The sequence below is a fragment of the Carassius gibelio genome, chromosome B3, assembly GCF_023724105.1.
Source record: "Carassius gibelio isolate Cgi1373 ecotype wild population from Czech Republic chromosome B3, carGib1.2-hapl.c, whole genome shotgun sequence".
NCBI lineage: Eukaryota > Metazoa > Chordata > Actinopteri > Cypriniformes > Cyprinidae > Carassius > Carassius gibelio.
Window position 1 is genome coordinate 18350619 of NC_068398.1, and position 60948 is coordinate 18411566.

General features: G+C 38.0%; 1 long non-coding RNA gene and 4 gene segments (V, D, J or C); all 5 read left to right on the forward strand.

Annotated features, from left to right (window-relative positions):
- Nucleotides 1-22041: 22041 nt before the first annotated feature.
- On the forward strand, nucleotides 22042-23122 carry LOC127952984 (Ig heavy chain V region 914-like). The segment is given in 2 exon segments: nucleotides 22042-22145; nucleotides 22257-23122. Coding segments are annotated over 2 exon segments (351 nt in total).
- A 1436-nt stretch (nucleotides 23123-24558) lies between these two features.
- Nucleotides 24559-25144, forward strand: LOC127952960 (Ig heavy chain V region 914-like). The segment is given in 2 exon segments: nucleotides 24559-24717; nucleotides 24801-25144. Coding segments are annotated over 2 exon segments (372 nt in total).
- An 11396-nt stretch (nucleotides 25145-36540) lies between these two features.
- On the forward strand, nucleotides 36541-42968 carry LOC127952269 (Ig heavy chain V region 914-like). The segment is given in 5 exon segments: nucleotides 36541-36583; nucleotides 36666-36702; nucleotides 40969-41145; nucleotides 42608-42764; nucleotides 42933-42968. Coding segments are annotated over 5 exon segments (450 nt in total).
- Nucleotides 42969-43256: 288 nt separating this feature from the next.
- Nucleotides 43257-43802, forward strand: LOC127952964 (Ig heavy chain V region 914-like). The segment is given in 2 exon segments: nucleotides 43257-43382; nucleotides 43469-43802. Coding segments are annotated over 2 exon segments (366 nt in total).
- A 1616-nt stretch (nucleotides 43803-45418) lies between these two features.
- Nucleotides 45419-47409, forward strand: LOC127953001 (uncharacterized). Its single transcript, XR_008153089.1, has 3 exons — nucleotides 45419-45664; nucleotides 46394-46493; nucleotides 47266-47409. It is a non-coding gene; the product is annotated as an uncharacterized LOC127953001 (long non-coding RNA).
- Nucleotides 47410-60948: the final 13539 nt, after the last annotated feature.

The following is a 60948-nucleotide window of genomic DNA, read 5'->3' on the forward strand; positions in this document are numbered from 1 at the left end:
TTTTAGTTTTTGTGCAGCATTAGATTTATTTATTTTTTTCCCTAATTTATTGTTGGTGGCTGTTTTTTGCTCCATTGACTTCCATTATAATGACACTTTTGACTGCAAAGCCGAGACACATAATCATGCATTCTTGATTGTTTGTGGTTTTCCCTTTTGGGAAGAGGTAAAATTTGTTATTTTTACAGTTGATCACTAGGTGGGACCATCAACTCTTTAGATAAATAAAAAAAAAGCTTAGTTTCTGACTTGTATATGAAGCCTCATCCCGAACATAACAAAAGGGTAGTGAATTTGCCCACAGTGTACTGTTGATTTTTGAAACTTTTCAAGCATTTTCCCAAAATATATGTCAAAATAAGATTTGTCACCAAAAATCATTCCATTAGCTGAAACACAGAGAAAGTTGTGGCCAAAATAAGGCTCAACTTCTAGTGGACGAAAACGTCCCCAACAACGCATAAGGGGTATTATATAACAGCAAGTCATTTGTGCAAGTACATTTGACTTGCAGTTTTCCAAAACATAATCATTTTTATTTGGCACCAGCTGCAGTAGTTAATGTTGTTTTCTATTATACAGTTATCATTTGGCTAAGGTATACCCCCCTACCACACCATCTATCATTGAAGAACCTGTGTTACACAGATATGGCATATTCATTGTAATGTTTTTTATTTGTCATTTAAACTTACGTAAATAGAATTCCTGTCTCCCCCTCTAGTGGACATTAAGTTTAAGACCTTCATTGCTCAGATAATGAAAGTCACTTGGATTTTTTTAGAAGGAAAAAGTCTGACCAGTTACAGCAACTAGTCAGGTGAGTCTGAAGATCTGAGCTGAATTTGGTGAAACATTAAAATTTTAGTCGATTTCAATTACTCTCATAATAGATAATAATAATTATGTTCAAATATATGTTGGCTTTCTCAAGGCCAACAAAGAAGACTAAAAGAGAAACATCATTCAATTTAGTTAAAAATTCTAATTTATTTAATAAATTTAACTATATTAATTTCCACAATTAATTATTAATGTCTAGTGCCTTTTGACTTAAAAGACGAGAGAGGTAAATGTTACAGACATATTATCATGGAACTGTTCAGTCTATTATTGATTTTTATTTCCACTTCACTTTTATCCATGGAGACAGAACTAATTGCACTGTATTTACAGTGGGACAATATTCATACAATACTATAACCTAGAAATAATTTAAAGGGGTGACTTGCAAGCCACAGCAGCACGAATTATGTGCGCAGCAACATCTGACTCAAATATTATGTTAATTAACAGTGAGCGGTGGTTTCAGACACTACTCTTATAAGACTCTTATTCTGAAAGAATGTAAGATCGAGTTGAAGGCGGAGCGATTCGACCAATCAGATGAAAGGAACGTTTCAGCTCCGCCCACAAGTGCGAATGAAATATTGAAGCCATAAACCGTTTTTTAAACCCCAAACGACAAAATGAGAAATCAAATCAAAAACTCATTTTCCGTTTGTTTACCTAGATGGAATAACGAATAAACAAGCCATTTTTCCATTTCTCGTTATTGAATTAATGTTCTCTCACTTGAATCCTCTTGAGTCTTTCGTTTTCTGTTTTTTAATTTAAAACTGATTTGTAATGGACGGAAGATACCCTGATTCTTCAGACACAGACTTAGATGAAATCAACTGAAATAAAATACATGAAATCTCTCAAGATCTGATTAAACAACCCCACAAACAGCATCACCAGCTCCACTTATTAATAACCAGACTGACTTTATTTCTGTCAGACGTCTACAGAAGATCTTATTGAGAATGAACTAAGGTTTAGATGTTGATTTATTGTTTCATTTGAAGTAACCATGTTAGAGATCAGTGTTTGCTTTAGTTGGGCTCTTGACCCTTGACTTCTGTCTTAGTCTTTTCTCTGGCTGTTATAACTGTGTGTTTCTAAAACACATTTGTTGTAACTCAAAAGCCCAGAAGAAATGCCATCAGGTGTTAACCTGTACCTAGATGTAGGTTGTTATACTTTATATAGGTGATGATAATTATTCATTATTGTTCAGAAATATTGATCGGTCTAATCGGAGTCTAATCTCTGATGAAACAAATGTGTAATTAGAAGAAGAGGACCTAATAAAAATGACACTAAGAGCCAGTGATTATGTGATAGTTAATATAAAAATGACTTCATAAATATTTTGTACACATACATTTGTCTTCTATTCCAGTAACTGGTCAAACACAGACATCAATAATCAGAATATGAACCTCAACAATGGTGACAAAAAAACATGCTGCAATGCATGCTGGGTACCATTGTAGTAAAAAACTCATCCATGGCGCCCAGCATGCTCTGCAGCATTTTTATTTTATTTTTTTATGGTCACCATTGTTGAGGTTCATATTCTGATTATTGATGTCTTTGTGTGACTGTTTGACACCGTAGAAGACCTCGCTGTTTGGAAAGTCTTTGTATTAACTGATTATCACAGAACCACTGGCTTTCGAATCACTTTTACTATAATAAATCAAATTACACAACACTTAATTCATCAGAGATTAGACTCCTAGCAGTTCAATAATTGATGATTATGATCACCAATATAAAGTAAAACAACCTACATCTAGGTACAGGTTAACACCTGATGCCATTTCTTCTGGACTTTTGGATTACAACAAATGTGTTTTAGAAACACACAGTTATAACAGCCAGAGAAAAGACTAAGACAGAAATCAAGGGTCAAGAGCCCAGCTAAAGCAAACACTGATCTCTAACATGGTTACTTCAAATGAAACAATAAATCAACATCTAAACCTTAGTTCATTCTCAATAAGATCTTCTGTAGACGTCTGACAGAAATAAAGTCAGTCTGGTTATTAATAAGTGGAGCTGCTGATGCTGTTTGTGGGGTTGTTTAATCAGATCTTGAGAGATTTCATGTATTTTATTTCAGTTGATTTCATCTAAGGCTGTGTCTGAAGTCAGTTGTAGTAGTTCTTGTGTTTCTCTTTTCTTCATTGATTCTGTTTGTTAGCAGCAGCTGTTCATCACTAATTCTCAATCAGCACTTAGTTAATCACTTAATTACTTGAATGCAAAGTTTTAAAACTTACAGGGTTTAAATCAAGGCTATCTGTTTACTCAAACGGTTTGAGTTAAGTTAACTTGTCGGGTTTTACAGTGTACCTTTCACCATGCATATTTCATTGTGTACCCTTTTTCGTTGGAAAGGTACTTTTTGGTACTTAGCTGGATACATGTTTGTTCCTTTGCTGGCACATTTGTGAAATTTGTACCTTAAAGTACTTAATTGTACCCTCACTTTACCTTTATTTCTGAGAGTGTTGGATATTCAGATTTTGACCCAGCCTGGACTGTTTATCCTTTTGGATTTGCCCTTTAATAAAATCTCACAACTGTATTTGGATCTCTCTGTGTTTCCTGTATCACCAAACGTGACACATATTGCATATGTATTGTGATTCTTTAGATGTGTGTGTGTGTGTATATATATGTATATATATATATATATATATATATATATATATATATATATATATATATATATATATATCTTTGTTTAGGTGTTTATTATCAGGTTGTGCTCACACAGTCTGAACAGTCAGTGGTTGTGTCTCCAGGTGCTTCCTACAAACTGACCTGTGCCTGCAGTGGGTTTACTGTTAGTAGCGCTTACATGAACTGGATCCGTCAGGCACCTGGAAAAGGACTGGAATGGATCATTTATTATTATTCAGATGGTTATAAGAGCTCAGCTCAGTCAGTTCAGGGCAGATTCACAGCATCTAAGGACAGCTCTAATCTCTATCTGCACATGAGTCAGTTAAAGACTGAAGACACTGCAGTGTATTACTGTGCAAGAGACACAGTGGAAGCACAAATACAAGCACCTGTTCAAAAACTCATCATGAGAAACATGATGGTGGACTGAAGAGATGTTGATAGTGCAAGCTGAAAAAGGGGAAGTCTCTCTGAAGTGGTATAAGGCCTGTTTGAAACACCATCACACAAACAGATGTATTTGGGGGGGGGGGGGGGGGGGGATGAACATGTTTTTAATATGTTCTACATTTAATTTTTGTAAATTACATATATTCAACATAGCAAAGTAAAAGAAAAAGATAAACATACCTAAAAGCCGCTTCTTTTTCCGAATTGCGTAGATGACCAGGTGTGCCTGCAGGATTTTTTTTTTTTTTTTTTTTTTTTTATGGGGACCAAATGGTCGGCACGAGTAGAACGAATGTTACACACAACTCAACACAATGGTAAAATACATATATCAAGAGCATGCTCACAGATGAAAACAACAGAGAATAAAACAGCGTTGGATGAAGTGGATTAGAGCCCTGCCTCAAATATTCAAATATACTGTAGGCCCTAGCCTGTCTAACCCCTAAAAAAAATAAAATAAAAAAATAAACTAGTTTTTCATGTAATGGAAAAGTGATTATATTTAGTTTAGTTTTTATTTATTTATTTTTAGAAAACGTAATTTAGAAAAATATTTGGAGCACTTTTTAAAATTTTATTTTGCTTTTTAAGTAACAACCAAGCTGTCAGTGGCAAACATATGTTTGATCAATTTAGCCATCTCAAATTTTCAGGACTTGCCTAAAATAAAATCTATATATAAAACAGTTCAAACATATATCACAATGTTACCTTAAATGTTTAACCTATATAAATGTGCGCTGTTAGACACATATCTAATCATTTGTGCGGAGAGTGGAAGCTGAAGCACTCTTCAGGACATGAGCAATCACTTGCTTTTTTTTTTACCAGTGGAAACAATTTAAAATATGCAGTCAATTTTGCTCATAAAGGTAGGAGTAATACATCATTCTAAACTGTAAAGGGTCTAGTGTTATTAGTGTTATTTGTGTGCACTCACAATATCAACAAAATGTTGTGCTTTTATAAAAAAGAATCAAACAATTTTAAAACAAAATAATTCAAATCAAGAATAGCAACTCTTTCATTATGTAATCCATGCATTTCTCTCTAAAGACACATCAAATGAGGACATGGCAAGTCATTTCATCACCATAATTGATGGAGGTCTAAAATATAAAAAATAAGGAAAAAGTCTAAAACAGACTATTATAATTAGCATTTTTTTCATAATTATTTACAATACAGAGACTGAAGTGAGATCGCTGCTTTGATGCTTTGTAAACATTGCAATTCCACAAAAAAGGCTGATAAAGGTGGAATAAAAACAAAAGAATAATGATAAAGAATAATGCAGATGTAACCCCTCTCACCTGGGTCCTCTATGACGCTCCATGCACTCGCTCCGAGCGGGGCTCGAACCCGGGTCTTCCGGCATGGGAGGCAGAAGCACTAACAAGGAGGCTAAATGGCTACAGCCACTATAGTGTCTGTCGCTAGTGCGTCTCTTGAGATCGGGGAGTGAGGTTTACCTGCACAGCACTACTCGCTGGCCTCCGTTACACGGATAATGTGTCATACCTGGCGGAGGTGTGAAAGACTCGTTTCGTGAGAACAATAGAACCATGAAACGGGGGAGTTTTCAAAGCCAACACACATTCGGAGCACACAGGGGCGTTTACATGTGAGATCTTACAGAGATGACAAGTGCCATAAATCAATCTGATTATCCTTCTCTAAAAACACACACAAAACTCCTCATTCTTCTCATTCTCCTCCTCCTTCTTTTCATCCTCCTCCTCATTCTTCTCATCTTCCTTCTCATTCTTCTCCTCATCCTCCATCTCCTCTTCTCATCCTCCTCATTCTTCTCAACCTCATCCTTCTTATCCTCCTCCTCATTCTCCATCTCCTTCTCCATATCCTTCTCAGCCTCTTCCTCATGAGGAGAAACAGACATGTCAGCCGGACACTCTGCTCCTGTTAATGGCACTCGCGAGTCGCGCGGTGCTCACATACTTATCACTATGAAGTAAAGTAGAAAAAATGCAGATTTGACAAATACGCAGGCATTTCAGAAGATTTTGTGAGCACAGATACTCTACACTTAGGGCTGTGCAAAAAATCTAACGCGATTTTCATGCACATCTCATCAGTAAAGACGCTCCTGTAATTAGAAGTATATCTCCAGCACGTGCGTTCAGATCATGGTTGCCAGGTTTTCACAACAAATCCTGCTCAGTTGCTTCTCAAAACTAGTCCAAAACTAGCCCAATAGCGTTTCCAGGAGGTTCCCCGATAAAAAATTGCTTTCCGGGGTTAAAATGTAAGTTTTATGGCATGGTTGCCTTGGTAAAGCTCACATTTTAGGGGCTAAATATCACGTTATTTCTATTGGGGCGCTTCCACCCACGGACATGAAAAACAACCACAGACTTGGCAACATTGGTTGGCATTTACTACACCGAGCCATAATTCACTGACAATCTACACAAAATCGATTTTAAAATCGGTGGCGATTCTTTGTCGATTTTGAAAGCGATTTTGTGTTAGTTGTCGGTAGACTACGCCTCTGTGTAGTAACTGCCACTCCACCTGAACCAGTGTTGCCAAGTCTGCGGTTGTTTTTCATGTCCGCGGTTTGAAGAAACCCCAATACCAATAACGTGATATTTAGCCCCTAAAATGCGAATTTTACCAAGACAACCATGCCAAAAAATAAAAAGTATATTTTAACCCCAGGAAGCATTTTTTTTTTTTTTTTTATCTGGGAACCTCCTGGAATCGCGATTAGTTTTGGACTAGTTTTGAGAAGCAACAGGGCAGGATTTGTTGTGAAAACCTGACTACCCTGATCTGAACACACGTGCTGGAGATAATAGTTCCAATTAAAGGAGCGTTTTTACTGATGAGATGTGCATGAAAATCACATTCGATTTTTTGCACAGTCTTATCTACACTGCTTAATACGGTGCCATATATTTCAAGAATAAAGTTCACATGATCATATGCTTTTTTTAAATGCTAATACAGAGGGGTATATACGCTTTGATCAGTGTAGGATGATGACGTAACTCAATACAACAGCTGAATACATTAAAATCTTTTACCATTCTAAACGCAGATTTGTGGCCATTATTGGCACTGAAATGTTGAATAACCCTGAAACGCACATGATCGTAGTCATGTGGTGAATCTGGCCGATCGTGAACAGCTGTGTCATCATCAACACTCCAGCTATTGCTCTGGAGAAACTGCCAGCATGGCAGCTCGTGGACAAACTTGGAGTAGTGAGGACTTGCGGAGATTCATAGAAATTTGGTCTGATGCCATGAGCATGTCAGAGTTAAGAAGAATTAATGCACGCCTCCGCTTGAAGTTACCAGCGATGCCTGCTCGCTGTTTGCAGTGCATTAGAACGTTGTTTTCAAGCCCCATCCGAGCTTCATTATAGAAATGTATTGTTTGCATATTGTGGTGTATACAAACAATGAAATAGATTATGGCCACGGACAAAACCAGCCAGCGCAGTCGTCTCTCCATAGTTGTGTTGTCTCCGTGTTGTTTGCTGGCTTTTCCTCTTACGTTGGAATTTTCCCGCATGTAAATTCTGACCAATCGAAAAGCAGTTAAGGAAATACGTCATGGCCAATGAGTGCTGTAGATGTTGTCATGTGACTGCATTTTGGTTCGTTTCAACTGGTACGGACCAAAGCAATCAGTATGGTGTGAAATGGAACCAAAAAAGCTGAAAAATGCTACAATGTATAATTGTTTCCCTTGGTTCGGAACAAATTAATCGAACTAGAGATGTGAAAGCACCCTTAGAATGTAGTTTAACTGAGCAGGGTTTTTTTTTTTTTTTTTTTTTTTTTTTTTTATATATGTATATATGCTCAAGCGCACACTCTCCCGTGGAAAACAAACCAAGCAGACTTTCTCTTTATCGGAGGGCTGTGGCACAGACTCAGCGAAGCTGCTTATAAAATGAACCATGGTTACCCATTCAGTAAGAAGCAAATAATGTGCACATTTCCAGGCACTTATTTAAATCCAAGCACTTATATAATTAACTCTGAAAACACTGCATTAATTTCCAGTATTTTCAACGATTTGAATACCCGTATTATTACCCTGTACGACGGTGAATGTGACACGTATGACCTTGACCGTTTGATCAGGTGTCTGCTCAGTCAGCGGAGGCTCGCAGTGGAGCCAGCAAAAGCATGAATCCATATGCAACTGCAGGACTAGCACATTTTAACCGGAAGAGGTATTTCTGGAACAAAAAAAAATGTCCCGTTTCTAATAGGAGAAAGGTGGTGATTGGAGCGATTTGACAGATGACTGTATCAGCTGTTCACAGCCTTGCCTCCGTGGCCTGACTGAACTAACGCTCCACTCGATTTATATGCAGAAATTGACTTTGGCATGCAAAAGACTGATAGATGACCTCTGTGTCTTTCTTTTACTATCGTTTCTCTTCTGATATATTTTTTTGTTTTGGTTAAATAAATCTCTATATGCAGTAAAGAAAGATCTGAGAATCCATCCTGTGCCACTGAAGATCAGAGCCAGATTCTCCTCATCACTGAGAAACTTTCTGATGTAGCCGAACCATAGGTTGAGTACAAACTGCAATAGTCTGAAAAAGTTTGGATATTTGTCCTTCCGTAGCCTATACTTCATCTTTAAATGTCTCAAGAGTAAGTATTGTTTATTTGTTGATCCATTCTCATACACATTCTATACTCTAGAAAATGCTGGGTTGTTTTTTCAACCCAAATGCTGGGTTGTGACCGCTGTGTGGGACATCAGGTTGTTTTAACCCAAGTTTGCGTTGAAAATTGGTCTCACTTATAACCCAGCGGCGCTGGGGAATGCAGATGTGAAGGGGAGCACGGATTTCACGTTAAGATCGTACGCCTCCATGCGAGCAGCCGCCATTTTCTCAGCGTGAAAGAAGCGAAAAGCGAATGAAAGACATTATGGTAAGTAACGTTAAAGTTTATTGTTTACCCTGCTGTATGAAAGGCGGAAAGAAAAGAGCTTAACGTTATATACAAATATACATGGACCAGTTTTCGCCTCAGAAACTGAGGTCTTAACGGCCTCCTTTAACATTACTGAACGGAAGAGGTACTTTTAATATACTGTCCGTGAATGTCTTAGGTCATATTTGTCATAAACTTCAGAATTCTGTCAAGTTATCTTTTTTCTTTGCAGAACTGAAACTAACTGTGGAGTTAAGGACACAGAAGTCTGCTTGTGTGGAGGTGGTTTTCTCAGCTTCTTCAGAAGAGAGGGAAAGACAGTTTAAGGCAAGTAAACTTCATAATGTCATGTTTATCAGTTATCAGTTGTTGTTTTTTTACTAAGAGTAAAATAATATTTGTTTTTTGTTTTTGACTAAATGTATAATCAAGTGAAACATTATGAAGTTTCAATAACAATATACAATACTATACCATTCAAAAGCTTGATGTAAATAATATAAATGTAACAAATAGATAACTGTAACAAATGTAAAAACAATGCTTTTCTTTCAATTTAACCCCCCTAAAAACCCAGAAAAATATTCTCAGCTCTTTTTAACATTAATAATAATGATAATAATAATAACAATAAATGTTTTTTTTTTTTTTTTTTTTTTTAGAAAATAAGATTGTTAAAAGGATTTCTGAAGGATTGTGTGACTGGAGTAATGATGCCAATGTTTTCTGTGAGTGAGTAAACAAGATGATTTTCACATAATTTAGAAAGGAAAATTCTAGGCTACAAGCTCCAGTTCTCAAAAATCCTGGGAACCATTGTTCTTTATGTGTTTTATGGCCTTTTTCAAGTGTTTTAACATTTTTAGTTCCCTTTCAGTCGGTCACTCTCGACGCCAGCTTCACGGGTGCGTCTTTATAAAGACGACGGATCGTCCTTATAAGGATGCCGTTTCACCCGTGCGTTTCTGGGTGCGGTCGTTAACTGGCAACGGGTGATGGTCACGATCGCTGCCTCACGTGTCTGGGCATCGAGCACGCTGAGGTGGCTTTCGTGGATGAGTCATGTTCTCACTGCGGGAATATGACCATCTCGGAGCTGCAAACCAGGCTCCGCTACCTTCAGGGGGGCGGAGTCCCGTTGCCGCGGCCGCCATCTGGGACTCGTTCTGGCGGCCGACAGACAAGAACCACTTCCGGCAGTAGCGCGAGTGGTTTGAGGGTCACAGTGGTGGCAAACCCCGCAGGGAACCAACCCTCTGGGGACCACCACTCCTCTAGCACCTCCGATCCAGTGGAGCAACCCACGGAACGTGCTGGGCCCTCTTCAAGGAGCGTACCAGCAGTATCCAGTGGGACTCCCCCCGACCAGATGTCGATCTCAGCATCGGAGGGAGAGCTGTCGGATCACGGTTCGGCTGCGCTACAGTCCTCTGGGATGGTGACAAAGCCTGATTCGGATTTCGAAGGATGGGGCTCTACAGCCCGTACCTCATTGTACTCCATCGGCTACAGTTCAAAATGTTGACACAGAAACGCATTTTCAGGTGCGTCCGTCCCCAAGATTGGTTTGCAGCGATCGACCTGAAGGACGTGTACTTTCATGTGTCCATACTTCCGCGCCACAGACCTTTTCTGCGGTTTGCGTTCGAAGGACTAGCATATCAGTACAAGGTCCTGCCCTTCCGGCTGTCCCAGTCTCCCTGTGTCTTCACGGAAGTCACGGAGGCAGCTCTCGTTCCTCTCAGAGAGCAGAGTGTTCGCATTCTCAACTACTTAGACGATTGGCTGATACTAGCACAGTCTCGAGATCAGTTGTGCGAGCACAGGGATGTGGTGCTCTGGCACCTGAGCCTGTTGGGCCTTCAGGTCAGCTGGGAAAAGAGCAAACTCTCACCGTTGCAGAGGATCTCTTTTCTCGGTATGGAGTTGGATTCGGTCGAACAGACAGCACGCCTCACAGAGGAACGTGCGCGGTCGGTGCTAACCTGCTTGAATACGTTCAAGAGCAGGACAGCGGTCCCACTGAAACTCTTTCAGAGGCTCCTGGGGCATATGGTGGCCACAGCAGCACTTACACCGCTCGGCCTATTACATATGAGACCGCTCCAGCACTGGCTTTATGGCCGAGTCCTGAGGTGGGCATGGAAGCGCGGCACTCACCGGGTCCAAGTTACACCGGCCTGTCGCCAAACCCTCACTTTGTGGTCAGATCTGACATTCCTTTGGGCAGGGGTGCCCCTAGAGCAGATCTCCAGGCATGCTGTGGTTTACACGCATGCCTCCACCACCGCCGGTGCCGTTCACATTCCAGGCCTGCTCAGTCGTACAGCCAACGAGCTGTCTTGAGCAATGCTCCCGGGAGAATGGCGACTCCATCCCCTGACGGTCCAGCTGATTTGGAGGCAGTTCAGAGCCACTCAGGTAGACCTGTTTGCTGCTCCAGAGACCTCTCACTGCCAGGTTTTCTACTCCCTGACCGAGGGAACTCTCGGCACGGACGCACTGGCACACAGCTGGCCGCGGGGCCTACGCAGGTATGCGTTTCCCCCAGTGAGCCTTCTCGCACAGACATTGTGCAAAGTCCGGGAGGACGAGGAGCAAGTCTTGCTAGTAGTGCCATATTGGCCTACTCGGACCTGGTTCCCCAAACTAGTGCTCCTCTTGACAGCCCCTCCTTGGCCAGTTCCTCTGAGGAGGGATTTACTGACTCAGAGATGGGGCACCATTTGGCACCCACGTCCAGACCTTTGGAAACTTCATGTTTGGTCCCTGGATGGGACGCGGAGGTTCTAGGTGACCTACCCCAAGAGGTAGTTAACACCATCACTTCGGCAAGAGCACTGTCTACGAGACACGCCTATGCCTTGAAGTGGAACCTGTTCGTTGAGTGGTGTTCTTCTCGCCGAGAAGACCCCCGAAGATGCCCGATTGCGGTCATGCTATCCTTTCTGCAGCAAGGGTTGGAGCGAAGGCTGTCTCTCTCCACCCTCAAAGTCCAGGTTGCCGCTATTGCTGCGTACCATGACCCTGTGAATGGGAAGTCTTTGGGTAAGCATGACCTCATCATCAGGTTCCTTAGAGGGGCCAGGAGGTTAAATCCATCCCGGCCCCCCTGTATACCCTCTTGGGACCTGTCTCTAGTGCTTAAATCACTACAGCAGGCCCCATTCGAGCCTTTGCATTCAGTTGAGCTAAAGTTTCTTTCATTGAAAACTGTGCTCCTGCTTGCACTGGCCTCCATCAAGAGGGTAGGGGACCTGCATGCATTCTCGGTCGACGATTCGTGCCTAGAGTTCGGGCCGGCTGACTCCCAGGTAATCCTGAGGCCCCGGCCTGGCTACGGGCCCAAGGTTCCCACTACACCCTTCAAAGACCAAGTGGTGAACCTGCAAGCGCTGCCCCTGGAGGAGGCAGACCCAGCCCTGGCTTTGCTTTGTCCTGTTCGAGCATTAAGGTGCTACGTGGACCGGACGCAAAGCTTCAGGACCTCAGACCAGCTCTTTGTCTGTTACGGAGGCCGGCAGAAGGGGAATGCCGTCTCTAAGCAGAGGATGGCCCACTGGATTGTGGATGCCATAACCCTGGCTTATCAGGCTCAGGATGTGCCCTGCCCGTTCAGGTTGCGAGCTCACTCAACTAGAAGTGTTGCATCCTCCTGGGCGCTGGCTCGTGGCACCTCGCTGACAGATATTTGTAGAGCGGCTCCTCAGCGATAAACTGGTATGCATTGCACCTGCTGCCCTCTTATACTCACGCAGTGATCAGCGGCAGCTGGATGCAATAATTGCATGCCAATGTGCATTGGCTCGTTTAGTTTACACTCGAAGTAGATTGGTCTATCGAAGCGATATCCCATATTCGTCGGTCATCCGACGTGGCGTCTCCGTTCCCTCCTTCAGGGAACGAGGGTTACCATACGTAACCGAGACGTTTTTCACTAACCACGCATATTTTTTTTTTTTCTCAAAAACACAATCATGGACATACATGCTGCTCACATATTATTATTATTATTATTATTCTAGCCCAGTTTGTGCTGATTACAGTGAGATTAGACTTTACCCATTTAGATATTTATAAGAAACTGAAAAAAGCACAAATGTCAGGGCATGCATGACAAAACTTCTCCAGGCCCCCAAAATACCCTTATACTCCAGAGGGTTAAGGCAAGTAAACTTCATAATGTCATGTTATCAGTTATCAGGGTTTTTTTTTTTTTTTTTTTTTTTACTAAGAGTAAAATGATGTTTTTTTGTTTTTGTAGATGTTGAAAGCAAGGGACATGGGAGAGCATCATTCTTTTGAGATTTTATGTAAGTTATTTTTAGAAAATAAATGTTTCCGTTGTCTCCTGCCGGTTTACTTCTCATTTTGATGCAACAACAGTGTGATTACGTGCTCATTTTATTAAAACCATTGATGTCTGTGTTGTTCATTGCAGAACTCAAACCAAATTTGGAGTTGTCTGATTTGGAGAGTCATCATTCTTGGGCTTCATTCTTAAAGTTCACACAAAAATAATTTACTTGCTCTCGTGTCATTCCAAACCTATATGACTTTTGTCTGTCTTTACAACACAAAGGAGTTTTTTTTTTTTTTTTCACATTTTTTTTGTTAATCCATTTATATTATAGATAATCAGGATTTTCAAGCCTCATAAATACAGAGTTATTGTAGAAGTAATCCATTACGATATTTATATATGAATACATTTTTAATTATACACTGTAAAACCTGACAAGTAAACTTAACTCAAACCGTTTGAGTAAACAGATTGCCTTGATTTAAACCATGTAAGTTTTAAAACTTTGCATTCAAATAATTAAGTGATTAACTAAGTGCTGATTGAGAATTAGTGATGAACAGCTGCTGTTAACAAACAGAATCACTGAAGAAAAGAGAAACACAAGAACTACTACAACTGACTTCAGACACAGACTTAGATGAAATCAACTGAAATAAAATACATGAAATCTCTCAAGATCTGATTAAACAACCCCACAAACAGCATCACCAGCTCCACTTATTAATAACCAGACTGACTTTATTTCTGTCAGACGTCTACAGAAGATCTTATTGAGAATGAACTAAGGTTTAGATGTTGATTTATTGTTTCATTTGAAGTAACCATGTTAGAGATCAGTGTTTGCTTTAGTTGGGCTCTTGACCCTTGACTTCTGTCTTAGTCTTTTCTCTGGCTGTTATAACTGTGTGTTTCTAAAACATATTTGTTGTAACTCGAAAGCCCAGAAGAAATGCCATCAGGTGTTAACCTGTACCTAGATGTAGGTTGTTATACTTTATATCGGTGATGATAATCATCAATTATTGAACTGCTAGGAGTCTAATCTCTGATGAAATAGGTGTTGTGTAATTTGATTGGTTATAGTGAAAGTGATTCTAAGAGCCAGTGGTTCTGTAATAATCAGTTAATACAAAGACTTTCCAAACAGTGTGGTCTTCTACGGTGTCAAACAGTCACACACAGACATCAATAATCAGAATATGAACCTCAACAATGGTGACCATAAAAAAAAAAAAAAAGCTGCAGAGCATGCTGGGAGCCATGGATGAGTTTTGTACTACAATAGTACCCAGCATGCACTGCAGCATGTTTTTTTGTTACCATTGTTGAGGTTCATATTCTGATTATTGATGTCTGTGTTTGACCAACTACTGGGATGGAATACAAATGTATGTGTACAAAATGTTTATGAAGCCATTTTTATATTAACTGATTATCACAGACTCTTAGGGTCACTAGTATTAGATTCACTTCTACTAATTACACATTTGTTTCCTCAGAGATTAGACTCTGTACAGATCAATATTTGTGAACAATAATGAATAATTATCATCACCTATATGAAGTATAACAACCTACACCTAGGTACAGGTTAACACCTGATGGCATTTCTTCTGGGCTTTCGAGTTACAACAAATGTGTTTTAGAAACACACAGTTATAACAGCCAGAGAAAAGACTAAGACAGAAGTCAAGGGTCAAGAGCCCAGCTAAAGCAAACACTGATCTCTAACATGGTTACTTCAAATGAAACAATAAATCAACATCTAAACCTTAGTTCATTCTCAATAAGATCTTCTGTAGACGTCTGACAGAAATAAAGTCAGTCTGGTTATTAATAAGTGGAGCTGCTGATGCTGTTTGTGGGGTTGTTTAATCAGATCTTGAGAGATTTCATGTATTTTATTTCAGTTGATTTCATCTAAGTCTGTGTCTGAAGTCAGTTGTAGTAGTTCTTTTGTTTCTCTTTTCTTCAGTGATTCTGTTTGTTAACAGTAGGTGTTCATCACTAATTCTCAATCAGCACTCAGTTAATCACTTAATTGCAATATATATCTTCTTTCAGTGAACTCAACTGAATTAAGTTCAGAGTACTCCTAACTGTTAGTTTTTTCAACTTAAATGGTTTAAGGCAATCAGTTTCCTCAAACGGTTTGAGTTAACATAACTTGTCAGGTTTGAGTGAGGCTGTGTCTGAAGTCAGCTGTTGTTCCTTTCTCTCTTTTCTTCAGTAATTATGTTTGTTAACAGCAGGTGTTCATCACTAAAGCTCAATTAATCACTTAATCACTTAATTGCAATGTATATCTTCTTTCAGGGAACTCAACTGAATTAAGTTCAGAGTACTCATAACTGTTAGTTTTTTCAACTTAAATGGTTTAAGGCAATCGGTTTCCTCAAACGGTTTGAGTTAACATAACTTAAGGATATCTGTTTACTCAAACCGTTTGAGTTAAGTTTACTTGTCGGGTATTACAGTCAAGGCAATCGGTTTACTCAAACGATTTGAGTTAAGTTTACTTGTCAGGTTTTACAGTGTAGCAAACATGTATGTTCAAAATAAAATACTGGTCTCCCAGACTTGCAATGGAGGACAAAAATTAATGGAATATTACAAACATGTATTTGTATTCCAAAAATTTGCAGAGTTTGTATGAGTCTGGAACAACATGTGGAGAGTAAATTATGAACATTTTTATTATTTGGTGAACTAAACCCTTTGAAGAGCAGTCCTCCTTGTACATGACCATTTGTGATGTATGTGAATGTCATGTCTGTTTTCATGTTTCAGTAAAGAAGCTTTCTCAAAGCAATATATTTATTCAAACAATATCTAATGCCCTCTCACTAGTGCTGCCATTATAGCATTTTAGAGCACTGTGGACAGAGACATTAAACATAAAACAGATTATTTACCTGTCCTTAAGGATGTGAATACACCTCTATCTGAAAATGGATAGTTTAATTAAATGTTTTCATTTTCCAAATGTGTTACTCTTTTCAGGCCACTGATGAAGAATAGGCGGTGACTGGGATGAATGCTGGTCAAAGAAGAGAACATCCTTTCCTCTAAACTGACGCAGCAGTGGTTTTAAAGGAGGACACTGCTCTGGATGATGTAGAAGATGTCACATGCTGATGGGGCTTCATCATGACTACATCAGTTATTCTGAAGAGATCATGAAAAAATTGACAGTGATGCATGATGTGTATTCATGGACTATGAAACAAACTGTAAGTGTGTAGAGTGTATTGGAGACCAAGGGAGTGTCTAAAAATAAATAAATTAATAAAAGAGAGAGAGACACATATTTACTGATGTGTGACCCTCAGGAAACACCTGCGTTTCGTTATTGCCTCTAAAAAAATAAGTGAATATGGATGTATAGTTTCATAAGATTTATTTACATTCTGTAACTACAACGCATAAAGAAACCACTAAAATAAATTATGTTAAGGCTAATAACATGTTCATTCAAACATAAATAGAAGACAATACAATCATGAAATTGCAATATTCTTATGTCTTCTCAGCAAGTGATATCAGAAGCAAATTATGTGAACTTGATGACTATAATATCATTTTAAAAAAGGTTTCTAATCCAAATTCTGCTTATCAAAAGAAGAAACATCCGGCCATCTCACTTACCTTTAATGACCAAATCAATGCAGCAAAACCCAGAAACAAACAGTTGCAAAACATGATGTTGAACACAGAGCAGCACATGTAATCTTTTCCTTTCAATTTTACCCTCACATAGACGACTTCAGGTAAAACTACTCCATTATCTGCCTCTGAGAAATTGTTCATTTCAACTGCCACAGTTTCCCTGCCAGAATCCAGAGAGGGATTCTCATACATGTGTTGATGTTGCATTATGTTCACAAATATTAATCAGCCAGTCATTCATACGCTGCTGCTTCTGTTGTGTGTGTTGCATGTTTCTGTTCTCTTATGTTGTCCTGAATGTGTGTTGTCAGTTTCCATTAACTTGACCTTTGTGGAGTGAAAACTGAGTGAACTACTTTCATTGCCCTTTTATTAACTGCAGCAACAAAGCCATACACAAGTAGGGCTGGTAGTTTTATATGATAACATACACAAGGTTAGATTAGATGTTTAAATTAAGCATTGGAACACATTGTTTATTACACAGACTGAGCTATTTCTGTGGTATGATTTCCACTGAGGGAACCAGCATAGCTCAGTAAACACATCATTTGGTTATTATTACTTACACTTCAGAGGCCTGTTACTTTGTCTGTTTTTGTACCACCAACCAAAGTAGTCGCATTGAAATCCCTGCGTCTCTGAGCAACACACAATGGAGATTTGTTTCTGAATGGATGTGTTTTCAGCTTTATTTTATTTGTTTATTTTTATGAGTCTTTAATGTTAGTGCCACCACCATCACAAAGATATCCGAGCCATTCCAGTGCTTTTCCAGTGAGTTGATGGATCCAATTAATGGAATAGCTTGATTCTGAAATCCTGCAGGAGGTGGAGAATGATGCTTGAGGTTTCACAACCATAGATGAATGAGCCCAACATAACCATATATGAATGAGCCCAGCCCATATAATTGAGTGAGCCCAACACAGAAAAAAAAACACCTGAAAAATAACAATGAAAGGATGTGTTATTATTAGTTATGTTCAAAAGTTCTGTTATCAGTAATGTTTTTCTTTTCTTTTTTTCTTTTTTTTTTTGTACACAGGTAGAAAAAAAAAATCACAGATTGGAGGAGGAGTTCATGCAAAACTGTTGTGTATAATTCCTATAAGCTGCATTGTGCCATAAGCGTGTTCACTGACTACGATTCTTGTAGAAGAGCATAAATCAGCTATGACAACAATGATTAATTTACTCCTGTTATTATTATTTTTACACGGTCTGTAACTAATTCTTGATATTAATGATTTATCAATGCATACATTTAACTAGCTCACTATTGGGTTTTCGTCTTTATAGTTTTACATTTTGCTGACTTCTCAGTTTATTATATTTATCTATTTTCCACAGATATTCATTGTCAGACCTTCACTCAGTCTGAAGCTGTGGTAAAGAGACCAGGTGAATCTTTTCGTCTGGTCTGTACTGCCTCTGGATTTACTTTCAGCAGCTCCTATGTAGCTGTAGTGAGACAGGCAGCTGGTAAAGGACTTGAGTGGATTGCATACATCGGCACGTCCAGTTCTCCAATCTCCTATTCCCAGTCAGTTCAGGGAAGGTTCACAGTGTCCAGAGATGATTCCAGCAGTCAACTGTATCTACAGATGAACAGCCTCAAGACTGAAGACACTGCTGTGTATTACTGCGCTAGAGAGTCACAGTGAATGAGTTCAGTGTCAAAGCAATACAAAAACCACCTTCACTGTTGACTTCACTGATGCTCCAGATGTACTGTTCCTTTCCAAGAGGTGGTGCTCTTATCAAGCAGTCTTCGTTCACTGCTTTGGACTTCACTCATTGAATGTTTGTTTTCTTGACCAAGAAACAGACAGTCCAATTTAGAAATTATAAAAAAACACAGATATTTTTGAATAAATTTGAGCGGCAGCCTTAGTGTAACTTCTTCGCAAATTATAGTCTTGTATTTGCATGTTTGTTAAAAGTAAGGAGAATGAACAGAATTAACAGTGCTCTCTTCCACTCTTAATACCCACAAGTGAGGTGCCCTTGAGCAAGGCACTGAATCCCCAATTGCTCCCAGGTGCTGCTGCAAGAATGACTACCCACTGCTCTGGGGGTGTGTGTTCACTACCCTCTGCAGTGTGGATGAAATAAATACAAAGCACAAATTCCTGCCATACTTTGCTATGCATTACTCACTTACTTACCTTAATATGTGTCACAGTATATATTACATTTAAGTCAGTTCATTTTAGGAAGGTTACAATAATAATAATAATAATAATAATAATAATAAATCAATGAGAGAAATATGAGAAGTAGTGCTGCTTTAAGATCTCTGAATTGATCATGTGTCAGATTTCTATAATATTTTTCACCTTTCATTCTTAATAAAATAGATTTCAAAAAGAAACAAACAGTACATATTTAATGGGTTTTAATCACAATTCACAATAAGCAAAAATTTTAATTTTGTAATTTAAACTTAATCTAGTGTTTATAAAAGTATTTTCTAGCTCTTGAAACTCATCAAATGTGCTAATATACAGAGTATGATCCCTGAGGCATTTCAACATTTATATCATACTGTTTGTTTGCATGTTCCAGACTGACTGTCAGCATTGGTGCTCCAGAATTCTGTGGCACTTCCTGCAGGTTACATAGTTTCGCCAGTAGGTGGCGACAAGTTACAAGTCTTTATGAACCATTGGATGAGTCATTCAAAAACGGAATAATTTCAGCAACAAAACAGCTACTCTTAGAGGCTCGACTGTTCTTCTATGGCATTGACACGGCAAAAACAAAGTCAATCTCATTGCTGACAAAATTAAATAGTAAGTTACTCAGTATTAGCTTATTTATTAAACTTTTGTATGCAATTAAAAACACACGTTTTTCCCCCAAAATATCGGCACGACCGTGATTACACATCTGTGGCCTAGTAGGAAACACAGTTCTGCTTAAATGTGCATTTAATACATTACCAAGTATTACACTTAATTTGTTTGTTTAATTTGTTTCATAAAAATGAGTTGTGCTCATGCTGTTTCATTACCAAGAGGTGTCTGTTTGTGAAATATTTTAAATCTTTCACTTTATAATTTTGTGTTGATAATCATCAAATTATTAAATCCTAGATTATACAATAGATGTATAAAGATGTTAATTCAATTTTATTTTACAAATTGCTATTGCAGTGTTTAAAATAAACTATTATTAATAAAAAAAAAAATTGGCTACAAAATAAAAACATGCATGTATCTTGAACGACCAATAAGAATCTCGAAATAGGCCTTCATATCAAAACAACAAATGTCAGGGTCCTGCCATGACAATCATCATGTCTATTCTTTATTTGTCTTATCTGGGCGCATGGCTTTGTCTTTGTTCATGTTTGCCATGTGCTCCTTTTGTCTAGTACTCATTTACTTGACTGTGCCCACCTGATCCTCATGTGCTTTAGTCCCTTTATATTGTGCTTCGTACCCTCATTTCTCTGCTGGATTCTTGTGTGTATCCTTTGTGTGTGAGCATTGCTGGGGAATATACTGTACCATGATGGTAGATTAACAAATTCAGGGTTAAAGGATTAGTTTTGAGTTGACAAAACCAAATCACTCTAATCTGGCTTTGTTGGTACCATGATGCTGGTCATCAACTTTCTCTGTGAACTTTGATCCTGTATATAACACGTTTCACTTGTGACTGCACTGATAAAGCAAGATAACTAAAGGTTAAAGGTTTTGCTAAAGGTTAAGAGATTGAAGAATGTGACAAATTTAAACATCATATGAAATATGAAGGAGGACTAATAAAATAAATAATATTGCTCTATCAGTGCAGTGACAAGTGAAACTTGTTAACTTTGTTTATAAATTTGAAAACAAATAGTGACAGAGACTTGAACATATAAGATCAGATTTGTCATTTTTTAAATAGTGCAATCTTTTGATACTACAGCTTATTTGTATTACATAATCTGTATATATATAAATATTTATAAAAATGATTTATAATAACTGATAAACTAAAATTGCTTTTGTGTAATAGATAATAATAATAATATTAATATGAATAATAATAATAATTATTATTATTATATAAATTATAAAATGACTATTATAAAATGATCTTTAAAGCCAGACTTCTATTTTCTTTCTTTTTTTCTGATCGGTCCAACTTCAGTTTGAGATCTCTAACTCAGAACATAACCTGCCCCGGAGCAGTTTAGCCGTGGAGTGTAAGTTACTTGCAATGAATGCCACTAAAAGCCAAGCCACTTATGTGGTACCTAAAACCCAGGATTGGTGCAAACTAACCTGAAATGTACCTGTCTAGTCAGCTAATCTAGCATCATGGTACAGACCCCAGGTCTTCGGAGCCTTGCCTGTGATTTAAGTTTGTTTAATCGATTTACTGTGCCTTCCAAGCCTACTTGATCTGTGTTATATTTTAGTGGGTCTATTTTGCCAGATTAGTCTTTTTGATTTTGCTAGTTTTCACTTTTACTCACTTTTTTTTCTCTAGTCATAGCTCTTTTTATTTTGGTTTTGTCTATTCCTGTTGCTCTCTCTTGTTGTCTTTGTGTCTTGTGTTAGTCTTTGTCACATCCTGTTCCTCCCTGGCTAATGTTCTAAGGAGTGAGTCGTCCGACTGGTGCAGCTTCAGTTGCAGCTCTTACTATCAAACCTCTGGTTCTTCAAGCTGCTACTGCATCTGCTGTGTTCTCATTGTCTGCTGCTGCTCCATCTCCTCCACTCTACAGCCTGACTTCGCCCAAGTCTGTCATCTTGTTCTCCTATTGACTGCCCTGTCCTACTGTTAAGATTATCCTCAATCACCAGCATCATGATTGTGCCTCGTCTAGTCAATAAAGATCAATCCCGTAATTGTTCTACATCTGGGGCTTTCTCTAGTAAACTGCTGTGACAAAATCTTGACGTCAAAATGTATCTGTATATTAAGAATATATTTATTGTACATCGATCATAATTTGACACCTTAAAGAAAAGTGTCCTCTCATTATTTATGTATTCATTAATTTATTGTAATTGTGTGTACAGACTGATGTTGTCCCTTTTCTTCAGAAATCAATTGTTCCAGACACTAAATTAAATAAAGATTAAATTGCAAAAGCACTGAAGTTTCTTATCTCAGAAAACAAAATTTCTTTATGCAAATTCTCTATTTGCTCCATGTACTAAAGTGAAGTGTGTCTGTGGCACGGAAGCAGAAATTCATATTTTTAATCATGATCTTCTCATCAGCTCTGCTTCTGCTGGCAGCAGCTGCATCCTGTGAGCTTCACTGATTCCTCATTTAAACTATAAAGCATTTATCTAAGCTTCATAACTGTTAACAGAAGTCAAAGCATAACTTATAACACATTCTTTCATTGTTATTTTCAGGTGGTGTTTTCTGTGTTGAGCTCACTCAACCTTCATCTATGGTTGTGAAACCTCAAGAATCATTCTCCATCTCCTGCAGGATTTCAGAATCAAGCTATTGCATTAATTGGATCCGTCAACCCACTGGAAAAACAATGGAATGGCTTGGATATCTTTGTGATGGTGGTGGCACTAAAACTACAGACTCAGTGAAAAACAAGATCAGTTTCACCCAGGACACGTCCAAAAACACAGTGTTTCTACAGGGGAAGAATTTTGAGACTGAGGACTCAGCCGTGTATTACTGTGCAAGATACACACAGTGACTAAACAAGCCACCGCTCTGTACAAAAAAAGTTTAAACACATTAAACAAATGAACATCAGCTCAACTGGTTTTATTCAACTCAATATTAACATGACTATACCAACAAAAGTTATTTTTGTGGTCAAGATCAGGTATAAATGATTATTAAAGGTAACGACTGCACACATTCAGTCATTACAGTGTATTATACAATTCCACTTATAAACCATGTCTTATCTGTATGAGTGCAGTGAGATTGTGAGACGTTTTTATTATTTTTGAGCATTATTAAACAGTTTTTCATTGAAACATGATATATACTCTCAGTCTGTTCAGGGACGTTTCAGCATCTCCAGAGACAACAGCAATAAACAGATGTATCTGCAGATGAATAATATGAAGAATGAAGACACTGCTGTATATTATTGTGCAAGAAAACCACATTGACAAATACAACTACAGTACTGTACAAAATCTGAATATAACAAGCAGCAAATTAAACTGCATACATGCTTTCATGACATCCTGTTGAGAAGTTCCCATTGCATTTCCACTTGAAAACTGTTTGGAACAATTAACATTCCTGACACAGGTAGCAGGTGACAGTAGAACACATGATTGTTCAGAAGTAAATATGAAACCAATATATTACTAATGTAATATTGTCAAAAATAAATATATATATATATATATATATATATATATATATATATATATATATATATATATATATAGTCACGGGTGGAAGGAACACACGACAAGAAGAGCTCAAAATAAATACCCCATGTACAGTGTTTTGTGGTTCCAAGTGGCACTCGTGGAGGGGCTTATCGCGTATCCACTGGTTTCTGGAAAGAAGAGAAGAAGGCCATCGTCAAATGAGCCGCAGCTGGGGCCGATAAGCCCATGACGAGCACGTGCAGGTGTTCCTCATCCATTTCCACTGCATTAACTTATATTATTATGATTTATATTGTTAAATATTATTATACATTTTCAAAAGATGAATATTTTAAAGTACTGGGCGAGTAGTTCAGTCCTTGATTTGATTTATAAAAGGCTAATTTGAGGTTGTGTTGACAAACAAGCTTATAGTGCATTATGTTCAGTGTGTTTATTGCTAGCATTAAAATAGATTACCTTACAAGTAATTAGTGTGTGATGTAGTTACCATGATAACCTTACATACTGATCCATGTAATCTATGTAATTATAGTGAAATCACTTGAGTGGTACACAAAAACTGAATTTTTAAGTTCAGTAAAGAAAAGCTAACATGAGTTTAAAAGTGTGATTGTCTAAATTGACTGGCTTGGTCTGGATGTCCCAAGCACAACTGTCAAGCTATTTCTGAGCTGGGGTCTCCAACACTGCTCAATTTGTAGCTATCTCCACAATCAAACAGGTTATAATCTCTTTAGTAGAGACGCCAAAACCAGACATGGGTGTCTGAGAGAAAGGAGACATTCAAAATGTGCAGGGGTCGGGGGTTATCTCCAGGACCAGAGTTAAAAAGTCATTGAAGCAGCAGTTGATGTATCTGTTGCAAACTTTAATCCTGATCTCAATGAAGTACAGTAGAAAAACTAACCGTAACAACAACAACTGCCTGGAATCACCATATCTCAATCCTTCATCCTGACTAGCCTTTAGACGTGCCTCAAAATGTCACTTCAAAGCATCAGTCTATCAGCAACAGCTGTCCACAGACTTCATATCAGCTTTCACAACTAAAAAAACACCAATCATAAAAAATACAACATTTACTCCACCCACATCAGTAATACATTATACAGAAGAGAAGAAGGCCATCGTCATTTGTAAAACAAATTAAAAAAATACAAAAATAATAATATTGCTGAGAAATGCAAAAATTCATATTCAAAGACAACAAGGTATGAATATTGTTACAGATAAATCAGAATTTAATCAAAAAATATTTTAATACATTTTCCCAGATCCAGTGTTTCCACACATGTTGTGTTTGTAAAACAGATACAGTGTATGCAAATGTCATGATTTAGTCAGAGTCACTCAATCTCTCAAAGGACTTTGTTATAAACTGGATCCTCAGTCAGTGTTTGTGTTCTGCTGCAGTGCAGTTTCTTTTCCTTTGACAGTTTTTGGCTGATAATGGAAATGTTACAGTATGGAGTTCTGCTGATGATTATGTCAGGTGAGAATGATTTCACTTCTCCAGATTGTTGTCACTTATTTTTATTCTATACCATCTAACATGATTTGTTACATGTTTTTCAGCTGTTAGTGGTCAGTCTTTGACCTCCTCAGATTCTGTGGTGAAAAAGCCTGGAGAATCAGTGACTCTGTCCTGCACTGCTTCTGGATTCTCAATGAGCAGCTACTGGATGCACTGGATCCGTCAGAAACCAGGGAAAGCACTGGAGTGGATTGGGCAAATATATGGCTCAACTGTGTATTATGCTCAGTCTTTACAGGGACAGTTCTCCATCACCACAGACACCAGCAAAAACATGCTGCATTTAGAGGTGAAAAGCCTGAAGACTGAAGACACAGCTGTTTATTACTGTGCAAGAGACTCACTGTTACACAAAAGACTGCAGGACTGAACAAAAACTATTCATGCATCAGATCACTGAAGCAACTGCAAACTTCCCCACAATGCAACAAATTATACTTGTTTATAAATGTATTTGAAACATTTAAAATCTTCCTCATAAGCAGATTCTCAAATAAATGAGTGATTAAAGTCTGGATTAATTAAGGTACATCATAAAAATCATAGATTCAGAGTATGCAGGGTTGATTAATCAGCAAAGATACAAAACTTGTACAGTTGTCATACATGATATTATGAAACAAAAATATATTGGAATATAGCAGAAAATATAATGCATTATATTTTAAATAACACATTTGTTTATAAAGCACTGCTGCTTCTATTTTTCAGTTCCCTGCAGTTTGCAGTTGCACTATATATGACTATATTTTGATACATAACACATCACAATAAAGACAAAAACTGCACTACAATTTTATATGCAATAGCTTTATTGAAACAATTAATTTGTGTAAGTTAATGCTTGATAGGGTTTAAAGCTGAACACTAAACTTTTATCAGACTTTTTTCATGTTTTACAGTAATACTCAATAGACAGAAAAGACAAAGGACATATTTACATGTATATGTACATAAAGTGAACATATATAGCATAAATCAGTTTAATTATATTTATTCACGCACAGTACTACATTTTATTACTTGTACATCTAAATAATTGTGTTGCTGAATATAAAATTACAAAAATTATAATACACAACTATCACATATTTTTCAATATTTGAATTATATATTTATTTATCTAGGATCAGCATGGTTTCACAACAAGAATTTTGAACCTGATTTTGGAAAAGTGCTCATCTGCTGTTCTACTACAACTCATTTAAAGGCCATGTTGCAGGTTAAACACCACTTTCGATTAATGGGTACATAAATCACTCAAGATATGTATATCATTTTTAAAATGTCTAAAAAATGGGCTTAAAGACCTATTTTTTTTACGTTTTTGGTATAAACGTTTTTTTTACGCAACTCGGTGATGACGTCATGTTGGGGAGAGGTCGAGGAAAGGTAGCCTCAGTCTAGTATGATGCCGCGTTCCAGGCAACCCGTAACCCGTGTTTTTCCAACCTTAAGCCCGTGAAAGTGCACTGGAACGGCAATCAAACCCGTGACTTCCCACCCGTGAACTCGTGTCTCGTACTCGATCGATGTACTCCGAGTTCCGAGGTCACACAGCACGCGAAACAACGATGACAGCCCCTACGAATAATACTGCCTGCTGATGCAGTGTTTATGCAAGTACCACACGTTGAAAAAACGATTTTAGGTCAATGCAACGTTGCAATAAAATAAGTGTAACCAGGTCAAAAGTTACAAAAGTTATCACTGGACTGATTAGTAAAAGCTTGATGTTAAGGGACTCAGCATGTATCACACTGTAGCATGTTCCATCCAATACGCTAGCCCTTTAAGAAATGTGAATGTGTGACGTTCTGGAAGTGTCGCGAGATTCGCCTGTAAACAGCGCGTTTTCATAACGTGTTTTGAATGCTGCTCATGCGGTGGAGCGTCGAAGCCATAAAACTCCGTGTTATTATCAATATAATGAGAGAGATGCACATATAGTGACTGGAAAGCCTTCTTTAATATTTTGTTCATGCGGATGGCTGTGTATTGTGCTGAGTGACCGTGATTTCTGTCGAGACACGTACCCATGTGACGAAATCAGAACGACAATAGATCTCGAAGCGTAAGTGTTGAACTATCATCAATGCCAGTTTATTATTGAGATAATTTTGTTGTGCATGATGTGATTTGAACATTAAGTGATTAGTGGTCATCCTTGGTCGATTATAGAGGGGAGAAGAGCGCTCTGTAGGCCTTCTGTTTCCTCAGGCCGAGTGTGAAGCAACAGAGTGAGTGTTATTAATTAATCCATTCTAAAAATTGTTTAATACTCATGCATATGTGTGTTTTTTTGTAACCAGTAGATTGTTACAGTTGTTCTGGTGTCGTGTTTTCCAAATGTTAAGAACCAGTGTTGTATTGTGTCTATTACTGTCCACAGAGGGGAAATTGAGTTCATCATTGGCTGTGAAAGCGTGTACAATGCTATGGTGATGCTATGATGATGAACAGTAAGTTTGAATTAGTTGACGTTTAAAGTGTACAAGTGTTAATTTACTGTGATTTGAGATTGAGTGAATATTAGCCAGTGTAATGTATTAATGTTACTGGGAAATGTGGCTTCTAATTTCATTTTTATGCATGTTATGTTACATAAGCAGCCTTATTTGATCTTCTATGCATGCTGACAAATCTTGTAACACTCTGTGTATTTGTTTTTCAGTATAAGAGTCCACTATCGTTGTCTATGTTGGTTATATTCATGTAATTGACCTGTTAATGTGGTGACTGAGAACAAAGAGACAAGAGAGTTTGATGTAAAGAAAAAATAACATCTTTATTGATTTCAACCACTGTAACAAGCCTTACTGTGTAACACCCTTAAGATTTGCATAATTAACGCTGCACTGTTAAGTGCAGTCTGGAATAAACGATCCCCTTAAAAAAAATTAATTCCTGTGTCCGGTGTAGTCACTAACACTCACACCGGGCCACAGAGAATTTTGGTACCAGGAGTGGGGTTCCATTGCTAATTTTGGGGTGACAGTCAGGTGGATAAGGAGAAACATAGACAACGGTAGTGGTGAAGAGGGGTCGAGTTAGCGGTGCCAAGGAGGTTGACGACGTGAAGTGGGACGTGCCTGGAGAGCCTGCGGTGAAGCACGGGACCAGCTTTCAGGAACGCAGGAGGGTGTTCACTTCGACGCTGAGATCGTTGACAAAGGCGACCGCAGAAAATAGCCCCTTCAGGTTAATCCGCTGTGACTGTGACTGTGTTTTGTGACTGTGTGCCATTCGAGGTAGAGACATTGTAAGAGCATGGACCAGGACGATGATGTGCCAGCGGCTCAGGCTGGAGCCAGCCGTGATATGGACAATGCTGAGGCTGTGGGTCATGATGATCTAGGTAATCCAGTGGCAGAATTGCAGTCACAAATTTTGGAGCTAGGTCGAAGACACGACCAAGTCATGTCAACCCTTGCTAATATGAGTAATGTTGCCACTAGATCTTATGTTTACATTCCAAGGGAACGTCAACTTATGCCATTCAGTGGTGATCATGTTAAAGATGGTCAGTCTGTAGATGAGTTCATTGATGAGGTTGAACGTGTAATTCGGGTAAGGGGTTTGAACGTTGATGACCAAGTTGATTTCATACTTTCACATTTAAGAGGTTCAGCCTTAGATGAAGTTAAGCTGTGTATGGGTGGGGAGACCAAGCAACCCAGTGATCTGTTTTCATATTTGCGGGGGGCATTTAGAGAGAAACGTACTACACCACAGTTGTTACATGCTTTTTATGCACGCAGACAGCTAGAGGGAGAAGACTTCCGTGACTTTTCCCATGCTCTCTCTCAGCTTCTTAATTCTGCTCTCCAACAGTCCCATTACGCTGTGTCTGATTCCCAGCTGGCTTTAAGAGATCAGTTCATCGAAGGCATAAGAGATGCGACTCTGCGTAGAGAGCTGCGCAAGCTGGTCAGAGAAAAGCCTCAGTCCACCCTGTTTGATGTCCGTGAAGAGGCCATGATGTGGGTTGTGGAGGACAGACCCCGTGGTGCTAATGTGGCCAGGAGTCGAAATATCGTGAGTACATGTTCTGGGGAGATGTCAGAACATTTAAATCCCGCCAGTGCTGCACAAAGTGACATGGCTTCAGCTTTGCAAGAGGTAGTAAAAGTTATCACGCAGCAGGGTAAAGCTATTGGAGAACTCACTAATGCAGTTCGTGAACTTGCTGTACAAAAGGGTGGTCCCAGTGGTAGCCAGAGTGGAAAGCCAAAGTTCAAGCCCAAGTATACAGATGATGGCCAACCCATTTGTTTAAGATGTGAAGGGGTGGGACATGTAGCTAGGCAGTGTCCTGTACCACGTAGTTCCAAAGACCAGTCCACTGCCACCGCAAGTTCTGCGTTACAGGGAAACGGGGTCCCTCCGTTGCTGTGAGCCGAGCAATGCGGGGAAAACCAGAAGGCTCGAGATGTAGCAAGTTAACAAAAGAACGGTTCTTAGAGCGTGCAGTTGGCAAGTTCCCTGAAGTTGATATTCACATTGATGGTGTTTCAGTTAGATGTCTTCTGGACACGGGAAGTAATGTGAGTACCCTAACAGAAAGCTTCTTCAGAGAAAACCTCCACGGAGAAGACAAGGACCTTCACTGCACCTCTAAGTGGCTAAGAATAACTGCAGCGAACAAGCTACCCCTGCCGTACCTGGGGTATGTTGAATTGGACATCCAAGTGATGGGGCTTACTATACCTGAGTGTGGGTTTCTGATAGTCCGTGATGGGGATTCTTCAGAGCCAGATTTAACTCCCCCTGGTATCATTGGCATGAATATCACCCAGAGATGCAGAGAGTTAGCACTGACTGAGTTTGACACCACTTTAGGAGGAAAGCTGGAGTCCGTGTGGAGGGAAGCCTTCACTCGCGTACAGGAAGTTGAACTAGGAAAAACTATGTCAACAGCCAGAGTTGGTGGTAAGGGCAAAGTCCATGTACCAGCATCCTCTGTAGCCACAGTTTATGCCAGAGTAAACAAGAAAGCCACTGACACCAATGCTTGGCTGTTGCTGGAACCAGGAACCACCCCATTACCAGGTGGCTTGATCCCTATGCCCACCTTAGTGTCATCCAGAAGTCGAGTGTTTCCAGTTCAAGTGGTCAACTTCTCCCAAGAAGATGTTTGGCTGCCCCCTAAAGTTCGGCTTGGGATACTTACCCTCTGTCAGTGTATTGAGAGTGACGCCTGTGAGGCGAGATTCCAGCGCATCTCTGCCGAACATAGAGAAGTGGGAATTGATCAGAAAGATAAAGCAGAGTCTGATGCTGACCTGAGTAACCTGTTAAGTAGACTGCATATGGGAGGTAATCCAGAAGAGCAAGCAATGCTCGGTGCATTAATTTTGAAGTATGCAGATGTGTTTGCTGTCCATGATGAGGACCTGGGATATACAGACCGAGTGAAGCATGAAATCCACTTGACAGATGATACTCCTGTAGCTCAGCCATATCGCAGGATACCACCGACCCAGTTTGAAGAGGTCAAAGAGCATATCTCAGGTTTACTCCGGAAGGGTGTCATCCAGGAAAGCTCGAGTTCCTATGCTTCACCCATTGTTCTGGTGCGCAAGGCTGATGGAAGTCTCAGGCTGTGCGTGGATTATAGGAAACTGAACTCCAAAACCAACCGTGATGCTTTTCCATTGCCGCGCATCGATGAGAGCTTGGATGCACTGGGCGGAGCACAAGTTTTCTCGACAATAGACCTTGCTAGCGGTTACCATCAAGTTGCAGTCCATGAAAAGGACAGACATAAGACAGCCTTCACCACGCCGTTTGGCCTCTATGAATACCATCGGATGCCTTTCGGGCTATGCAATGCGCCCGCCACGTTCCAGCGGCTCATGCAGGCCGTAATGAGTGACTTTGTGTTCCAAATTGTGCTTATCTACTTGGATGACTTGTTGGTGTACTCGTCCACCTTTCACGAACATCTTGTGCGACTTGAAACTGTGTTTAGAAGGTTGAAGGAAACTGGGCTGAAGATTAAAATAGAGAAGTGTCATTTCCTGCAGCCGGAAGTGAGATTCCTGGGCCATCAAGTTTCATCCCAAGGCGTGAGTACAGACCCTGATAAGATAAGTGCAGTTCGGGAGTGGCCAGTCCCCGGCACTCTCAAGGAACTCAGATCGTTCTTGGGGTTTTGTAGCTATTACAGGAGATTCATCAAAAGTTTCTCCCAGATAGCCGGGCCGTTGCATGATGTAGTGAATGCGTGCCTTAGGGAGACAAGTCACGTCAAGGCAGCTCAACTGTATAAGAGTTCCTGGACTTCTCAGTGTCAGACGGCATTCGAACGTCTCAAAGACAAGCTTACCAGTGCACCAACGCTGGGGTATGCTGATTTCACTCTTCCCTTTGTGATTGAGACTGATGCGAGCAACCTTGGGTTAGGAGCAGTCTTGTACCAGCATCAAAAGGGTAAGAAGACAGTCATCGCTTATGCCAGTAGGAGGTTGAGAAGGGCTGAGAGAAATGATAAAAACTACAGCAGCATGAAGCTGGAACTGTTAGCTCTTAAGTGGTCGGTCACTGAAAAGTTCCGAAGTTATCTGCTGGGGTCCAAATTCACCATCATAACGGACAACAACCCCCTCTGCCACCTCGGGACTGCCAAGTTGGGAGCCATTGAACAACGCTGGGCTGCTCAACTCGCTGTGTTTGATTTCGATGTCAAGTACCGCCCTGGACGATGCAACACTGCTGCTGACGCCCTTTCCAGGATACCAGGATCCGATGAACCAGACTTTGAAAGTGAAGATGCAGAGTATGATGGCTGTGTGGCAATCTGTAACTCCCTCAGGACAGGAACAGCTCTGGGACCAGACCTCGTAGCAGTAGGAGTTGAGGGTGGCAAAGTCTGGCAGTTAAAGGCATCTTTGGCAGGAGAAGAGGATGTTGGGTGTGAGAATACCCCCACTTTGCCAGGATATTCAAAGTCAGAACTTCGTCAGTTTCAGGAGTCTGATCCAACTCTCAGTGTGTTCAAGAAGTTCTGGAGCCGTCAAAGGAAACCTACCAAGCAAGAGAAGTTAGGTTTGTCCAGGTCTGTGCGTTCTTTGCTGAAACAATGGCCAAAGATCAGAGAGAAGGATGGTCTCTTATACCGTGTTATTGATGACGTCCACACTGGAGAATGTCACCAGATGTTGTTACCCACCTGTCTGATAGAACAAGTCCTGAAGAACGTTCACGATCAGATGGGCCATCAGGGTATAGAGAGGACATTAGCCCTGGTGAGACAGAGATGTTTCTGGGGAGGAATGTATGAGGAGGTGGAAAGGTGGGTGAAGCGATGTCAGCGCTGCGTGTTAGCAAAGATGCCGCAACCCAAGATCAAGGCGCCTTGGGCTTCATTCTTGGCTTCCCGGCCACTGGAGGTTGTAGCAGTCGACTTTACAATCCTGGAACCAGCCACGGATGGGCGAGAAAATGTTCTAGTGGTGACTGATGTGTTCACAAAGTTCAGTCAAGCATTTCCCACACGGGACCAAAAGGCTGAGACCACTGCCAAAATGCTCCTCAGAGAATGGTTCCTGAAATATGGAGTGCCGCAGCGTCTGCATTCTGATCAGGGCAGAAATTTTGAAAGCGCTGTGATTGCGGAACTCTGCAAGTTGTACGGAGTTAAGAAAACTCGGACGACACCACATCACCCCCAGGGCAATCCTCAATGTGAGAGGTTCAATAGAACCCTTCATGACCTTCTGAAGTCTCTCCCACCCGAAAAGAAGCGCAAGTGGCCAGAACATTTATCAGAGCTGGTCTATGCATATAATGTGACGCCACACTCATCCACAGGGTACTCACCGTACTATCTGTTATTTGGGGTTCAGCCGCATCTGCCAGTTGATGCTCTGTTGGGCCAAGAGCCTATAACGGATGACAAACTTGATTGGTTAAAAGTACACCAGGAACGTCTCCGAGATGCCCATGTTCGAGCAAAGGAATATGCAGAAAGGAAGGCTGTGGAAAGAGCAATTCAGCATGAGGAGAAAGTATATTGCCCCACGGTAGAGATTGGACAACATGTGTACCTGCGACACCGACCACCAGGAAGAAACAAAATTCAGGATGCATGGTCTTCCACCGTTTACAGAGTGGTAGAGGTTCAGGGGACCACATACACTGTGGAGTCTGTCGAAGGGGATATGGTAAAAAGAGTGCACAGATCCAACCTCAGGCCCTGCAATAGTCCAGTCCCAGTGCCCATTCCAAGGCGTCGGAAGTCCCCTGTGCTGGAGGTACCTACCTCACCTGCAGGGTCAGAAATCCCCTCATTGGAGACAGAGTGCGTTCTGGTGGAGGAAGTTCTGTGTCCTGGGGAGAAACTGACGTTAGTCTCAACTTCGGAGTCTGCAAAACAGCCCGTTCCTCAGCTCGGAGACTATCTCAATGATCAGGAAGAGGAATCTGGTATGAGCGGTGACTGGTCAGGACCAGCGAGTCATGAGACACATGATGATAACCTGGAAGTGACGCCAGTATTTCGGGAGCCAGAAACCGAAAGTGTCCGCTTACCTGCTGAGAATCCAGTGATGAGACCGGTGCCTACCCCTAGAAAGAAAAGAGAAGAGTGTGTTAAGCCAGAAGTGCCTTATCCTGCTGTGCGTAAAACACCTAGAACAACTGCAGGAGTGCATAGTAACCCAAACCGATTACCCAAGTCTACATGTAATGCAGTGTCTTTTAGTCCTGATGTGCTCTCCCAGGTGCTAGCTGGCATGGTCCTCTATACCACAGGGAAGCTTCAAGGGGGACAAGATGATTAGGGTTGGTAGTCACCGGGGACGTCGACTATCAGCAGGGGAGAGTGTAACCAGGTCAAAAGTTACAAAAGTTATCACTGGACTGATTAGTAAAAGCTTGATGTTAAGGGACTCAGCATGTATCACACTGTAGCATGTTCCATCCAATACGCTAGCCCTTTAAGAAATGTGAATGTGTGACGTTCTGGAAGTGTCGCGAGATTCGCCTGTAAACAGCGCGTTTTCATAACGTGTTTTGAATGCTGCTCATGCGGTGGAGCGTCGAAGCCATAAAACTCCGTGTTATTATCAATATAATGAGAGAGATGCACATATAGTGACTGGAAAGCCTTCTTTAATATTTTGTTCATGCGGATGGCTGTGTATTGTGCTGAGTGACCGTGATTTCTGTCGAGACACGTACCCATGTGACGAAATCAGAACGACAATAGATCTCGAAGCGTAAGTGTTGAACTATCATCAATGCCAGTTTATTATTGAGATAATTTTGTTGTGCATGATGTGATTTGAACATTAAGTGATTAGTGGTCATCCTTGGTCGATTATAGAGGGGAGAAGAGAGCTCTGTAGGCCTTCTGTTTCCTCAGGCCGAGTGTGAAGCAACAGAGTGAGTGTTATTAATTAATCCATTCTAAAAATTGTTTAATACTCATGCATATGTGTGTTTTTTTGTAACCAGTAGATTGTTACAGTTGTTCTGGTGTCGTGTTTTCCAAATGTTAAGAACCAGTGTTGTATTGTGTCTATTACTGTCCACAGAGGGGAAATTGAGTTCATCATTGGCTGTGAAAGCGTGTACAATGCTATGGTGATGCTATGATGATGAACAGTAAGTTTGAATTAGTTGACGTTTAAAGTGTACAAGTGTTAATTTACTGTGATTTGAGATTGAGTGAATATTAGCCAGTGTAATGTATTAATGTTACTGGGAAATGTGGCTTCTAATTTCATTTTTATGCATGTTATGTTACATAAGCAGCCTTATTTGATCTTCTATGCATGCTGACAAATCTTGTAACACTCTGTGTATTTGTTTTTCAGTATAAGAGTCCACTATCGTTGTCTATGTTGGTTATATTCATGTAATTGACCTGTTAATGTGGTGACTGAGAACAAAGAGACAAGAGAGTTTGATGTAAAGAAAAAATAACATCTTTATTGATTTCAACCACTGTAACAAGCCTTACTGTGTAACACCCTTAAGATTTGCATAATTAACGCTGCACTGTTAAGTGCAGTCTGGAATAAACGATCCCCTTAAAAAAAATTAATTCCTGTGTCCGGTGTAGTCACTAACACTCACACCGGGCCACATAAATAATCTAGTTACAATTACTTGCGCTCAGAAAGTTTGGCGTAACTTGCCTGGAACGGTACAAAGTCGTTAGTAGATATATGAAATAGTGATTACGAGCTCAAAAACCTGCCTGTAACGCGCGCAGGATCAGAACTATAGCGACTGACTGGGATGAGGAAGAGGTGGCGAGAGCAAACATGTATGATGGCCCGCAGCCGTGTAATTTCGATCGACCCAGCCGTGAGAGGGCAAATGAGGAATTGCCAAGAATTGATATCTGTCAAAGCCTGTAATGCATGGTCCGAGGAGAATGAGTGGAGTTGGTGAAGTGTCCTGGTGAGTTGCTATCATTTAGCATCGCAGCAATGAGCACTGGAGCTAGTTTACGAGCAGCAGTGCACAATAACGACACCCACACACACACCCACACACACACTGTATATATATATATATATATATATATATATATTTTTTTTTATTTTTATTTTTTTTTTTTACTGTCATTGAGTAGCACCGATTGAAAAAAATCTTTGTTTTCTTTATTTCTAGTGGCAGTGATCATGACGTTAGTTCAGATGAGTATCGGTAACCTTTGTCATAGTGTCGTAGTACTGGTAAACTTTGTCTTTATCATCTAGAAATAGAAGGCATCATGCTAGCTATATGGACGTTTCTAAGCGTTTATCTCTTCCTCCGGTGAAAATGTTGTTGCAAACGTAGCCGTGTGTCTGTCGCTGTGTTTGGCAGGCTTGTGCTGTAGGGAAGCGAGTGCGTTTGGGTCGCTGTTGGTCGATATCTCTCTATCTAACTGTCTGTCTATCTATGTATATATGTAGTCTATCTATCTATATATATATATCTATGTATTTATCTATTTATCTATAATCTGCGCTATCTGAATACTCTTGTCTACTACTCGTCATTCTCAAGGCGGGCTTTGGTAAATTCTCTCCCCAACGTGACGTGATGCAATGCATCAGAATCAGAATCAGAATGAGCTTTATTGCCAAGTATGTTTACACATACGAGGAATTTGTTTTCGTGACAGAAGCTCCGCAGTACAAGAGAATGACAGCGACAGAACATAAAACACATAATAAAAGAATAAAAAAAATACAAATAAGTAGATAGTGAATGACAATATACAAATTGACAATTGTAGGCAGGTATATTACAAAATGCAGTTATGTATGTACATGTATATTATGTGCATAATATACATGTGGGGGAAAGGAGACTGCTGCAAGATAGTACCTACTTTTTCGTATTATATTCCGTTTTGTGATACCCAACAACATAAAATACAATGGATGACAGTTTAAATGTGTATTACCAACAAGCAAATTGCACAAATTCCTTAAAAAATTTACCTTGCAACACGGCCTTTAAGCTCTACAGCTTTATTAAAGACCTTTACCGACTTTCTCATGGACAAAACACAATGCCATGTCTATTTGATGGAACTGAGGGGTTGCACGCACATGCCTGCTGCAAAAATGTTACATTTATTTACTGAAGTACAATATTATTTGCATATCAAGATAGCTGATACAATTGACCATACAATGAACCTCAATAGTCTCAAGTTCCAGTGATTCCACTATTTGGGGTTCGATGCAAATGAACTGATGTCTGTTTCATATTTAAACAGCTACACTGTGGAGTGCAGGACTCATCATCATCATTCAGCCTTCATAAACCATGTTCACTTCATTTCTCTTGCTGTTGCTGGCTGCTGTGTCTTGTAAGTGAATCCCCTGAATAAACAAACAGTTTTTAGTGTCAATATTCATATTCATAAATCTAAATGTTGTGTTTATCCACAGGTATTGACTGTCAGGTTGTGCTCACACAGTCTGAACAGTCAGTAGTTGTGTCTCCAGGTGCTTCCTACAAACTGACCTGTGCCTGCAGTGGGTTTACTGTTAGTGGCACTAACATGTACTGGATCCGTCAGGCACCTGGAAAAGGACTGGAATGGATTATTTATTATTATTCAGATTCTGCTAAGAGCTCAGCTCAGTCAGTTCAGGGCAGATTCACAGCATCTAAGGACAGCTCTAATCTCTATCTGCACATGAGTCAGTTAAAGACTGAAGACACTGCAGTGTATTACTGTGCAAGACACACAGTGGAAGCACAAATACAAGCACCTGTTCAAAAACTCATCATGAGAAATGGGGCGGACATGTTTGAGTTATGCAAGCTCCAAAGTAGCATAAGGCCAATCGGAGGTGTTTTAAATGTACTAAAAATAAAAACTTATTTATAAAACTTGTATTAATTTCACACTTGGTTTCCAGTAACTCTGTATCTCACTAGTCTGTTTTCTAGAGTAACCTATGTATTTGTATTTAATATTCAGTAATATTAATTTATCTTATAGAAATAAAGTACTGGACATTTTTTACAATACCATTTCTATACATAACTGCATTAACTCTACATGGGTACTGTCACAATGGAAGCCATTAAAAAAAGTAGTGCTAGGATTTATAGATTAATTAAACTATTTATCATGACCATACTACACTGTAAAAAAAAATTGCCGTTAAATAACAGTAATTTTCTGGCAGCAGGGGCGCCAGTAAAGTACTGTTAATTTACAGCTCTTAACCATTAATTTACCACTCTTATTTTTTAACAGTATTTTACCGTAAATTCTACCATGGAAATTAACTCCACTCCCACTGCTTCAAACAGTTCGAGTTTTTAAAACTAGCATTCCTACGATGTTAGCACTATGAACTTATTTCATTTGAGTCCACTGAGAAGGAATATTTCTTAATATAACGATGCAAACACTTAATGTGCAGTAATAAAGTAACTAAATACATGACTTTTACTCAAATCACTGCAGCTCATTGTCAGCTATACCACACATGTATATGCTGAAGTACTTAACGCAGAGATCATCACTGTATCAGCGACTCCACATTTACTGCCTTTATATAAAGCAGCAGAAAATCAGAAATTGTGGCTCATCATTGACTGAAGCACAGGCTCTACTCTCCAGCACAATGGTGAACAACAAAACTACATTAAACTAAACGATTTCTCTTGTGCAAACACACATTAATACAGTCAAGTTCAGTATTTACTCTCATTATCAGTGTATGACTTTGCCTAGTTTTTTTTCTATGGATGTTCACAAATATTTTAGTTAAATTAATTTTTTTTCATTTGGTAAATCTGACGTTTACATTTTACAGTATATTACTGTTTTTCCTTGACTTAACGGCAACAAACTGTAGAAAAACACTTTTTTTGCTGGCAACCATTAATTTACGGCAAGAAACAGTTGAAAAACAGTTTTTTACTGGCAGCAGGGGCGCCAGTAAATAACTGTTTTTCTACAGTTTGTTTCCTGTAAATTAATTACAGTTTATTACTGTTAAATTATGTTTCATGCTGTTTTTTCTTCATCTTAAATCTTTAACCCTTTAAACCCCACAAGAAAATCCTCAGTTTTAAATGAACACTTATAATGTGTGCACACTACAGAGTGTTAGAGTAACACCGAATCAGTGAAGTTAATAAGATAATTATGTGATTAATTGATGATTGAGCATTAGTGTAGTGATAAACACCTGCAGAATCACTGAAGGAAAGAGAAACACAAGATCTACAAATGACTTCAGCCACAGCCTTAGATGAAATCAACTGAATAAAAGAATACATCAAATCTCTCAAGATCTGATTAAACAACTATTAAAACAGCTTCACCAGATTCACATTACTAACCAGACTGACTTTATTTCTGTCAGATGTCTACAGAAGAACTTATGGAGAGTTAAATAGGTTTAGATGTTTTTTTCACTACCATGATGGAGATCAGTGTTTACTTTAGTTGGGCTCTTGAACATGACTTTTCAACAACTAAGGTTTTTTTTAACATGCTGTAACAATGCGTCTTTGGAACTTGTTATAGCAAAACAAAAGTACACAGAAGAAAAAAAAAATCTGATATTTTGTTTATATATTGACAAGAACAAACACTATTATTTCTGATCTAATCCCGTGTCTCTTCTCTTATTGAATATTGATATTACAGCATAAGAATGAACACTTCTGAGCCATAAGTTATAAAAGACTGTTAAGAAAATTTCACTCATAATAAAAAAAAAACCTTTGCTGAAATTTAGACAGAAACATCAAGAATCAGCGTATGAATCACAACAATGGTGACAATCCACAAAATAAATGAACAGATCAGCTCTGACCATCACAACACATGCTACTAAAACTTAAAACAAATGCAAAATTATAATCACATAAGAATTCAAGAAAATAAGTGAACAATTCAGGGGCATAATTTATTCATGCCGCAATGCATGCTGGGAGTCATGGATGAGTTTTATCCTGTGCTGGTACCCAGCATGCATTGCATCATAAACCTTTTGATTGTCACCATTGTTGAGATTAATATGCTGATTGTTGATGTCTCTCTTTCAGTGTTGTGAGGACTGCTGCCCGAAATATTTAAAGCTCAAAATTTCATTAAATCCATATCCAGATAATCACATAACCGTTCAATCTTATAAAATTGAAGAAACAAACAAAAGAAAAGTGTTATTCACTCATATATTTCAACACCAAATTATGAATTGACTATTATAGCAACAAGTCAGTCTAGTAGATCATGCTTGACAGAAACCGTCATAGTCACTTGACCATGAAGATTAATATTGCTGTAACAGATGTATCATAAAGATACAAATATAACAATGAAACAAAAGTTGAAGTACAAAAGTCAATGGTCAGGAGCCCAACTAAAGCAAACACTGATCTCCACAATGGTGACGTCAGACGAAACAGTAACATTATCATCTAAATCTCTGTAATTCTCAATAAGATTTTTTGATCTCTGTTCTCTGATCTGATAGAAATAAAGTCAGTCCGGTTAGTAATGAGTGAAGTTGATAAAGCTGTTTGTTGATTGTTGAAATCTTCAGTTGATTTCATCTAAAGCTGTGGCTGAAGTCAGTTGTATTTCTTGTGTTTGTCTTGTTTCTTTTTTCTTCAGTGATTCTACTCGTTAACAGCAGCTGTTGATCATTGTCTGAATTCACTAATTAGTTTTCATTCTCTCTGTTAGGTGGACTATATTAGTAAACTCATGTGGAATAGTGAATGAGGGTGTAGGGTGTGATTTGAAACACAGCCGCTGAGTGTCGACTTTGAACGTTGTTAATTTACGATATATAGCAGCAGGCTACTTCTCGAAAACGATGAATATTACCCAGAATGCACTGTTTTACTGAAAAACAGTATGTTACTGTCGAAATTTGGCCGTTTTTTTACAGCGATTTTTAACAGTGTATGACCATCCTGCAAAAGCAGCCTACCAGGCAGAAACATGTGACAGTTTAACTCATTTCACCCCAAAAATTTGAACAAAACCAGTCTATGGTATTCATCAGGGAAGGAGAAAATGTAATAAACTAATAATAATAATAGTAAAAAAAATATTAAAAACAAACAACCAGACAAACACTTCCTTGCCGAGCTAGAAACTGATTGCTGAAAATGATCAGATCACAATAGCAGTTATATTGCAAACATCCCCAAAATATAAAATATTACTTGTTTATTTTGGGTCTGAATTTCTTTGTATTATAAACCCTCAATATTTTACTCCTCAATATTTTGTCAGTGAAATTTGTGAACAAAAACTGCTGCAAAATCAGAATTGCATGTTTAATAAGCATAATCATATTTACTCATGGTAAGTATAGGAATACATCTTTATGTATTCATCTTATTCATCTTTACATCTCTCTGAATTCTGATCTCCCGCACTTGATCGTCATTCACTAATTCAGGTCTCCCGATCTCCTTCATCTCCTAGTGTTCCTGTGTTTGTTTGTTCCGACCATTATCTACCTGCTTCTCAATCCCCACCACCAGCTCCTCCACAATCTTTACATCATCCCATGCTCTATAAGACCTGGTAACTGGACAGTTCATCCATCAGTATCCTTGCTCATGCCTCTGCCACTTACCACATCTCTACAATAAACCTGTCTGTTTGATTCTAATTGTCTGTGTTCAGAGTCCATCTATTCGTTGCACTTATACTTCTTTATTAGTGACTGCTGTAGACAATGGTCTGACTTGAGTTTAAAGATCTGAGTCAGTCATCATCAAACCTGGGAACAATCATAAACTGACCTGTACCTTCTCTGGGATTGATGTTGGAGCTGCAGATATTTCATGGACAAGACAAGTTGAAGGAAAAGCGCTTGAGTGGATCTCACATATTTCTTCTCCAAGTGGCAGCAGCCAGAGATGTATAGTAACGAAGTAGAACTACTTCACTACTGTACTTAAGTACTAAAAGGCGGTATCTGTACTTTACTAGAGTATTATTTTTTTCTCCTACTTCCACTTTTACTTCGGTACATATTTTCGCTGAGTTTAATACTTTTACTCCGATATTTTTTTTATGTGCTGCATCGTTACTCGTTACAATTATAATAATGTTACGAATCATTCCATTACAAACCACTGCCAGAACTGTAGATGGCAGGTTTGATGAAGCTGGCACATCATTGAGCGAAACAAGCGATTAAGAAGACTGCGTGTGCTGACTGAACTGCTGTGAAGAGAGAAATGAACACCGAGACGAGCCAGATAATGACTCGTTCACGAGTCAAGAAACGGTTGCATCGGTTTTCGGATGACCAGTTAGTTCTTTCTGACAGTTCGATTCAATAAACCAGTTGAAGAAAACAGTTCACCGATTATTTTGCGCTCGATGCAATGGCGTCATTGGCGTTGACTGCACATGTCATGGGCTCATAACATTAACACAGAATCAGTTCAGAATCAATCACCAAAAGAATCAGTTCGGTTCCAGACGCTCTGTGTCGGTTTGCTTCATGCTAAATCACACATGCGCAGTATCATCAGCTCCTCGGTTCACGAATCGGACGCGTCTGATAGAAACGGTTCTTGACTCGTGAACGAGTCATTATCTGGCTCGGCTCGGTGTTCATCTTCAGTTCTCTCTTCACATCAGTTCAGTGTACTGTTTGAGTCAATGAATTACTCCGGGATATTGGTTTGTTTTAACTCAGAGGGAGTGTCAGACACATTAAACAAGTTAACAGCTTAATTCATCTGTGGATTAATGCGTATTGGAGACGCGAACTGTTTAAAACGATTCAGTTCGATTTGGTGGACTGTTTCAAAAAGATCCGGTTAAATTGAATGATTCGTTCGCGAACCAGATATCACAAACTGCTTTGTTTTTAACTGTTTTACAACAGACACGGAAGAGAAGACAATTCTGAATAAAGTCGTAGTTTTTGCTATTTTTGGACCAAAATGTATTTTCGATGCTTCAAAAAATTCTAAATGACCCTCTGATGTCTTATGGGTTTGAAACAACATGGGTAAGTTATTAATGACATCATTTTGCAAATCGGGCTAACTAACCCTAGTAACCGTTTTTTTGTTTACAAGAAGTTACAGTCAAAGGAATTGTGATTGTCCTTTAGGTTAATCATTTGAAATAGTAAAAACAATATGTTCAAACTTTTGACTACTTACTTTAATAGCTACATAACACAATACTTCTACTTTTACTTTCAGTACTTGAGTAGTAAATTTTAAAATAGACTACTTGCAATACTTAAGTACAAAAAATGTTGAATACTTTAGTACTTCTACTTAAGTGTGGTGCTTAAAGAGCACTTCTACTTCTACTCAAGTCACTTTTTTGATAGAGCACTTGTACTTTTACTCAAGTATGGTTCTCTAGTACTTTATACATCTCTGGCAGCAGCAAATATTACTTTAAAACTGTTGAAGGACGATTCACCATCTCCAGAGACAACAGTAAAATGCAGGTGTATCTGCACATGACAAATCTGCAGACTGAAGACACTGCCGTTTATTACTGTGCTCGAAAAAAAACAGTAACACAAGAAGCTTCTGTGCAGTACATAAACTTAATGTGCTTTGGAGAAACTATACACTGTTCAGGCCAGACTTTATCAAAACAGTTCAGATGGTAAGATGGACCATCTCTCATTCTTCAATATCAACAATAAAATATGAAGAAATTCTCAACCATCTCACCACAGTGCAAACCCAAAACATTTTACTCCAACTATGAATAAAGGAATCTCTATGTTTACCTTTGTGCGTGAAACCGTGTAAATACTACATATTTTGAGGAAGAATTTATATGTTTTTTTTATGATTTGAGAAAACTGAATTTAGATTAAATAAAAACATATGCAATTAATGGGTAACATCTCTACCATAGCTTAGTAAATAAGAATTATCAAAGAATACATATAAAGGCAGACATGGTTACAAAGGTTAATAAGGACACAGAAATGCAAATGTACCTTTAGAGGGCACCCTATGCAAACCTACTTCTATTTGTCTTCCTCAAAAGTCTCCAAACTATTCATCTCCAGACACAAAACTTGTTTGTGACTCTGATGCATCAGCCTGCTCTTTTCACAACATGACAATGGATATTGTGTCTAAACTGGGTTTTATCTTCATGTTTGCTCTCACAGAATGTAAGATTGTCTTGAAAAGCTGTTGATAATCAGACTTATTCATGTGTACTGTTGTAAATGTTAATATTGAACTGTTTGTTTTTCAGTTTGTTGGTGTCAAACACTGACTGAGTCTGAGTCAGTGGTCATTAAACCTGGAGGATCTCACAGACTCATCTGTACATTCTCTGGATTTAGTAGTGACCCAGACTTAGCTTGGATCAGACAGACTGCAGGAGGAGGTCTGGAGTGGTTGGCATACATCTCATCTGGTAGTAGTATATACTACTCTCAGTCTGTTCAGGGACGCTTCACCATCTCCAGAGACAACAGCAAGAAACAGATGTATCTGCAGATGAATAATATGAAGAATGAAGACACTGCTGTATATTATTGTGCAAGAGAGACACAGTGATGAAAACAGCTACAGCACTGCACAAAATCTGAGAACAAACAACTCTTTATTCCATTTCGTATTCCTTAAACAATAATTTAGGGGAAAGAGTGATGTAACCCTTTACAATACATGTGCAATATAGATCATTCCAGCAGCACTCTTCCAACAACCATTACAGAATTTAAAAGAAAAATATTAACCAACACCAATATCATTCACAACTAAGAATGAAAGATTTAAATTTAGATCTAGCAGAAAGATTGTAATGAATGTCATACATTGATAATTCTAAACAGAGAAGACAGATAAGTCACTGCTTGACATTTGAGTTTATAAGTACTGATCTTTTTCTTTTATGTCCAGAGTTGATGATGCTGACGTGTCCCTCCATCCTCCCCATCACCACCAGGTTAGTCCCTGTCCATCCATCAGAGGGTGGGCTCCGTCCCTGCCTTCATCTTCAGGCAGGTTCAGCCAAATCTGCATCCACAGGATTCAGACTAAGCTCAGGGCCTATGCCAAATAACTTTTCCAGACTTCATGAATCATTGCTCGCTACCATCTGTAAATCCTTTATAGAATAAATACCATGTAAACGTTCACCTGTCTTTTGAGTCTTTCTGGCAGAATGATAACGCTGAGCTCTGAGAAACTGCTGCTGTTGTTTTGAACTAAAGCATTGGTTTCTGATCCTTGTCCTGAAGAATCCCCAAGACCCCAACACGACGTGTTTTTGATTTATCTCTTATCTGACACACATTTAAGGTCTTTGAATCTCTCCTAATGTGCAGCTGATTGAATCAGGTGTGTTTGAATATGAAAGTCATAAAAAATTGCATTCTTCACCTTTTTATGTGCTTATAGACTTATGTTGTCCCTTTTCTGTAGAAATCAATTATTCCATCTTTTCACTCTTTACAGTGTATTATTCAATCACTGATCTTGCACATGTGCAACAGATAAAGTTTATAAAATGCATAAATATATGGTCAGTGCTTACTGTCTTTTCATTACCTATTCTCATGAGTCTAAAGTAACTTTTTCTTACATGACATGACATTGAAGGAAAAAACCTCCACTTTAATTGTTTAATTCAATGTTATCCACACTGTTCTACTGTTGAATTCAATAAACGTTTAAGCAAATATATATATTTTTTTGGATTAACTTAGTTGAAGATATTTACACTAAATGTGAGTAACTTCAAGACTTTTTTTATATAAATCAAGAATATAAAATTGAGCAACTAATTTTGCATAATTGTTAATAATTATCATAAGGATGGTGGAAGGAAGATGTTTATGTCAATGCAAATCTCCACCCTTCTCTCATGTAAACAGAGGCACACATGTACAATAAAAGCTTTTTTTTTTACAGAGTCATAGCAGAGTGGATTGGATATTTCTATACTTCCAGTAGCAATGGTGTCACAGATTCTCTGAAAAATCAGTTTCTCTTCTGAATCCTACAGCAACACAGTTATTTTAACAGGAATTTCAACTCTGAAGACACAGCTGTGTATTATTGTGCTCGTGATGCACTGTGCCACAAACTGCTACAGAACCTGTAAAATAAATAAATAAAAACTCTGAACTCAACACATATGCACATTTATTTATTTATTTTGGACACAGCATTCTTTTCTTCAGTGTTTTTTCAACCCATTCTCACTCCAAAGGCGTCAAAAACCGAAGCATGGTCAAGCGCCCCTAGCGTCACTTTTATGACGCCAAATGTGCCTCTCGGCGTCGAATATCGAAGCACTACGACCTTCATTGCTTTCAATGGGAAACTTTTGGCGTCAGAATTTGACACGAGGACATGAGATGTTTATCGCTATGAAATCACGTTCAAGAAGTCTCATTCAGCACACATCGCGATACTTGCTATCAGTTCCACAGTTTGGGTGAGTAGTCGTAAATACGCTCTTTTAATGCCTTTTATAAAATGTATTCTGTCTTATTTATTAATCAAATTAGTGCCATATGTTTAATCGCTGTATTATATCGGTCATCCGCGGCTGTCTTTGAGTTTCATTGCGTTTAATTAAATGAACACAGCTGCTAATTAGTCTGATTAAACTCTATCTGTCACGTGACGTGCCATAGACCTTCGAACAGTTTTATATTATTATTAATTTCAGGATTAATGATGTAAGTTGTATTTGTAGTAAAATCATGGTAATCACGACACTTACAATAGTAATAAATGAAATGTGAAGTTAAAACACAGTAAACAGGACATTAGTAACTGTAACTGTAGTTTTACTATGGTATATTAATAATCAATACAACAATACAATAATCACCAAACCAGCTATGTTTGTATCACTGTAATGTTAGTGTTTTTATGTGCTTTTATATGACAGATATCACAGTAATCATATGTTCTGTACCATGCTTTTAATACCTTTTAATGTAAATCCCAAAAAAAAAAAAATCAAATTAAAAATAAATAATAAAACATGTATTTTTCCATTTTGCAGTTCATTCATATCAGTTTATATTTATATATATATATATTTATATATATTTATTATATCTAAATATTTTGCTCACAGATCATTATTAACATTCTTTATATAATTCAATTTTATTTACTCTCCCCATTTTATTATTTTTATTTTTATTTTTAGCTGAAAAGACATAAAGGCAGTCAGCCCAGTGGTGTTTCTGGAGAGGGATTCCTTCAGAAATGGAGAAGACAGAAAGCTGCGGAGGCAGATATATGCAGCAGTAAGTCTGTGATAGTTTGTCCCTTTTATCAAACACTCCTGCTGTTATAATTTGTACAGCATTTGTTGTTTCTTAAACTGTTGCACTGTCCAAATACCCACACTTGCCATCTTTGCACTTGACCACTTGATTACTTATTTGAAGTCTTTCCTGTATTTGGCCTAGTGTTCGAGTGAGCATGATAACCACAAGTGTGTGTCGAACTTTTCATGACCTGATGACTGTGTTTCCCAATCCTGATCCTGGAGAACCCCAGCACTGCACGGTTTTGGTGTCTCTCTTATCTGCCTTGGAGTCTTCACTGATGAGCTGATGAGTTGAATCAGGTGTGTTTGATCAGGGAGACATCTCAAATGTGCAGTGTTGGGGTTCTCCAGGACCAGGATTGGGAGCCACTGCCTTATGGGACACTTATGTGTTTACAGAGATTTTTAATAACTAATTATCAATATTTCACATACTGTACATTGGACAGCTTCCCATGACCTCTTGTGAGATCTCGGCAAAAAGTCTGACGATTTATTCCAAAACATGATGCATGATGGGATACACTAAGCTTTGTATAGCGCTCCGGAGCAGTATTGGAGAGGTTTAGTGTGTGTTAAGGACGCTGTGCTTTGGCATTATTAAGACCGGGGACAGTCTCGTTCACACACTGTCACGTACACACACTCTCAAGTTTTTACAGAGGCTGCTTTTATGGTCTAAACAAAACACAGTGTAATGTATAAGTTGAATGTAATTTAATATTTCCTTCCTTTCTGTCTTACAGGATTGTTTGAGGATAACGCTGTAGCTCCATCATGCACAAGGACTCACCTCGTTTACTCTTTATCACCCACACACACAGAAATGGTCCCTGGATCAGTGATTAGACTTTGCAGTGGTTTGATTTTTGCAGAAGATGTAACTTTGTTTTAATTATAAGCTCATAATAGTAGTAGATATAATACACTACCTGTCATGATGATTTATGACTTTGACCTTTGACCTTTTGACAGGTTGAACTTCCGGTAACCTTATGATGGATGGGCGGAACAAATGAGATCAAGGGTTAACCTATGACCTTTCCACGCATCGATCATGCGGTTTTGACAGAAAGTTTTACCCTATTGACCTAATTAGTTCTAAATCATGGTTTTGACGGTTAGTTTAAACGGAAGATGAAAGACTCCTCACGCATCGATCATGCGGTTTTGACAGAAAGTTTTACCCTATTGACCTGTTAGTTTTAAATTAAAACGGTATATGAAAGACTCCCCAATCATCGATCATGTGGTTTTGACAGAAGTTGTTTGAAGTTGTGTCAGTTAGTTTGTTTGAAGTTTGTGCCAGTTGTTTGAACTCTGTGTCAGTTAGCTTGTTTGAACTTTATCACAGTTATAAGGTTATGTGTGTGTGTGTGTGTGTGTGTGTGTGTGGGTGTGTGTGTGTGTGTGGTTATACGGCTCCCCCCCCCCATTACATTCATGAGCGGTGTATAAATGGGGTCGGTGTGTTCTACATTTTATATATATATATATATATATATATATATATATACATTCTATATTTATATATATATATATATATATATATATATATATATATATATATATATATATAAAACATTATATAATTTATATAATCTAAAAAACAATTCAAGGTTGAAAACACATTTTAATTATTTCATATTTATATATATATATTAAACATTATATAATTTATATAATCTAAAACACATTTTAATTATTTCACATTTATATATATATATATATATATATATATATATATATATATATATATATATATATATATATATATATATATACATTCTATATTTATATATATATATATATTCAATTCAAGGTTGAAAACACATTTTAATTATTTCATATTTATATATATAAAACATTATATAGTTTATATAATATACATAATCTAAAAACAATTTAACTAAGGTTGAAAAAACATTCCGTTCTTTTAAAAAAGGTTATAAATTAAACTGTATAAAAAAATATACTGAAACCGACTGTTTCAGATAAAACAAGATCTTTTTTTCCTTTTTTATTTTTTATTTTTTTTTAGAGAGCAGAAAAAGAGATGTTTTCACACACCTTTGATCCTGACCCTCTGTGTCCCCACTGTCTGCGTTTGCACGCCACAGTGCACACTCGTCGGAATTTACTAACCAATCATAATATCTTCAAAGCCATTTTTTAATTAAAACCAAACGTATCTCACGTGGGAGTACCATGATTTTGACAGTTTTCTGACGGTTCACCTATGAATTACGTTTGGTGTGCGGCTAGCATCTCTTGTACCCCTCTCTCTCTCTCTCTCTCTCTCTCTCTCTCCCTCTGATGCCTGTGTACACACATTCGTCTCCAAGTCTTATTTTCTTCTTTTAATGAATATAAACACATTATACATTCGCAAACAATATAAAACAAAACATTTACATTAGTTTTGTTCATCACTAAAAATATACATTTTACCAGGATCGGGGAAAAAATATATAATTGAACAGAATGAAGAATATGGTCTATTGAGGAACCCGGACGTGTCATTGACACAATTCAGTTAAATTCATTTCACATTATTTGTTGCAAGACATTTTCTATATTATATTTAAAACCTTTTATATCCATCTTTATATCATATCTTTTTCAAAAAGCTGTTTAATTATTTATTTTAACCGTACACCTACAGTACCACCATACAATAAAATGCTGCATGCACGTACACTTTTAAGCGATCTGAATTATGACTAGCCTATAAATTTCATCATAAGCCACACGTACATTGTTATATCACTATAATATCCACGGCGCTATACAAATTTGTATTCTGATAAACCATATAAACAAGCGGACATACGCGTGGACATATCAAGTTAAAAAGAGACTTATCTCTATTTTAAACAATATTAAATTATATATGACGGCATGTTACTAAACCGGAACATACATTTTAAACAAGTATTCATCGTTTTTATAAAACACATCGCAGTAACAGACATGTTACTAAACCAAAACAAATAATTTAATCATACATTTTTTTAATCATATATTCAATCAATACTTATACAACATATACAAACACATTTTAAACATATTTTAAACAAAAACTAATCATAAACGCAGCCTTCTCAAAATTACAGACATGTACAATCATGCTGATCACATATTATGGGATATTCAGACTTTTAGCCACTAATACGTTTTAGGATAATATAAAACACTAACGTCTGAGGGGTGTCAAAATATCTCCAGTCCCCAAAACCCACTCAGACTCCAGGGGTTAAAGAATATGAAAATAAATAATTATATAATGACATCAGGCTACTAAAGCAATTCATTAAACAAAAAAAGGTATTCAACATTTAAGTTAATCAAACTTATAAAACACACCATACTCTTCTTTTTTTTAAAAGATAACTTATCTTAAATGTGATAGCATAGTATATATACAATAAACATTTCTGATGATACATATAAAAATTTATCCCTTACATTTTTAGACCGGTGAGAGATGTCCAAACATGAATGAAATATCCCCAAAATAAAATAATACGACTTAAAAAAAAAAATTAATAAATAAAAATGATTAAATCATAAACAGAATCTCACAGGTCTTCGTAGTGAAATGTATGTGAGACCTGAGGGGCTGCTTCACACACACCCCGCGCAGGCGAGGGTGGAGTTCCAGACCGCATGATCAAAGTGTACATTAGAATGGATAGAATGGTGTACATAGAATGGTGTACATTATTTCAAAGCTAACATTAATGTAATGTTTTTTAATAATCAGTACCCCCAGTACATCTGATGTCCGTTGATTCTTAATTCAACAAAATGATGATATGTATTACCTAAAATATTTTATATAATATTATATAATAAAAAATTATTTATATCATATCATATATATGATTATATTATATCAGATGCGTCATGCATTAATCACTTTAGATTCTTTAAAGTTCTTATTTTTAGCACCATCTTCAAAGTTTTCATACCATCTCTCTCTCTCTCTCTCTCTCTCTCTCTCTCCCTCACACACACTCTCTCTCCCTCTCTCTCCCTCACACACACACACACACACACACACTCTCTCTCTCTCTCTCTCTCTCTCTCTCTCTCTCTCTCCCTCTCTCTCTCTCTCTCTCTCCCTCTCTCTCCCTCACACACACACGCACACACAATATGAAACATGATGCCAAAGTCTTTCTGTATGTTTTAAAAATAAAAAAATAAAAAATATTGATTTAGCTTTAAATCTATACTGAGGAGCTCGTTTGTTTGTCACAGTATAGACTGTGAAGTTTAGATGAAGTGGCTTTATCTTTTAGAAGAAAGACCCTCGATCGTATTCAACCATTAAAGATGGTTCAGGAAAGACCCACGCGTCCTAGAGATGTAATTTATGTGCGTTGCTACGGTCGTAAACCTTTCACATATCCACGGTACTTTCAGACACAGAGCAGGAAAGACATTTGCAGGCCCTCTGCTTAGCCGTCCCAAAATACCTCCATTTAAAAGCAAAAATATTAAAATGACCGCCTGTACATCTAACAGGCTGTAGTTCTATTTTATATGTTTTGTATTAAAAGTACTTACTTTTGTATTTAAATCCTTATTTAAAACAATATATTTAACCGACAGTATCCCCCCAACGTGTGTTTTCCATCAGTTGTTTGCCCTTCAGCCTTATTACGTAGTGCTTTTCATTTAGCCTACTGTAAGATCCCTTTACAATAGTGTAATGAAAGTTAACTTTTCTTAAAGTTTATAGTTGTATGTTACTGTATCCCCATCCTTCTATCCTGTAGATTGTATGCGTACAGTAAAATAACAAATATACATCTTGCTTAAAGTCACTAAAATAATTACACCTACAATTTGAAACGTGTTTAAACACATTGTGTATCACTAAAGCAAGGCACACCGTCTATCGTCTAATTTTTTTTTAATAACCCGATGACCGGCATCGTCTCTTCATATAATTTATCCACCCGAGTGCTTTTCTCACACGAGTAGAAAACTCTTTCTCTTTGGAGCTGTTTGGCAGAAACATAATTTCTACATCAGAATTTTTTTTAAATGTACGACTGAACTTTTCTCATTCGACAGAAATACTATTTTCAAATTATTTACCCGGCCTATAACACTCGGTGTAAATGTTCTTACCTAGAACAGAAAACATACGCTTTGACTGTTTTGTAGATGCCAACAGATTATGTCAAGGGTGTTTCACATCTAAGAATCACAATGTTTTGTAAATCACATTTTTCTTACACCTCGAGATTCAGCCGTATCAAGATTTTGGACGGCCGTTCACAATTTGTTTGTCGGATCCTACGTTTTTATGCGATCTTTGTGCGGCGTCATCGTAACAGGAATAAATGAAAATTAAGAAATTAAGTTACAGTTTTTCTCTTCGAGATATTTCTTTTAGCTCAACTTTGTGTCAATCCAAAAGTGTGATCGCATGAAGCATCGAAGCAAAAATGAAGTCTAGCTGTTTTACACTTAAAACTATTACAACCTAAACAAATCAAACGGTACACTCGTTTAAGTTTGAGCGCGTTAAAGTTTCCACACTCTTGTGAGATACATTTTATCCATAACCTTTTCGTGTATTCGAGCGACCAAATCACTAAGAAAGAGAGTATAGCAAGAAAACTAACGTTTACAACGCATATAGAATTCAGAATACAATTGTTAAAGTATTTTTTTGTTAACTGTTGATTTGTAAATTACATTTTTATTACTCCGTTAGATTTAGTCATCGTGTTCGGATAGCCGATGACACAATTCACATTTTTATTTTTAAGACTCCTGTAAGTCCATGCTAACTCTCGCGTGGGAAAGAGAGCGGGGTGAGTGTATTCTATTTATTTAAGAAAAATTATTAAACATTTCCCCCGAACATTTTTTTTTTCTATTATTTTGACAAAACACGACACGACGACATTAAAGAATGTTATCAGCTCCTACGGCCATCTTCTTCGATTCAAATAAAGCAACATCTCTTGTGTACGTGTGTATGTGCTAAACATCTTTGCTTCTCCACTTCTCCAGATTTGTTAGATGGGCTACCGTTGTAATACAAACACATTTGAGAACTACGACGTTCTCACTTTTGTAACGGTTATAGAAAAATACCGTACACACTTTTGCATTTCATAATTCAGTGATTTTAGCTGTAATGAGCACATAAGACAAAAATTGTGATTGTGAAAAAAATTGAGATAGTCGACCGATCTGTTGACACGTTGTTTTGCAGTTTTCCCTGACTGCGGTCAAACATACACTGCCTGTTCATAGGAATTTTACGGCATAAAAATATCGCCCCTACATCTAGAGCTCTTGTTCATATAGCTGATGACCATGTTCACATTGTTTCAACATCTCCGCTCGACATTAAAGAGTAGGCCTATGTGTACTCTCCTTCGGTCATAAGCATTATCATCTGCCGTGCGCTGAGATTTTTCTGCTTTGTCCACTTTCGACGGATTTGCTAGAGGGACTATGTCGCCTTGTTGTAACGTGATTACGTTTAAGATCCATAAGATTGCACTACATTCAACTGAAAAGGTTATAGATATAGTCTTTTATACAGGAAATGTGTATCGGAATAACAATTACCTAATAGTGAAGTCCGCTCTTTTAAACTATTGTGAAAACTTTTAATGTTGATCCGGCCCACCAGCCGTGTATCTTTTTCATTGTTTTTAGATAAAGACTATTCTCAGAGTTTGGTCAAACAGACAAAAAACATGAACAAAATAGAGTACAAGATGATTAAATGATTGTCAAGAGAGTGTTTAAACTGAGATTGTGATGCACTTTAGAGCTTTTTCTGGTCTACCTGTGTCACAATGACAAATAATAGCCACTACCTCGACTTTTAAAATGAGCCTTACCATCTTCTGTTAAGACTCTTATACTTAATACAAACCCATCTAGTACACTAAAGTTAGACATTAAAAGTCATGGATGTGGTATTTTCATCGTATGCATCTCTAAACAGTACTTCAATAAATAAACCGCTGTTGATAAGTCGTTCATTTAAGTGAGAGGCGGGATGATTTTGACCGTTTTAGTCATTCGTCGTGCTTAAGGTCTGATCCAGGAAACCGCGCTACGACTGTAACTGCGCTGTCACGTCTAAATAACCCGCTCTTCTTTAAGAAAACCGCGAGGCGAGCAGTTTCTGACATCTATTAATTCACTTCATTTTTTTCACCACCACAAATATTTTGTTTAGCATACATATTAGTTTTAGTCAGTTACATAGACGTCACGCATTAAGTTTATAGTTATTTTAAATAATTATGATGGAGTTACAGGTTTAGGTTAGTGGGGTGCCTGTAAGCGGTGACAACTTCGAGCATCGGAGACGACGGTGTTACTCAAACAGCCCATATCTTTATCTTTTAACAAAAACTGTCGTATTACGCGTTACTAAGACAAAATCTGTAACAGCGTTCATTAATATGTTGAAATGAAAATAAACACACAAAACTTTATAATGACCGTGAGTTCAATATAGCCTAACACCGCATTGACAAATGTTTGCTCTAACGCTTTCGCCCAAAAATTGCGAGATTTCTTAACGGACGCTAGAGCGAACTGTAAACCACACACTTTCTCATCGCATTATGCTAAGAAACTGCACATGGTTAAAGCTATTACACCATAAACTGTCTAAAGTCGTTAATGTATAAGTACAGTAAACTATTTCTACAAAAAATATCATTGCACTACTGTTTTTGCATATAATACATCGTTCAACAATACTTTTGCACACTCATTCGACTGTATTTATTACCGCCGTTCTCGCGTTCCTGCTGTTCATAATGTATATATAATCCTTCATTGCTCCGTTCATAATGTACATACGATCCCTACATTGCATTCATATTTATATTCTGTATATACTCTGATCAATATCGTATATAGCAACTACACTGTATATTCTGTATAGCTTTACTTACTCTGCACTTTTATGTATATAAAACACTATATTCTTGCACTTCTGGTTAGATGCTAACTGCATTTTATTAGCTCTGTACTTGTAGTCTGCATAATGACAATAAAGTTGAATCTAAACAAGTACAATCGTACGCTTCCAGGACTTTGCTCATTCTTTCTGTTTCAATTTGTTTAAACGGACTTTCGCGTTCTTATCTTATTTTCACCAACTAAGTGTTATTCCTAGGCCTCGCGGATTGTTTTCTAGTTTTGGCCCTCAACCTCTTTGTTCATACGTCGTTCATATATCTCTGTGAATTTGCTTGATTTCATAAAATATATTTTACGTTATATCATTATACTATCCTAGTTTATATCAGATACAAGTTTGTTTCTTCATATTTCTCGCAAGTCAAACCCTAACCAGGGCCCCTTCACCCTCCTCCGCTTTTTGAGCGCAAATCCTCCAACCCATTTTTTTTTGGTAGATAGTACAGAAGATCCACCGCTACTTCCTTGTGACTACGGCTAGTCTTTATCCCCTGTGAGTGGCTGACCTCATAAACTCTGCAGTTATCGCAGGTTTTCTTATGATCTGCGAACAAGGGTTTTACAGTGCGGTCGAGGAAGCTACTGCAACATCTTTGTGGACTAACAGAATCGGCTTCAACGATCAAATTTGTCTGAAACTGACGCACTCTCTAATTTTTCAAATAATAAGACTTCGACGGATCTGAACCATTTAAAAAAAAAAACATTGGATCGTTGTGGATTTTAAAAAACACTAGATCGTTGTGGATTTAAAAAAAATGCTCAGTTTACGTCTTGGAACATATTCTGAAAAGGATGTCTGCCACTACCAGCGCTGCTACGGATGAGCGAGTGGAGTGCGGCTGTGCCAAAGGAAAGATGTGTCCTGTAAAAGCCAACATACACTCTATGTTTAAACAATGTTACAGAGAGCAAATGATTGATCTGATGCGTAAAATCATACACGATGCGTCTGATCCGAATCATGATTGTACGACGGATTCCAAGCGTGTAACAAATCTCAAGAAAGAAATGGACGTTGTAAGAAGGCTGAAAAATAATCTGTGGCCCGATTTGACGAGCTTGTATACGACCAGCAAGGCGCAGATTTGTGTAACGACCAGAAAAATTCTGTATGTGATAGCCGAATGTAGCGGCGAGATGTACATTAACGAGACTCTCTGTCTGTGTACGTGCATAACGGATTTGTGTGTGACGTTAGTCGCTAAACATTATGGTTTCGCCATACATGAAATTATTGAAACCGTCGTCAATTTCATAGTAGAACAAAACTTGAGGGCCTGCCGAGATTTTCTTTTCTGGCTAGATAACTTGTGATGTCATGTCATACCTACTTCATTACTTCATTGTAAATTCAACACTGTTTTGTTGAAATAAAAGTTTGAATCCTTTCACCGGATATTCTTTCTCAGAGTTAATTTTTGGATTTTAATGATTTAGCATACGTCCGAAGAGACTTACAAATGAGTATACAGTCGTGGATACTCTGACGGGGGTAGAATGGACGGAAGTAGATGTAAGAGAAATATGAAGAAACAAACTTGTATCTGATATAAACTAGGATAGTATAATGATATAACGTAAAATATATTTTATGAAATCAAGCAAATTCACAGAGATATATGAACGACGTATGAACAAAGAGGTTGAGGGCCAAAACTAGAAAACAATCCGCGAGGCCTAGGAATAACACTTAGTTGGTGAAAATAAGATAAGAACGCGAAAGTCCGTTTAAACAAATTGAAACAGAAAGAATGAGCAAAGTCCTGGAAGCGTACGATTGTACTTGTTTAGATTCAACTTTATTGTCATTATGCAGACTACAAGTACAGAGCTAATAAAATGCAGTTAGCATCTAACCAGAAGTGCAAGAATATAGTGTTTTATATACATAAAAGTGCAGAGTAAGTAAAGCTATACAGAATATACAGTGTAGTTGCTATATACGATATTGATCAGAGTATATACAGAATATAAATATGAATGCAATGTAGGGATCGTATGTACATTATGAACGGAGCAATGAAGGATTATATATACATTATGAACAGCAGGAACGCGCGAACGGCGGTAATAAATACAGTCGAATGAGTGTGCAAAAGTATTGTTGAACGATGTATTATATGCAAAAACAGTAGTGCAATGATATTTTTTGTAGAAATAGTTTACTGTACTTGTACATTAACGACTTTAGACAGTTTATGGTGTAATAGCTTTAACCATGTGCAGTTTCTTAGCATAATGCGATGAGAAAGTGTGTGGTTTACAGTTCGCTCTAGCGTCCGTTAAGAAATCTCGCAATTTTTGGGCGAAAGCGTTAGAGCAAACATTTGTCAATGCGGTGTTAGGCTATATTGAACTCACGGTCATTATAAAGTTTTGTGTGTTTATTTTCATTTCAACATATTAATGAACGCTGTTACAGATTTTGTCTTAGTAACGCGTAATACGACAGTTTTTGTTAAAAGATAAAGATATGGGCTGTTTGAGTAACACCGTCGTCTCCGATGCTCGAAGTTGTCACCGCTTACAGGCACCCCACTAACCTAAACCTGTAACTCCATCATAATTATTTAAAATAACTATAAACTTAATGCGTGACGTCTATGTAACTGACTAAAACTAATATGTATGCTAAACAAAATATTTGTGGTGGTGAAAAAAATGAAGTGAATTAATAGATGTCAGAAACTGCTCGCCTCGCGGTTTTCTTAAAGAAGAGCGGGTTATTTAGACGTGACAGCGCAGTTACAGTCGTAGCGCGGTTTCCTGGATCAGACCTTAAGCACGACGAATGACTAAAACCAAAAATTAACTCTGAGAAAGAATATCCGGTGAAAGGATTCAAACTTTTATTTCAACAAAACAGTGTTGAATTTACAATGAAGTAATGAAGTAGGTATGACATGACATCACAAGTTATCTAGCCAGAAAAGAAAATCTCGGCAGGCCCTCAAGTTTTGTTCTACTATGAAATTGACGACGGTTTCAATAATTTCATGTATGGCGAAACCATAATGTTTAGCGACTAACGTCACACACAAATCCGTTATGCACGTACACAGACAGAGAGTCTCGTTAATGTACATCTCGCCGCTACATTCGGCCATCACATACAGAATTTTTCTGGTCGTTACACAAATCTGCGCCTTGCTGGTCGTATACAAGCTCGTCAAATCGGGCCACAGATTATTTTTCAGCCTTCTTACAACGTCCATTTCTTTCTTGAGATTTGTTACACGCTTGGAATCCGTCGTACAATCATGATTCGGATCAGACGCATCGTCTATGATTTTACGCATCAGATCAATCATTTGCTCTCTGTAACATTGTTTAAACATAGAGTGTATGTTGGCTTTTACAGGACACATCTTTCCTTCGGCACAGCCGCACTCCACTCGCTCATCCGTAGCAGCGCTGGTAGTGGCAGACATCCTTTTCAGAATATGTTCCAAGACGTAAACTGAGCATTTTTTTTAAATCCACAACGATCTAGTGTTTTTTAAAATCCACAACGATCCAATGTTTTTTTTTTTTAATGGTTCAGATCCGTCGAAGTCTTATTATTTGAAAAATTAGAGAGTGCGTCAGTTTCAGACAAATTTGATCGTTGAAGCCGATTCTGTTAGTCCACAAAGATGTTGCAGTAGCTTCCTCGACCGCACTGTAAAACCCTTGTTCGCAGATCATAATAAATACAGTCGAATGAGTGTGCAAAAGTATTGTTGAACGATGTATTATATGCAAAAACAGTAGTGCAATGATATTTTTTGTAGAAATAGTTTACTGTACTTGTACATTAACGACTTTAGACAGTTTATGGTGTAATAGCTTTAACCATGTGCAGTTTCTTAGCATAATGCGATGAGAAAGTGTGTGGTTTACAGTTCGCTCTAGCGTCCGTTAAGAAATCTCGCAATTTTTGGGCGAAAGCGTTAGAGCAAACATTTGTCAATGCGGTGTTAGGCTATATTGAACTCACGGTCATTATAAAGTTTTGTGTGTTTATTTTCATTTCAACATATTAATGAACGCTGTTACAGATTTTGTCTTAGTAACGCGTAATACGACAGTTTTTGTTAAAAGATAAAGATATGGGCTGTTTGAGTAACACCGTCGTCTCCGATGCTCGAAGTTGTCACCGCTTACAGGCACCCCACTAACCTAAACCTGTAACTCCATCATAATTATTTAAAATAACTATAAACTTAATGCGTGACGTCTATGTAACTGACTAAAACTAATATGTATGCTAAACAAAATATTTGTGGTGGTGAAAAAAATGAAGTGAATTAATAGATGTCAGAAACTGCTCGCCTCGCGGTTTTCTTAAAGAAGAGCGGGTTATTTAGACGTGACAGCGCAGTTACAGTCGTAGCGCGGTTTCCTGGATCAGACCTTAAGCACGACGAATGACTAAAACGGTCAAAATCATCCCGCCTCTCACTTAAATGAACGACTTATCAACAGCGGTTTATTTATTGAAGTACTGTTTAGAGATGCATACGATGAAAATACCACATCCATGACATCCATGACTTTTAATGTCTAACTTTAGTGTACTAGATGGGTTTGTATTAAGTATAAGAGTCTTAACAGAAGATGGTAAGGCTCATTTTAAAAGTCGAGGTAGTGGCTATTATTTGTCATTGTGACACAGGTAGACCAGAAAAAGCTCTAAAGTGCATCACAATCTCAGTTTAAACACTCTCTTGACAATCATTTAATCATCTTGTACTCTATTTTGTTCATGTTTTTTGTCTGTTTGACCAAACTCTGAGAATAGTCTTTATCTAAAAACAATGAAAAAGATACACGGCTGGTGGGCCGGATCAACATTAAAAGTTTTCACAATAGTTTAAAAGAGCGGACTTCACTATTAGGTAATTGTTATTCCGATACACATTTCCTGTATAAAAGACTATATCTATAACCTTTTCAGTTGAATGTAGTGCAATCTTATGGATCTTAAACGTAATCACGTTACAACAAGGCGACATAGTCCCTCTAGCAAATCCGTCGAAAGTGGACAAAGCAGAAAAATCTCAGCGCACGGCAGATGATAATGCTTATGACCGAAGGAGAGTACACATAGGCCTACTCTTTAATGTCGAGCGGAGATGTTGAAACAATGTGAACATGGTCATCAGCTATATGAACAAGAGCTCTAGATGTTGGGGCGATATTTTTATGCCGTAAAATTCCTATGAACAGGCAGTGTATGTTTGACCGCAGTCAGGGAAAACTGCAAAACAACGTGTCAACAGATCGGTCGACTATCTCAATTTTTTTCACAATCACAATTTTTGTCTTATGTGCTCATTACAGCTAAAATCACTGAATTATGAAATGCAAAAGTGTGTACGGTATTTTTCTATAACCGTTACAAAAGTGAGAACGTCGTAGTTCTCAAATGTGTTTGTATTACAACGGTAGCCCATCTAACAAATCTGGAGAAGTGGAGAAGCAAAGATGTTTAGCACATACACACGTACACAAGAGATGTTGCTTTATTTGAATCGAAGAAGATGGCCGTAGGAGCTGATAACATTCTTTAATGTCGTCGTGTCGTGTTTTGTCAAAATAATAGAAAAAAAAAATGTTCGGGGGAAATGTTTAATAATTTTTCTTAAATAAATAGAATACACTCACCCCGCTCTCTTTCCCACGCGAGAGTTAGCATGGACTTACAGGAGTCTTAAAAATAAAAATGTGAATTGTGTCATCGGCTATCCGAACACGATGACTAAATCTAACGGAGTAATAAAAATATAATTTACAAATCAACAGTTAACAAAAAAATACTTTAACAATTGTATTCTGAATTCTATATGCGTTGTAAACGTTAGTTTTCTTGCTATACTCTCTTTCTTAGTGATTTGGTCGCTCGAATACACGAAAAGGTTATGGATAAAATGTATCTCACAAGAGTGTGGAAACTTTAACGCGCTCAAACTTAAACGAGTGTACCGTTTGATTTGTTTAGGTTGTAATAGTTTTAAGTGTAAAACAGCTAGACTTCATTTTTGCTTCGATGCTTCATGCGATCACACTTTTGGATTGACACAAAGTTGAGCTAAAAGAAATATCTCGAAGAGAAAAACTGTAACTTAATTTCTTAATTTTCATTTATTCCTGTTACGATGACGCCGCACAAAGATCGCATAAAAACGTAGGATCCGACAAACAAATTGTGAACGGCCGTCCAAAATCTTGATACGGCTGAATCTCGAGGTGTAAGAAAAATGTGATTTACAAAACATTGTGATTCTTAGATGTGAAACACCCTTGACATAATCTGTTGGCATCTACAAAACAGTCAAAGCGTATGTTTTCTGTTCTAGGTAAGAACATTTACACCGAGTGTTATAGGCCGGGTAAATAATTTGAAAATAGTATTTCTGTCGAATGAGAAAAGTTCAGTCGTACATTTAAAAAAAATT